This window comes from Macaca thibetana, chromosome 13 (assembly GCF_024542745.1).
Source record: "Macaca thibetana thibetana isolate TM-01 chromosome 13, ASM2454274v1, whole genome shotgun sequence".
NCBI lineage: Eukaryota > Metazoa > Chordata > Mammalia > Primates > Cercopithecidae > Macaca > Macaca thibetana.
Genome location: NC_065590.1, coordinates 12,557,208 through 12,628,985, shown reverse-complemented (window position 1 = coordinate 12,628,985; position 71,778 = coordinate 12,557,208). Strand labels below are relative to the sequence as shown.

Sequence of the window (71,778 nt, the reverse complement as noted above, 5' to 3'; positions counted from 1 at the left end):
GAATGGAGGCACTACCCACTGGCCCAGAGAGATGGGAAGGAAGCTCTTCGCCAAGCCAGGAGATTGAAAAATTGGTCCTCTCTGGTCATACCTCTGGGACATCTGACAGATGCAAATGCAAAGTGCTCCGATCCCCTGTCATATGAGTGTCGCATTTCTGAAGGACTTGACAGTTTATACAATTCTTTTTAATTTTTTTTTATTTTTACAATAACCACTTAAAAGTTTTTAAAAATGTTTTTAACTTTTATTTAAATGCAGGGGTACATGTGCAGGTTTGTTATTTAGGTAAAATGCATGTAGCAGGGGTTTGGTGTACAGATAATTTCATCACCCAAGTAGTAAGCATAGGACCCAATAGATATTTTTTCTGATCCTCTCCCTCTTCTCACCCTCACCCTCAACTACGCCCCAGTGTCTGTTGTTCTCCTACTAGTATCCTGTGTTCTCATTGTTTAGCTCCCACTTATAAGTGAGAACACATAGTATTTAATTTTCTGTTTCTGTGTTCGTTTGCTTAGGATATGGCCTCCAGCTCCATCCACGTTGCTGCAGAGGACGTGATCTCATTCTTTTTTCGACTGCATAGTATTCCATAGCGTATATATACCACGCTTTCTTTATTCAGTGTACTGTTGGTGGGCATTAGGTTGATTCCATGTCTTTGCTATTGTGAATAGTGCTGCAGTGAACATACTCATGCATGCGTCCTTATGGTAGAACAATTTATTTTCCTTTGGGTATATACCCAGTAGTGGGATTGCTGGGTCAAATGGTAATTCTGTTTTAAGTTCTTTGAGGAATCACCACACTGCTTTCCACAATGGCTGAATTAATTCACACTCTCACCAGTAGTTTGTAAGTGTTCCTTTTCTCTGCAACCTCGCCAGCATGTTATTTTTTTTTACTTTTAATAGTAGCCATTCTGACTGATGGCGATAGTGTCTCATTGTGGTTGTGATTAGTTTACACAACTATTTCATGAGGCAAAAAATGTTCATGACCATTTAACAGATAAGCAAGTAGAGGCTCAGCAAGGCTCTACATCAGGTATAAAGAAGAGCTGGGCCCAAACCCAAGTCCTTTCTCTGCAGCCCTGCCTGTATCAGAATTATGGGCTTCTCAGGCCACCTCCTATGTTCAAACACCCAGGAAATGGGCAGGCTGGCACTGCAGGCACTACGGTCAAAGGTGCTTGCTCTAAAATGAACACCTATCATATCCTGGCCACCAAGAGGTGACTCCCCTCCTTTCCCACACCTGCCCGCTGCCCATCTGAGTAGGGATGTGAGAAGAGGGGATGTCTAGTGTGGAGTGAGTGGGGCCAGAGTCTTTGGTCACTCCAAAACTGTGCCCACAGAATGGGAGTCTCTTTTTTTTTTTATTTCTTGAAAGCCACTTGAACTTTGTCATTGCAATTAAGCTTATCTCTTCTTGTGTTTGCTCAGCTAGTGGGTGGAAGATGTCATTACCCTCTTCTAAGTTTATGGAAAACTCATAAGTATTAAATATTGAAATGGCTACTAATCTCTGTGCTCTCAAGATTCACACACACACACACACACACACACAAATGACAAAAGGAAGTCATTGGGGGTTGCCTAAGAATAGCCATATCTCAGACCTGGGGGAGAGAGGGAGTCCTGGCCCGGCGTTGATCAGCTCGATTTACTTGTCAGGCTGCCCATCTGCCAGGGAAACTGTCAAGGCTTTACTGGTTGTGCCAGGCCCTGAACCAACCTCTGGGTCAGCTGCATTCCCAATGCTGTTCTGAGTCTGCAGGCGTTGCCTGGACAGGGTAGGAAGGAAGTGCAGCACGAGGCAGAGGGGTCCACAAGGAGATAGCTCACGGGTCCTGCTGTTCCTCAGACACCAGGAAAGGCGCATCTGGTCCATACTTCCCCTGAGGCCTCCAGGGTTGATGCTGATTTGCTCTATGGAGAAACTTTCATGATGCTCTTTCCCACTCCCCTCTGTCGACCCCAGAAAGCAGCAGTGTGGGGTGTGATACTTGACATTTGCAATCAACGGGAGAGGGCCTAGTTGTGGATGTATAAGCCAGATATCCCTTTATCTGAGTAGGATGCCAGGCAGGCAGCTGGGGGCATGAGAGAACATGGGCACTTGCAGCAGATTCTCCCAAACGAAGCAGCTGATGGGTGGGATGGGAGGTGGGCATCGTAGTGACTCTATCACGGTCATTTTCCCTGGTGATTATTTCATTGATTTTAGGCTGCAAAGCTCCTAAGTTCCCCATCTAAGCAAGTGTTTACGTATTCCTTCCTTGACAAGTGCTAGAAGAGCTCTTTAGGTAGGTGGTGAATAGGGTCTCAGGTATAGACCTGAATTTAGCCCTGGGCTGAAACTTCGCGTGCTCATTAGACAGACATATGCCAGCTATTGGCCCAGGCTTTAGGTGTCACATGTAACCCAGATGGGATCTAAACAAAATGAGCTTGAGTTCCTCCAAAGCCCTTCCTAGGATTTCTAGGGACCTGGGGAACCCTGTAGGGAATGCAGCCCCACAGACACTGCACTTCCTGGCACTGCTTCTGCGTGTGCCATCTCAGCCCCATCACAACCATCCAGAAATAAAGCTCAGCCCTGCATCATTTTCCACGTGCTCACATGTTGATTCAGGCACTATATTTTCCTGAAGCTTTTGAAATAGTTGGAGTGGAAATTAAAGAAAGATGGATGGGGATTCACTGCAGCAAATGAGCAGCTTCAAAGCCAGTGTCATCCTGGAGCTCTTCTTGCCTTGCGGTCACTGGGGGTAACTCAGTGACCCATCACCCCACGCCCTCTTGGTGGCGCCTCTCCTGCCTGCCTGCCACATTCCTCTCTCTGCTTTCTGCAGTCTGGGAGAGGGACAGGAAGACACACCCAGCCTCTCCTGGTCTCCTGCATGAGGGAGCTGCCCTTCTCTTCACCAGCTTGGCTGTCACTGACACACGGGTCTGAGGTCTGGGGTCTCACACACTCTGTCTCCCAGGCAGTCATTTATATACACACACACACGCACGCACGCACGCACGCACGCACGCACGCAAGGAATTCTCATGCCAGTTCTTGAGAAAATGGATTTTTTACTTCCTTACATATACAAAAATGAAATATCAGCATCCCACCTGGAGACCAGGGCCCCTTCGTTACAATGAGACATGTTAAAAGATGCGTAATCAAAGCTCAGAGCAAGATGAGAGAAGGACTGTGGGTGTGCCCATCCTTCTTGGAGCCACCTTGCCCCTTCCTGCCCGCTGCTCAGGTAGTCGTGGTGATTATAAAAAGCCATAAGTTCTCAGCATGCAGGCCCACTTCGCTTGCTGCAGGGACAGCCCCAATTCCTGGCCTGGGAGGCACCTAGACACTGTGTCCTAGACACGGTCAGAGGAGGGCCAAGCAGGGAGGGCCAGAGCACCCCTCTGTGCTGGAGGGAAAGGTCTGCTGGTGCCACAATCTACATGTCAGGACACTCCACTAGTGAGCGCTCTCTGCCCACACCGCTCCAAAGGTGGAGAGCTCTCTGTGGTGGGGTACACCTTAATACCACCTGTCAGGGATGCCATAGAAGGGCCCTGGCACTGGGACTGTGGGTGGAGGAGAGAACTTCTGAAGTGCTTTGCTGGATCAACGTGTCCAAATGCTGGAGACCACAGAGGGCATAGAGAGTGGCATGGACGCCCCTGATGTGTCCACTTGGCCCTGTGGTTGGATCTGTGACCTAGGGAGAAGGAAGGAAAAAGGATGGAAAGTTAGACTGGAGTGACCTTTTGAAGGCTGGCAGCCCTGCTAGAAGTTTAGGCAATGGGAGTCATTTTCCAAGCCAAAAATTAGAACTCATAATAGGGAAATGGAAGTGTTATTGGCGGTGGCCATCGTGACCTGGCACGTGACACCAGGCCATCCAGGACCTGTGGCCTCTGAAGTGATGGGAACCACCGAGGCTCATGCCTGGAGCAGTGGCCCAACCCAGCCTATGCTTCAGGATGATCTGTCTAACCACAGAGTAGAGGAGGACCACAGGACGAAGGCAGGAAGCTGCGGGTGAAAAGGTTGACGCCAAAGTCCAGACAAAGAAGGGAGAGAATCTGGGGGTGAGGGGGTACTTGCCGAGAACTGCCTCAGAGGCAGAAACTGGGACATGTGCACCCACTGGGCACCACGCCTCTCTGTGCTTCACAACAAACTGGCACATCCCAAGGCCACTGGAAGCCCTGTTGGGCCATCTCCCCAAGGCCAGTGTTGTATACATAACCCTACAAGACCAGTTTCCTACACATAACCCCAGATCCCTTGTCCTGTCTTCTCAGCAGGGCTGGAGCAAGTCAGCAGGTGTCACTTTCTCCTGCCTTGTCTCTGCCTAATAAAATGTGTCTCAATTCTGCACACCTGGTTCCAATGTTTTACACCTGCCATTGAGCAAGGGCTGCTTTAACACCTCAAAAAGACCTGTGGAGGAGACTATAATCATCAAGGAGGAATTCCCAGGATTCAAAATAGCACTAGCAGCTGATGACAACTCTACAAATTAAGTTTGTGTAATAATGGGGATGAGAAGAGATCATAAGGTTATGTAAATAAGGTGAGGTTTTGAGTTCAAAGGAATTCTCTGGAATTTTTCTGTGTGTGTACACATGCACACACACACATATATAAACACTTATGTATATAATGTGTATATGTGTATGTATTACATATATGCACATTCACACATCTTTATGTACATAATACATGTATGTATATATAAACACCGATGTACAAACACATATGCACACATCTATATATACACACATGTGTGCATATATACACATACATGCATATACACACACATTTCATGGGGTGTGGAGAGTCACTTAAAGGCTCCCAGGGCCATAGGGCTTCCTGCTTGACTGATACTCATTAATGTTTGCTGAATTGCAGCAAACCTTTGCTGTGCCCATCCTGTTCTTTATCATTGACCATTGCTCTCGGGAGTTAATGTTTGAACCTGGCCATAAAGGAATCAACAGCTGCTGACCTCTGGCCGCTATTCGAAAGGAAGGGAGCCCCCTATAAAACAGCCTACAGTGGACAGTCTGGTCGGCAGAGCTGCAGGTCAGTTGTGAAGAGGGAGCTCTATCGCCAGCATGAGTTTCTCTGGCAAGTACCAACTGCAGAGCCAGGAAAACTTTGAATCCTTCATGAAGGCAATCGGTGAGTGCTGCTCTGAAAGGCAAAGCTGTGGGTCACATCGATGAGGGTCTGGCCCTACCAGCAGTGGCTATTTAGGGTCCAAACGTTGAGATGGGGGGAGAGATTCAGGCTATATACACAAACTAGGGGGCATTTTACTGACTTCTGGAGTTATTTGCAGCGAGTCCTCACTGCACAAGGCCATCCCATAGGCAAGTGGAAAGAGCACTGAACTAGGGTGTGGTCTGGATTGATGACCATGTCGTTGGCACTTCGTTGTGTGATCCTGTTCCTGCATTTATTCATTCTTCAAACAAATAGTGATTCAAGGCCAATCACACACTGAGCACTGTGCTGGATAGATATCAAGGAGACAGATAATAAAGGTAATAAGGCATTATCTTATCGGGAAAAAGAAGAGAAGAAATAAAGGTAATAAGGCATTCCCTAAGGTGTATGGAGCACTCACTGTGCCAGGCAACTGTGCTGACCATGGAATATGCAATACCCCATCTATTCCTCACCATAAAACTAAGCTGGGTACCGTTATTTTCCCACTTTACAGTTGATGTAATTGAAGCCTAGAAAGATTTAGTAATCACAAGCAAGGTCATGCAAGTAGGAAGTGTTTAAGTTAGGACTGGAAGCAGGCACTCATTCTCAGAGACCCTGCTTTAACCCCTGTGCCTCCCAGGGTCACGTACAGGAGGATGTGGCTCACGGAGGGCACGGAGGGATGGCTCAGTGGAGGTAAAGAGAAGGATCAGGCTGAGCCTTGGAAGACAGGTGTCTAGGGGACTGGGGGCAGGGAGCATGCTCCAGGCAGAGGGAGCCCTATAAGCAAAGGGTGTAGCATGGCAAGGGAGGGTGCCAAGAATGAGAAGGGTGCCGAAGACAGCAGGGGCAGGGAGAGGAGGACCTTCAGCTCTGCTGGAGAGGGATCTTCTGCAGGCAATTCATACTACCTCTGTGTCTCGCATCTCTCCCTCATGCAACAGGACCCTCTGTGCTCACTGTCCACCCACATAATGTTTGTGAACCTCAGTTTGTATAACAGCGTGGACAAGTTCTAAAATTGGTAAAGCTCCATGCCAGGGCAAGGGATTGCTGGCATGTCTTCCTCTAGAGCCTTGGCTGCAGAGGTGGACACAGGCTTGCCTGGCACAGTGCTGCTTTGGGTGTGTTGGCCTGGCATGATTATTGATAGCTCCCCTGTCACTCCCAGGAGGGACCTAGCTTGGAAGATCAACTCTCTGGTCACCCAGGGTATGGGGAATGAAATGCTCCCGCTCCAAGAGCAAAGTCATCAAAGGAGGAGGGAATGAGGAAGGAGAGTGAGCAAGAACCAGGGTGCTCACAAGAGGAATAGTTCTTCAGGCCAGAGGAGTGTCCTTTTTATAAATTGACTGGCAAAATAGCAGCAGGCCAGGCCAGGCCACTGTCCTTTTCATCCTAAGGCCACAGCCCATGCTGCTCACAAGTCCCCAGTGAGTTCCTGTAGCCCCTTGGGAGACACAGTGCCCTCCTCTGCCCCTCCATGCCATAACATTTCTCTCATCTGCCTACCACAGTCATGAAACTCCCACCTTTGCCCATCTCTAAACCTCAGATGGTTTCCACCAGGTTTGCCGGAAGAGCTCATCCAGAAGGGGAAGGATATCAAGAGTGTGACGGAAATCGTGCAGAACGGGAAGCACTTCAAGTTCACCATCACCGCCGGGTCCAAAGTGATCCAAAACGAGTTCACGGTGGGGGAGGAAAGTGAGCTGGAGACAATGACAGGGGAGAAAGTCAAGGTAGGAGGGCATCCCTTCTGCTGTCAGAACTTTCCTTGGAATCTGGCCCTGGGGCCTCATTCCTCAAGGCTCTAACCTCACAATTCCAACCATAGATACCATTTCTGAACCCACCTCCACTGTGGGAGAAGCAGAGAGACAAAGGCAGCTCTTAGGGAAGAATCTTATAGGGAAGCTGCTCTCCTCTTCCCAGGGATTGTCTGAGGGATGTTCCAGCCCCCAAAGTCTGAGCTTTCCCATATGGAGGATATGGGGGAACCAGGCATAGAGCAGGATTCTAAGTCTCAGGTCCTCCCAGGCCCAGTGCTCCTGGCACTAAGAGTCCTCTAAGCAGGGCCCAGGAGTGGGGCAAGTGGGAGTTTGTGAAAAACCCTTAACTGAGCCCAAAGTCAACTGGCCTTCACTGAACCTAGAGCTGGGAGATACTTCTTGAAGGATAGGGAGAGACTTATTGAAGGAGGTGCTGGCAATACCAGAATACCAGGGCCCTAGACAGGTGCTCAGACCCTGCCTTCAGGGGTGGTCACGAAGTCCCTGGCTTCAGCCACCCCATCTGTAAAATAAAGAACAATCAACCTCCCTAAACTGTAAAATAAGAACAGTCAACCCCCCTAGACTGAAGGCAGTGGGCAGATCAGCATCGCTTCTGCTGGGCACAACTCAAGGTGTGCACTGACAGCTGGGGTGTGGGGTGTGGGCTGTGTGAGTGGCAGATGGTGGCAGGGGGATCCTGGCAATGGGGGTGCCCGTCTCCTCCTCCCTCTGAAACACTCCATGCTTTAGCAGCCCTCTTCTCTCCTCCCCCCAGACAGCTGTGTTCATTGGGCTGGGAATGTTTGTCTTTTTATCTCTTCTGGTCACTCTTTATTTCTGCCTCTCCAATTAGAACATTACAGGTCAGGATGATTTTAGGAGGAAAATATTCTTGATGTGCTCATGGTCAAGGGATTTAACTATGGGCCTTTTCCAAATTTTCTTTTTGGAGGCAAAATGTTTAACATTGTCCAGGGTCTTCGGCTCCCTGCTGGGTTCCTGTCATCTCTTCCAGGATGTATAAGGGCTTGGAAGGAGGCCACAAAACGAAACGTTAACGTTCTGGGAAGAATAATACATACCTGGTTGGGCAGGTGGCTCATGCCTACAATCCCAGCACTTTGGGAGGCTGAAGTGGGAGGATTGCTTGAGCCTAGGAGTTCAAGACCAGCCTGGGCAACATACAAGACTTCATTTCAATAAAAAAAAAAAAAGAAGAAGAAGAAGAATACATACCAAAGCAAAAGATGTATTCTCTACTGGTCAATATTTTGAATTTTGCCACTACCTCCCTCCATTAGCTTGGGAGAATTGAGATTTTACTTGATTTGATTTTAGCATTTGTATTTGGGGCCACTTAGGTGTTCCATGCTCATTTCTAGATCACATGCCATGAATTAAAATTCTGACAAAATAGTCCTGACATTTTATTTAGTTCTTTTTTTTTTTTTAATACCTTAAGTTCTAGGGTACATGTGCACAATGTGCAGGTTTGTTACATATGTATACATGTGCCATGTTGGTGTGCTGCACCCATCAACTCGTCAGCACCCATCAACTCGTCGTTTACATCAGGTATAACTCCCAATGCCACCCATCGCCCCTTCCCCCTCCCCACAATAGGCCCCAGTGTGTGATGTTCCCCTTCCCATGTCCAAGTGATCTCATTGTTCAATTCCAACCTATGAGTGAGAACATGCGGTGTTTGGCTTTCTGTTCTTGTGCAATAGTTTGCTGAGAATGATGGTTTCCAGTTGCATCCATGTCCCTACAAAGGACACGAACTCATCCTTTTTTACAGCTGCATAGTATTCCATGGTGTATATGTGCCACATTTTCTTAATCCAGTCTGTCACTGATGGACATTTGGGTTGATTCCAAGTCTTTGCTATTGTGAATAGTGCTGCAATAAACATACGTGTGCATGTGTCTTTATAGCAGCATGATTTATAATCCTTTGGGTATATACCCAGTAATGGGATGGCTAGATCATATGGTATTTCTAGTTCTAGATCCTTGAGGAATCGCCACACTGTTTTCCACAATGATTGAACTAGTTTACAATGCCACCAACAGTGTAAAAGTGTTCCTATTTCTCCACGTCCTCTCCAGCACCTGTTGTTTCCTGACTTTTTAATGATCGCCATTCTAACTGGTGTGAGATGGTATCTCATTGTGGTTTTGATTTGCATTTCTCTGATGGCCAGTGATGACGAGCATTTTTTCATGTGTCTGTTGGCTGTATGAATGTCTTCTTTTGAGAAATGTCTGTTCATATCCTTTGCCTACTTTTCGATGGCGTTGTTTGTTTTTTTCTTGTAAATTTGTTTGAGTTCTTTGCAGGTTCTGGATATTAGCCCTTTGTCAGATGAGTAGATTGTAAAAAATTTCTCCCATTCTGTAGGTTGCCTGTTCACTTTATTTAGTTCTTAAATGCACCTCACTTCTATTTGGAGCCAGAGAACTGCAGGCTTGGAATCATAGGAACCAGAACATTTCAGTTGTTGTGACCTGAGACCTGTGCAAAAGAAGCAACTTCATTAGCAAGGCTCTTGCCCCCCACCACCCTTTCCTCACAGGCCATCTCTCTGTTCTCTGCAGACAGTGGTTCAGTTGGAAGGTAACAATAAACTGGTGACAACGTTCAAAAACATCAAGTCTGTGACCGAACTCAACGGCGACATAATCACCAATGTAAGTTGGTAGTGCTCTGAGCCTGTGGCTTCCCGTGCTTGAGGGGAGAGGGGAGGTGAAGCATGGGGAGTGGTTCACATACCCTAATGCCACCCCTCCACCCTCCAACCCCTAAACTTCTTTCCTGTGGTCAGTATCTGCCAGCACTTACTGGAGATCCACAATGTCCCAGGCACTACACACACATTATCACTAATCCTTTCTGCTCAGCACTAACCAAGCAGCCACAGAGGCCTCCACCTGCCCTGCATGCCCACAGTGCTTCATAAATGCCTTTGCCCATTTAGCGTTTATAAACAGAATCCCATTCATGGTGATATTATGGCACCTGACAAGCCTGGCACAGTCCGGTTATGCAGTCAGCCTTGGTGCCTGGCTGCCAGCCACATCCTATACCCTATTTGGGGGTAGGGGAGGAATAGTGCAGTGTTTCTCCCGCAGGTATGTCCCCCTGACTCTTCTTTGCCCCCAGTATATGCTTTGAGGAGTCACATACAACAGAACACTGCCTCAGGAGGCTGTCATCACTCTGTTCAAATGGAAAAATTCTTTTTTTTTTTTTGAGATGGAGTCTTGCTCATCGCCCAGGCTGGAGTGCAGTGGCACCATCTCGGCTCACTGCAAGCTCCACCTCCCGGGTTCACGCCATTCTCCTGTCTCAGCCTCCCGCGTAGCTGGGACGACAGGGGCCCACCACCACGCCCGGCTAATTTTTTGTATTTTTAGCAGAGACGGGGTTTCACCGTGTTAGCTAGGATGGTCTTGATCTCCTGACCTCGTGATCCGCCCGCCTCGGCCTCCCAAAGTGCTGGGATTACAGGCGTGAGCCACCGCGCCCGGCCGGAAAAATTCTTAAACTAGAGAGAGTGTGAGCATTACCCACCCAATCTGCAGTTTCCCCCTCCACCCCAGCACATTCCCAGGAGGGCAGGGGAGCAGGAGATGAGCCGTCCTGCAGTAAGTCCTGGCCAACGCCCTTTGATAGACTCCATCTCACCTAATCCTCCTGTCTCCTTCGAGGGAGGCTGGATGAGGGATTCAATAGACAGGTTGACCTATCCAAGTCATCAGCTAATAAATGGTAAATCCAGGGCTTGAACCCATCAAGCAGCAACCATTGCATTGCTGCTGAAGCTAAGGGGCTCCTTTTCACCCTGATGACATGGTATGTCATTCCAGCAGTCTTATTCAAGAGAACTGGCAGGGGTGGAGGGAACATCCTTAAAAACTCAAAAGCTGACGCAGCCACTGTTTTTATAAGCTTCACAGCTCCAGGGGTACAATTATGCACTACTCACTGCCTTCCAGGCTGTGCGCCCAGTTGTGTCCATGTGCATGTATCCTTGGTGCTCAACATGTATTTGGTGCATAGTAGGTACTCAATGAAACTTTGAGCGATTCGATTGGGCTAGTTTGGATGGTCTTGCTATAACAGTCATTGATGTAGAAAAGAATTGAGTCAAAGGCAGGAGGACTTTCCAGGTGAGGAGGAGAAGTGATAAAGACTTGGCATAGGATTTTGGAAAACATTGCTATCCCTTCCTCCAGTCCTGCAGGAAACCAGATGAATTTTTGAATTGTTTCATATGCCAACATATTTGGTGCTGTTTTTTAAGCTTAGTTTTGCTTTTTACAATACAACATCAGATGAACACTTCGTAATTTCTTTTCTGGCTTTCAGACCATGACATTGGGCGACATTGTCTTCAAGAGAATCAGCAAGAGAATTTAAACAAGTCTGCATTTCATATTATCTTAGTATGTAAAATTAACGTAATAAAGTGAACTTTGTTTTTAAAAAAACTGTCTTTTCTTCTCAATGCCTTTTCACTGATGGTGCTATTGCTCACCATATTCTCATAAATATGTTTTCATAAATGTTGATAATCACGTGATCCCCACTACCAGGTCAAATCCGAAGAGTAATTCCCTGAACACAAAACCCATGCTGGCCACTCAGGTGTCTCTGCCAGGAAAGCCAGGTGTGGCTAGAGCTGCAGGAAGGCCCTGGAATGCCCTTTCCCAGTCAGGCACGTGGGCAAGGAGCTGGAGCCAGAGGATGTGCAGTGGGCTGGCCTTGAGGTGGCTCTCTCAAGGGAGCAGGAAGACTGGGCAGAAAAGGAGAGCTATACCCACAAGCACAGCCACAGTACCAGCCCACCAGCAGACAGGTGCAGAAAGGTCGGCACTGACCCGCCAAATAAACCTTTCCTCCTGTGGGAGGCTAAGCAAGGGGCTTAGTGAGAGGTACCAGAAGTGGACAGAGGAGGCTCAGTGGAAGTTCCCTCCATGCTATGGTCAGGGGCAGAAGGTAGGGGAAGGGGAGGAGTCCCTTCAATACCACTTTGTGCCAAACTGTTAGGGGTTGAATTGCATTCCCCAAAAATTTATATGTTGAAGTCCTAGACCCCCAGTATCTTGGAATGTGACCTCATTTGGAAATAAGGTCATTGCAAATGTAATTAATTACGATGTCATACTGAAGTAGGATGGGCCCCTAATCCACTACGTCTGGTGTCCTTCTAAAAGGGGGACATTTGAACACAGAGACGTGCACATGGGGGGTGTCCATGTGAAGACTGGAGCTATGCTGCCACAAATCAAGGAACTGTTCGAAGCTGAGAGACAGTCCTGGACCAGATCCTTCCCTGACTCCTTCAGAGGGGGCATGGCCCTGCCGTCACCTTGATCTTAGGTTAACGGCCTCCAGAATTGTGAGATAATACATTTCTGTTGTTTAAGCCTCCCAGTTTGTGGTACAATGGCAGTCCTAGCAAACTAATAATAGTACTCATATCCCTCAGAGCTGCCATTTCTACCTTCATAAGACATTTCGGCACCCAGAACTCTATGCAGACCGCAGTAAGCCTTGACGAATGACTGAATCGTTCACATTCCCCCTCTTCTCTTCCCACTTCTAGAGTTGAAACTATTACTTGTTACTTGGACTGTTTCCCAGGCTACCTGTAGCACCTCCCTGCCCCACTCTCACCTGCAGATCTCCAGACCACAACAGCATCCTCCTTAAACGCACCACCAACCATAATGTGTCCTACCTCATTGTCCAGCACATAAGAGTCACACTCCTAAACCTGGCATCCAAGTCCCTATATCATGGGTCAGCAAACTTTTTCTGTAAAGATCCGGAGAATACATTTTCTCAGCTCTGCGGGCCATTTGGTCTCTGTCACAAAAGTACTTAATTCTGCCACTGCAGTGCGAAAGCAGCCACAGCCAAATAATGTGGCTGTGTTCCAACAAAACTCTATCAGCACTGAAATTTGAATTTCATATAACTTGTACATCATAAACTATTACTCTTCTTTTCATTTTTTCTACCATTTAAACATGTGGAAACCATTATTAGTTTGTACCTTGTATGGAAACAGGTAGCAGCCAGATTTGGCCTATGAAATGTAGGATGCCGATCCCTGCAATCATAGCCTGTCCAACCTCTTTTAGCCTGTAATATACATTCTAATCAAACTAAACAACCTCCCATTCCCCTCACAATTCAAGCACCATCTGCTTTGAGATGGCTTCCCAAACCGCTCCGCTGAAAGTACTCTTTCCCTCTCTGCCATTTTCTCTGGACCAGTCTTTGCAACGCAGTTCCTCCTGCCTTGCACTATTATTTTCTCCATATATTTGCTCTCCTTCTCTCACCTGGAGTGGAGCCTTAGGGAAAAAACACATCCATTGTTTGGAGAACTAAGGCAGACTGAAGGAAAGAGTTTCAGTCTGCCTTTAGAGAATGATATTACTTCAGTAAGAAGTCAGAGTCAGGAGTTACAGGAAGCAAGAAAACAATAGCACACTATGATATGCCATTCACAAGAGTAAACTCCAGATGAACTAAAAAGCTAAATAGGCTGGGTGCAGTGGCTCACACCTGTAATCCCAGCACATTGGGAGGCCAAGGCAGGCGAATCACTTGAGGTCAGGAGTTTGAGACCAGCCTGACCAACATGGTGATACCCTGTCTCTACTAAAAATACAAAAAATTAGCCAGGCATGATGGCAGGTACCTGTAATCCTAGCTACTCGGAAGGCTGAGGCAGGAGAATTGCTTGAACCCAGGAGGTGGAGGTTGTAGTGAGCCAAGATGGCACCACTGCACTCCCGCCTAGGAGACAGAGCGAGATTCTATCTCAAACAAATAATAAAAATAAATAAATAACAAGCTAAATAAATATGAAATGTTAGAGACAAATATGACTATAGATAGCTTCCAATTATAGAAGACTTTTTTATACCAGATTTTTTATTCAAAAACCATCTAGGAAAAGATTAATAAATTTGACTACCTCAAAAATTTTAAGTTTTGTATAAAAAAGGCACCATGAACACAGTTTCAAAAAAAGGCGTGGCTTACATAACAAAGGTTAATAGACAGAATATAAAAATATCCCCCAAATCAATAAGAAAATCAACAAGTCAATGGAAAGGTGGGTTGAGGACATTAATAGACATCTCACAACACAAAATATGTTTAGTCTTGTAGTAACCAGGGAGGAGGGATACAAAATGAGGTACCATTTAAAAAATCAAACTAGTAAAATGTTAAAAGGTTGGGGTTTATAAGGATGTGATGAGCTCTGCCTTTGGTGGCAAAAATATAAAGTGGTGGGCTGGGTGCGGTGGCTCATGCCTGTAATCCCAGCACTTTGGGAGGCCGAGGCAGGCAGATCACTTGAGGACAGGAGTTCTAGGCCAGCCTGGTCAAGAGACCAGCCTGGCCAATATGGTGAAACCCCATCTCTACTGAAAATACAAAAATGAGCCTGGGCATGGTGGCAGGCACTTGTAATCCCAGCTACTCGGGAGGCTGAGGTAGGAGAATTGCTGGAACCCGGGAGGTGGATGTTGCAGTGAGCCAAGATTGCACCATTGCACTCCAGCCTCGGTGACAGAGCAAGGCTCTGTCTCAAAAAATTTAAAAAAATTAAAATTAATATATATATATGTGTGTATATATATATATATGGTGAACCCCATATGGAGCACCTTTGACAGCATCCATTAATATTTTCAGTCTGAAGTCCCTAAAACCTAGTGAAGCCACTATTGTGTCTCCCTAAAGAAGGGTTTACACACACGCACAAGAAGTGTATAAAGGATGCAGTCGCCAAAAACTGGAAACAAATGCTCCTCAGTAAAAACAGGGTTCGATCAAATGTGGTACAGCCATACTCTGACATAACCTACAATAGAGTAAATGAATGAAGTAGACCTGTATGTACTGACATAGAAATATCTCTAAGACAAAGCACTTCTTTTAAAAACTAAGTTTTAAAAATAATATTGACAGTATACTGTCATTCAAATGTTGTTAAAACATGAAACAAAAGTATGTATATACATCTAGGTATGTGAACGTATGGAAAAAAATCTAATGGTTGAACATTATTATCCAGAACACCAGATTATAGCCACTACCTCTGGGAACAGACTGGTGGGAGGTCGAGAGCTTTTTGCATTATTTATATTGTTTGAATCTTCTGCTAACAACTCGTTCTGTGAAACTATTATTTTTAACGAGCAATAAAAAAGGCAGATGACAAAGTAAAAATATTGGGCATGAAGACATGGTTCTAGTTAACTAATCTATAATTGTGGACCTCAGTTTTCTCTCCTGTAAAATGGGCAAGACAATCCCTTCCCTCGTGGCTTTTGTCAGGAGCCCATGAAATGATGCAAGCCAAATGCCATCCAAATAAAACATGTCATTCTTTCCATCCTCAGATTCCTCAGCAGGTGTCAGTCGGGTTTGATAGTGAGATCGTGAGCAGAAACTGTCGTGCCCAGAGAAGTGAACCTCCAACGGCAGATGCAGAGGCTCAGGGAGGAAAAGAGGTTTGCTCTGGCTGACAGACAGTGGCGCTGCGGCTGTCTGTCACCAGGCTGACAGACAGTGGCACTGCGGTGCTTTGACTCTGGAGACACGGGAGAAGAAATAGTGTAGACAAGGTCTTCTCAGCAAAGCTTCCAGGGATCTGACAAAATTCCCAGTCTCCCCGCTAAAGGGGTTCTTCCGCTGAGAACATTTCTGGGTTTTTGAGGGGATTGTTTGTGCTTTTTCCTGAAAAAGGAGAATTAATTTCAGATGTTGAATTTAGATTTTGTGCAGGTGCCCAGAGAACTTTGGGCCGGAAGCCTGCTTAAATAAATGGAATAAACAGCTGTTGATGGTGTGGGCTATTTTTACCTTGACCCCTCCCAAACTTTGGGCCCCTCCAGGCCTTCTCTCTGCCTGTCCTGTGGGCATCCCACCAACAGAAAGTGCTGTTTCCCATGACAGACCATTGATTTGCAAAGAGCCAGTTTCGGTGTCTATATCCACACAAAAGTAGCCTTTTTTTTTTCTTTCTTTTTAACTGACTGCCGTTAAGAGTAAACACAGTGATTGGTGGGCAGGGGAAGGGGTGGGGGTGCTGCCTAACTTAGTCCATGCTTTATCTTCAGAGCACTTTTTCTGTATACACTAGAGGCATGTTGACCATCCGATGAATTTGTAGCATGTCTTACTAGAAAAACGTGGAGACATGGAATTAAATGCATCTTCTTCACATGGCCCAGCCTCTTTCAGTCAAAGCAGGGCTAGGCAATGCTAAGCCCTGAGGATACAGTGATCTCCGGGAGACTCACTGTCAGTGGGACCATAAGAGTGACAGTGTCATCCACTGTGATGCAGGTAGGTACTAGCTCCAGCCCCTGCTGCAGACCAGGTAGGGGTGGTGCCTAGAAAAATCATCTCAGAGGAGGTATGAAAGCATCCAAGGATACTTGCTTCACAGGGAGATGCGGTATAAATGGGGCTTGGCAGAAGAGGAGGCAGAGAACGAACAGAATGTCTACCATGAGTATGCTTTGACTCTAGCAAGGAGTTTGAATTTGATCCTGAAGACAGCAGAGAATCATTGAGGGATTTTAAGCTGTAAGAGTAACTTGATACTAAATGCTTTGTAAAAAAATAATCCTGGCCACAGTGTCAAGGACCAATGAAAAGAACCAAAGCTGAATAGAGAGAGACAATTCAGAGGCTGTGGCAATGGTCCAGGCAAGAGATGCTGGAGGCCTCAACCAAAGCAGTGCCCATGAGAACGGAACATAGCAAAAGGTTTAAGCATATTTAGGAATTAGAATCGATGGGCTCTAGTTACTAGATGTGGGATGTGCGTTAGCAAGATGTATCAGTCAAGATGTATCAGCAGGAACTAAGGCACACTGTGAGAATGTAGAGAAAGTGTTAGAGCAGGTAGCTAGGTAGACATGAGCAGGGCAGGAGAGGGCCCCCCCACCACCAACGAATGTCAGGCAATCATCAGGTGATGCTCAGGTAGTTGTTAAACTGTCTCTCTAAAATAATAATTGGTCACAGCCAGCGCCAGGGAAAGGCAATCTCCCAATAGATAGAAAATCCCTGAAGACGGTGGTCAGCAGCTTCCCAATAAGAGCCCAGGATTTGGGCAAGTGAGTTCAAGCATGTACATTAAGAGGCAAAATGGCAGAGCTTAACTGATACATGACCTTCCCCTAGGAACCCTCAACTAGTAAGGAAAAAAACATCTCAGATGAGCGTGTGCGCAACTCCACTAAACACACTGCGCATGCAGCCCCGCCCAAGTGCTGGCAGGCCACTGCGCATGCGGACAACCTGCCCCAGGCAAAAATCAAGGGAAGAGAGACGCAAAACCCCAGGAGCATGCCAACATATAAAACCCCAGATCAAGGGTCAAACAGGGCACTTGGATCTCTCAAGTCCCCCGCTTGGCCCTCTTCCGAGTGTACTACCTTTCGTTCCTGCTCTAAAACTTGCTTCAGTCTTTCACTCTAACTTGCGCCCCTCAGACCAATGTTTTCCTCTCGGGAAGCGAGAATCACACTGCTGTGGACCTATTCGGATTTGCCACTGGTAACAAAAGGACTATTTACAAAGATGTGGTTAGAGTAAATGGAACCCATTAGGTAGCTGAGGCACCCAGCCAGCAACTGCAGGAAGCCACCACCACCTGTAGACCTGAAAAGACAATGCAGGGGACAGTGTTACCGGAGCCCAGGGAGACCTAGAGCTGTAGAAGGACCACAACTGCCCCTGGCTGGTCAGTTGTGGGGGGGTGTCCTTCTGCATTCCAGTCTCCTGCTGGTGCTTCTTATTGGTTAAATGAGAAAGGAAGTCAGCCTTTCTGACACAAAGCAGGGCAGAGAAGAGTGGAGAAGGCTTGTGGGAGAAATGGAGAAAAACTAGCACGATGGGAACACCTTTAGTTGCAAGTGAAAGAAACCACCCAAATGGGTTAGGCCAAAAATGAAAAGCGGCAGGGGGAACATGGTTCACCAGCTCATGGAACTAGAAAGGACAGATGGATCCAAAGCTGGATAACAATTCAGTATTTCTCCCTCAATACTAGCTGTGGTCTCTTGGGCCTCTCCACATGGCAGAGAGTATGATTGTCAGCACCTCCATGGTCACAAACTGAGAGCTTGCATTCCTAGAGAACAGCAAGGACTCCTCCTCCTCCAGGTCAGAAGGGAAAGGGTTGCCCAACAAGGGTCTAATTGCCTGGCTTTAGTCACAAGCAATATGGTTGGAGCCACCTAGTCCCAGGTCCCGATTCAGCATACAGCTTGGCATTTGACATCGGCCTTCGCGGGAGTGTTTACACCAGGGAAATCAGCAAATGCTACAGATCAGGGCTCTTCTTCACATTGTTTTGAAATCTCTACCGGCACTCCATTGACTCATGGGCCATCACTGTGTGTCAGGAAATGCTGTGCTGTGACAGGTTCAGGCTTCATCCCGCACCAGCCTGTCCTGAACCGCCTCCTCAAAGCCTCCTGTCCCTAGAGAAAGGGCTGGAAAGTGTCCACCAAGGCCAAATATAAGTGCCACTGACTGACACAAGCCACATATCTAGAATTCTATCTGCTGCCTCAAATTTTAGTCCCCTGCACTGTCCCAGCTCTTGGCCATCCCCGGAAAGGTGCTAGGTCTGTAAAAGGACTCCACACCTGCCCAGCACAGGTGAGCAGAAGGGCAGCAGTGAGAAAGGGCTGTGATCTACAAAGAGAGAATTTTAAAACCCTGCCTTGTGAACAGGGAAGAGAAAGAAGGCAAACTGGACATGGCCATCAAAGAACTGTATAGAAAGGAATATTCATTCTCCAGCAGCCTGGACTGCAGGATTCAGGTTCCAGGTCTTCTGCTCAGAGGCTTGCAACTGTGGATGCAGGGCGGGTCTGAGGACTCGATAGCAAAACTGCTGTGGTAAGCAGAGGGAAGTCCCCCAAAAGATGTCCATGTCCTAATTCCCAGTACTGTTTATGTGTTACCTTACATGGCAAAGGGGATTTTGTAGATGTGATTAAGGTAAGGACCTTGAGATGGGGAGATTATTCTGGATGATCCTAGTGGATCCAATGGAACCACAAGGGTCCTTATCAGTAAAAGAGAAAGGCAGGAGGGGCAAAGGAGACGTGATGACAGAAGGGGAGTCAGAGTGATGTGATTGGTGGTTGGGGGCCACTGCCAAGGAATGTGGGCATTTTAGAGGAAGACGCTTGCTCTCCTGGAACCTTCAGAAGGAACACAGCCCTGCTGGCGCCTTGGTGTTAGCCCCGTGACACCCATTTTAGACTTCTGACCTCTAGAACTGCAAAATGATAAATCTGTTTTGTTTTAAGCTACAAAATGTGTGTGGTAATTTGTTCCAGCAGCCATGGGAAATAAACACAACTCCTAAAGACATCTGGGGAACTGTAGCATTGTGCTTGGGTCAGATTGTTCTCAGACCAAGCTTCGTGAGCTGGGGAGGCCAGGACTGGGAAATGAGGACTGAGTTTCTGCCAGAGTGAGCAGAACGGTACCGTGGCTTACAGCCGTGCTGCTGCCTATTGTACTTCTCTAAGAGAGAGGAGTCCTCCTGGCCCAGGTGAGACTGGGTTGTGAATGTAATTAATGCTGGGCCAGGAGGGGCAGGGAGCTTCTAGAAGGGCTATTTACTTTCATGCACTGGATGTTATCCACAACTGTGCATGCCTTGGTCCAGAAGCTTGGACCTCCAACTGCCCTCAGAAATACTGTTATTCTTGGCCAGGTGCAGTGGCTCACACCTGTCATCCTAGCACTTTGGGAAGCCCAGGCAGGTGAATCGGTTGAGCTTAGGAGATTGAGACCAGCCTGGGCAACATAGTGAAACCTCAACTTTACAAAATAAATAAATAAATAAATTAGCCAGGGGTGGTAGTGCACACCCTGTCATCCCAGCAGCTTGGCAGGCTGAGGTGGGAGAATCATTTGAACCTAGGAGGTTGAGGCTGCAGTGAGCCATGATCGCTCCACTGCACTCCAGCCTAGGTGACAAAGGGAGACCCTGTCTCAAAAAAAATAATAAGAAGAAATGTTGCTATTCTCTCTGCTATATGCCCCCAACTATATTTTTCCCTTCGGTATCCTTTAGAGAAGTGTACGCTGTGACTCACCCAAGCAATGGCTATGTCTGCCCTTTAATACATGTATTTATCAATATATCAATGGTGTCGTGGGCAGACGGCTTCATCTAAAGGGTAATCAGAGGTCTTAGATTTGTTTGGCATGGCCTTAAGGAATAGAGGTTTCAGGACGCAGATTTCACCCCAGTTTAAGTGAAGACTTCTTTAATGGTCTTTCTACGATCTGTTTTGCTACTCCCATGTAGTGAAGCTCCTTTATAGACTGACAACACTGCGAATTAATGTGTTCCTAAGTTAGGCCATTACTATGGTTTAAATATTCCCACCATGGCCAATTTTAAGTTATCAGTGTGATATTGATGAATGCAGAGTTGGGAAGAGATGTGCCCTGCCGGCTCTCCCAAGCCGATAAGAGCTAGTTGCATCACACCACTGCTTGCCTCTACCCTCCACCTTCATCTTCTAACTGGGAGAAGGGACACCCCAGGAGAAGCAAGGTTGGAATGCTCAAAGTGTAATAATAGCTAATAATAGTCACTAAGCACATATGATGGGCTGGGTTCTCAGGACTTTACACTTTAAAAAGTTAGTCCTCACAGTAAACTTATGCAATAGGCAGAAGTCAGGAAACTGAGGCACGGGTGAAATAACTAGTGCAGATAAGATTAGGAAAGCTGGGATAAAGGCAAACTTGGATGGTTTTTCTTAGTGTCCATGTTCTTAGAAATGACACTGAAGTATTTCTCTAAAATTGCACAATCTAATATGGTAGCCACTAGCCACATTGGCTAGCTAAGTATAAATTAGTTGAAATTAAATAACATTTAAAATTCTGTTATTCAATTATACTCCAGTGCTCAATAGTCACAAGCTGCTAGTAGCTACTGTACTGTATTGGACAACATAGATATAATACATTTCCATCATCACAGAAAATTCCATTAGACAGTGCTGCTCTAAAAAGATTGTCAGAAAGAAGGAAGCCACACTTATTGCTTGGAAACACAAAGTGTTTAATAGGATTTGCTGACTGCTATAACATAAAAACTCAAAATAGTTTCATGGTTCTTTTGCATTGAAGTAAGCAAATTCATTCATTTCTTCATTCATTCATTCATTTATTCAACACACATTTACTGAGCACCTACCACGTTCCAGGCAAGGTTCTGGGGATAGGAAGATGAATAGGACACAGCTCTTGCCCGCCAGGAGCTCACAATCTGATGGAGGAGGTGACGTTCTTGGGTGGTGTTCTAAAGAAGAACAGATCACGGGAGAGGGGACAGGAAAGAGAAAAAGTTTCACTTTGGACATGATGAGTTTGCTGGGCCTGCAGAATATCCAAGAGGATAAGTGGGGCTGGAACTCAAATGCAAGATCAGGAAATACAGATTTGAGAATCATCAGCCTTCAGGTGGTCATTAAATGAGGGGCCTGCCTGAGTTTATGCAGGGAGTGTGTGCAGAATGAGATGAGAATGAATCAAGAACAAAACCAACTCCAGGAAACGTCAATATATCAGGGGCAGGGAAAGAAAAAGGACCAGTGAAGGAACCTGAGAAACCAGATCGATCAGAAGATCATCACAAGGAAGTGGGTCACCGAAATCAAGGGCTGGGAGTGATGATTGACGCAGAAAAGCCAAATCACATAGGAACTTAAAAAGTGCCCATTAGATTTGATCTTGGTAAGAGCATTTTTAGTGGAGGAGTGGGAGTGGAAGCCAATCTGCAATGGATTCAAGAAGAAATGCAAAGTGAAGAAAGGCAGATAATAACTATACAACTAAATAAACTTAGTCATGAAGATTACCATCCAAGAGTTCTCAGCATTTTTATTGATTGCACTTGAGAAGGCCAGTGGGGTGAGAAATGTCAAGGATCTAGGATGGAGAAGCAATAATAGATGGAGCAAAGTCTGGGGGTCAAAGGAGGGGAAGGGATCCAGAGGACATGCTGAGCGGGAGGAGGACTCACATTCCAATGGTCTGAGAGGGAAGTAGGAGCACAGACACAGAGCACAGTTTGTTAAAGACAACAAATATTAGAAAGATAGGATGGAAAAAGACTATGAATGAATATGGGGAAATGACCAGTGGCTTAGCAGATGACAATGACAAAGAAGGGGAAAAGGTTTGGGGGAGACATTTTATATGAAGGTAAAGAGTGATAATTTGAACATGCCAGTTAGATCCCTGGGAGAATGTTAGTGCCATCCCTAAGCCTGTGGTGTGGGGGCTTGAAAGACTATCAGTAAAGTAAAAGACTTCTTGTAAAACCTTCTAGAAAGGAAAATCTTCAAAGAAGACCTAAGTGTCAGATACAAGTATTTTGCAAAAATGTGGCCCATTTGCAGAGTTTTCAGCCACTAGGCAGTGTTCAGAGGGGCACAGTGGGTCATCATGTGGTGAGGATGGAGAAGCTAACATTTAGGCATAGATAACAAACATGGGACCTGGTGGGATCAATGGACTTCAAGATGTGGGGTAGAGCTTGGAGGTCAGTGGTAGCCCTGGGTTGTGTGGAAGTCTTGGTGATACCCCCAACTGAAGGGATCTGTTCCAGGATCTCCCAAAACATTGGTGAGAAATTTGGGGTCTCAGAAAGTAACAGGATAACAAGCTAATCTTGGGATTGGTTGATTTTCAAGACCCTCATTTCTTAGAAGGAAATCACAACAGCCTTCCCGGAGATCAGAATAAATTGACCACACCTCTGAAAAGACTCTAACCCAGGTATACAAGAATCCAGATTCAAATGTTCTTTCTGGTGAGAAGAGCAGAAGCCCCAAGAGCATGACAGAAAAACAAACTCAGCAAGGGAAGTAATAATTATTCAGTATCGAGAATGGAGCTTCATGGGGTCCCATGATAGAGTCTAAGCTGGTAAAGACCACCCAGGCACATGTAACCAAATAAAGCCCCCAAGGGCCAATTCTGCAGGGCCCATGATCAACAGGTATGTGTGTTTCCAAGATTCTCTCTCAGCTTCACTTTGATTTTTTAAATCCTACTAGGTAAATAGCCAGAAAAATATCAGACATTATCTAAAATCACAGGGAACCACAAGGTAAGGGTGATGGAGGGAGTTATTCCCTCTCTGTGTGTTCTAGAAATATTTCTAGAATTCTAGTTGGAACCCAGACTTTTTTCCCCCAGGCTTTAAATTAAGACCTCAGGTGGTTTGGGCAAGGCCCCCAGCCAGCTCTTTCCACATATGCACCATTCTGAAGTGGTTTCAGGTCTCTGAGTAGAGCCTAAGTGGCCCGAACACAGCCCCTTCTTCATAACTCCACACCAACCACACAGCATCATATATTCTGCTCAGCCAATCATGTCTATTGCAGACCACAGGGGAGACCAGCAGCCCCAGAGACACCTGCACAGATGGGTAAGCAGCCACCTGAGACTCCAGGCACCTGCCACCCTCAACTGAGATGTCATACTTTCTGTGATACCCCCACTGCACACACACACATCACACACCAGACACATTCCCTCCTCTGCACCCTCCTCCATATAGTTTACAATTGCATCTATTATTACAGTGTGCTTTAAATGTTTCTCTACAGTTTGCTTCCCCACCCAATGACATTTGGAGCTCCTTTATTGGGTTCTAGGGCCTATCATCCAATAATATTTGTAGGAGGAGTCGGTCTGGGCTGAGATAGAGTTAACTTGAATAGACTTGAATTGAGCCAAAATGGCACTGGGAAACACAGGGCAGTAAATTCTCACAGCAATAAGGTTAAGCATTACCTCAACTTCCTCATCAGGGGTGTCCCCAGAGACCCACCACCTCCAGAGTCTCTCCCTAGCTCCCCAGCCACATTGCCCCTCCTCCACTGGGCAGTCCTCATTGCTTCTTGTGGAACAGAGCTGGGGCTGGCTCATTGCTGGGCTCAGCCATGACCTGCATAGGCTGATTGTTCAGGGCAGCCTCACGCATCTTGTAGTACATGAATTCATTCTGACGGAACATGCGTAGCTCCATCTCCGTCTGCACCCGCATGGCCTGTGGGACACAGATATATCATAAACAGTGATGGCAAGACCCTAGGACATGCCGGTCTCTGATATACCTTGGGGTAAATTACTTCCAGCCATGGAGATTCAACTCTATCCCCTCAGAACACACACACACATATACACACACACACACACTCATTCATCGAGGGCCTAACATCCTGGCAGTGTGTCCATTGTCAGGGAGAGGGCGTCAGAACACTGGGAGAGTAGCTGAAGGAACCATTCTCAGAAAAGAGTGTTTGTTCTCAGGAACTGCCCAGTGGGGACCTGGATTTGAACCCTGGCCCCTGCAGATACTAGTGTGGGACCTCACGCAAGTGAAGTAATTGCTTCAGCCATCAGTTTTCTCCCCCTTTTTGTACCTTACTGTGGGTTGGGAAGATTACAGTGTGTGACACACAGAAGAGCCCTCATCCTCCCACATGTCCATTCAAGAAATATTGCTCAAGGGCCAGGCATTCAGAGGCTCACAGCCGTGAGTAAAATCAACAAAGGCTCTGCCTTTGACAGGCTCGGTACCCTAGACATAAAGCTAGTTACCCTGCTTTTCTGCCCCTCACTCCTGCCAATTTTGAGGGGCTAGTATATTATTTCCATTTTATAAATGAGGAAACTTGGGATCTGAATAGTAAAAGGACATCCATACCTGAGACCACGCCAGTCCTAAGTGTCATAGTCATCCTACATTTTATAACACCAAAGTCTGTCCGCTTTCCCTAGACTGTACTGTCTGAGGACAGCCCTGTCACTCTCAAACCAGCCCATCAAAGCAACAAGGACACCAGCAGCACCATTTGCCAGGCACTAAGTGCATTTCACACATTAACTCATGAGCACTCGTCACAACCCTATCCTTTCCCCATTTTACTGATGAGGAGACTGAGAGCTATACATTCAATATTTGCAAAATCACACAACCAGAAAGCAGTGAAGCTGGAACTCAACCTGGAGGTGTGATTCCAGAGCCTGTGATCCCTAACTATACTCCATGTTACACAGGATAGTTTCTAATATAAATGGCTGCGCGTTCGCGCGTGCTCACCCACCCCCCCCCCCCCCACACACACACATACACCGTTGTTTGCATTTCCTCACTCCAGGTTTGGGGTGTTAAGGTTCAACAGACTCAGGCTTCAAGTCTCAGCTTTGCCATTAACTCGCTGTGTGACTATGGACAGATTGCCCTCCTTCCCTGAGCCTCAATTTCCTCATGTGTGAAGCAAGGTGATATGGTTTGGATATTTGACCCTTCCAAATCTCACACTGAAATGTGACCCCCAGTGTTGGAGGTGGGGCCTGGCGGACGTGCTCGAGTCATGGGAGCAGATCTCTCATGAATTGCTTAGTGCCATCCACTTGGTAGGAGTGAGTTCTCGCTCTGAGTTCACACCAGATCTGCTTGTTTAAAAAAGCCTGGCACCTCTGCCTCTCTCTCTTGCTCCCTCTCTCGTCATGTGACACACTGACTCCCTTTCCCTCCTGGCATGATTAGAAGCTTCCTGAGGCCCTCACCAGAAGCAGATGTCAGCACCACACTTCCTATGCAGTCTGCAGAACCATGAGCCAACATAAGCCTCTTTTCTCTATAAATTACCCAATCTCAGGTATTCATTTATGGTAACGTGAACGGTCTAACACACAAGGGTAGTGGGCTAAAGCATTTCTGAGTTCCCCTTGGTCTAGCTGGGAGTATGTGGACTTTTCTAAAGCAGAGTCCACCAAAACTCACACTCTCATCCTCAGAAACCTCAGGCCAGGAAGGGAACACCAGCCCCAAGATGCTACTTACCTCTAAGTCCTTGGTGATGGGGTGGGAGGGTCCATGTGTCACCAGAAGAATGGCATAGGCTTTGCAGATCATCCCATGCCCCACCTCAATGTTACCAGCGTGCCAGTTGGTCAGCCCTGCCCGCATCACGGCCATGCCAAGTTGGGCATTGTTGGGGTGGTAGAGCTTCCTGTGGGAGCATAGCAAATAATCATACATTATACCAGTCATCCTTATGTCTGCACTTAATTTAATAATGTATAAAGTGCCCTCGTTGATTAAGCCCGTCTGCTCTTCCCCTCAGCACTGTGAGTCTTCTGTAGCCGCCAAGGGGAAACTGAGGCACAGAGACATGGAACGAGTTGCCAAACATTCTACACAGTGAGGCTGTGATAGCTGAAACTCTGGCCTGGGCTGCCCAGCCAAGTCCTTGTGAGAAAAAGGGGCCAGGATCGTACTCTCTGAGCTTGAGCACGGGGAGCTCACAGCTCTCAGGAGCACCTCAGACCTCTCCCCGGAAAGTGGTAGGAATGTCAAGGGAGAAAAAATAATTTAAATGTCCTTTTTGAGCCAGCATTGTATTTTCACCTGGTTGGCACCATTTTGCAGGGCTTCCTTAGCATGTTGTATAGTTTCTTGTTCTACATTTTGTTCTACGTTTCTTGTTCTACATTTAGAACATTTCTACAAAACGTTCTATGTTTTGTTTATGACTAACATCCTCTCAAAGAAATGAACTTGGGTCAACTTATTTGGCCAGAAACACAAATTCGCATGACAACATGGACACAGAAAGCAAGAGAGGGTATTGGCAGATGGAAGGCAAGGGAATTGAATTTTACAATTTTTAAGCAAAGATGATTGATGGCTCTTTTAAAAATAAATAAATATATATATATATAAATAAATAAATAAATAAAAGCTCCCAGAATTGCCTGTGTGGATTACGGGGTGGAGGGCGGGGTCCAATCACTTAAAATCAAGCTGGGGCTAGCCTGAAGGAAATCAAAAGCAGAAGACGACACCCAAGTAGAGATGTGCTGGAGAATTTGGGAAAGACCAGGGATGACAAATAGGTTTCATTTCAAGCACCAACTCTGATTGTGTGGTCATTACCACTGGAGCACCATGATAAAAAGGCTCAGTCAAAAAGAGAGCCGTGATGGATTCGTGACGCCTGCTGTGGGTATAGGAGGGAGAGGCAGCAGTAAATATGCTATCTATTTGCCATCCCTGGAATAGACACACTTCCAAGAGACTATCTGAGACCCAGAATCGTCACCTACATATAGCCGTCCACCATCCTCCTGGCATAGTCCGAGGCCTCCTCAAAAGCCTGGAGGTAGGAAAGGACCTCCGAAACAATGCTCAGTATCCGCAGCATGTAGATGTTGGTGTCAGCAAACACTGGCTCCTGCTTTTGCAGGCACTCCCGGCATAATTTCACAACCTAGAGTGAGACAGAGGCCCTGCCCATTACCATTGCACCAGAGCACACGCTTAATTCACATACGCGACCATCATGATGGTATCAGACACTCATTCTTTTTAAGAGTGGGGCAATTGCTGACAGAGGTGGGAAAGCACAGTTTTGGGGTGTGAATTGCAAAGTGGTCCCATTGGCTAAGGGGTAAGGATGGGAAGGGTAATGGTGTGAAACATGGCAGATGCAGCACAGTGCGGAGTTTCCAAAATCAGTAGGTAGCGGGAAGCTATGAAAGCTATACATACACACACATATAAATGTACAATCAGATCTGTATAAGCACAAGTTCCATATATATATATATATATACACATATATATATATATATAGAGAGAGAGAGAGAGAGAGAGAGACAAGAGTCTCACTCCATTGCCCAGGCTGAAGTGCAGTGGCTTGATCTTGGCTCACTGCAACCTCCACATCCCAGGTTCAAGTGATTCTCCTGCCTCAGCCTTCTGAGTAGCTGGGGTTACAGGTGCCCACCACCATGCCCGACTAATTTTTGTGTTCTTAGTAGAGACAGGGTTTCACCATGTTGCCCAGGCTGGTCTCAAACTCCTGAGCTCAGGCAATCTGCCCACCTCGGCCTCCCAAAGTGCTAGGATTACAGGCAAGAGCCACCATACCTGGCCAAAAATATGTTAAAAGAAAGAAAGAACAATACAACAACAAAAAACAATACTAACAAATCAATACAGTATAACAGCTACTTGCATAGGATTTACATTGTATTAGGTGTTATAAGTAATTTAGAGATGCTTTAAAGTATATGGAAGGATGTGCATAGGTTGTATGCAAGAATACACTATTTTATACAAGGGACTTGAGCATCTGCAGATTTTAGTATCTGTGGCAGTCCTAGAACCAATTCTCTACAGATACCGAGATATATATATGCACGCATACATGCATACACACATATATACATATACAAATAAATGTATATCTATTATAACAACACATTGAGATGAGTACTACTAATAATCCCATTTTACCAGATGAGAAAACTGAAGCACAGAGAGGGTAAGTACTTTGCCAAAGTCACACAGATGGTGAGCAATGGATCAAGCACTGAAACCAAGCAGTTGAGCTCCAGCTTCACCACCATTCCTGTGATTCTCCACTCACTGGGCTTTGGAATCATCAGAAAGCTTTTTTAAAACACTGATGTTCAAGTCCTACCCCAGACCAATTGAAACCAAATATCTGGGAGAGAAACCCTGGATGTGTAGTTTTTATGTATAAGCCCCTGGGTGGTCCTTAGGCTCAGTGGGTTTGAATAATTATGTCCTACTGAAGTGTACAAGATGCATGAGCTCCCGGGAAACTGCAAAACATCCCCAGAAGGATTCAGCCTTGGCTCTGGTGAGGAAAAAGATGGGCCTGACCACGGTCATCCTGCAACCAGGCTTTTCTGACTGACTCTTGTGTAGACATAGGCTTAGGCCCTACCCTACAAAGTCCAGTGGTCTCTAGATTTTAGGTGTTCATTGTTCTCCTCTCCTTCCTTTGAAGCTCTCATGGGAGAAATGCCGTACAATTCCTTCCGTTTAAAATCAGTGAGAACTAATTTTGCTCTGAGACTTTCCCAGAGTTCATGAGGCAACCTGAGGTGGTGGGGGCGTAGCAGGAAGTGGAAAGATGATGGCTGGCAATCAATTCATCCTGAAAACAATCCTCTTAAACCCATGGGGGCAGTGTCCAGAGTCACACCTAGCCCTGCCAGGTCTGAATGGGGAAGGAGAAGAAATGTAGAGGAGAGAAGCCAGCGCAATGGAGCCAGTGGGGACCTCCTGCTCACTCCAGCTCCCACCTCGTGCCTCTGACATAGATTTTCCATGTTGTACAGTAACACCTTGTTTGTGTGACTGTCTCCCCACCTGACAGAACTCCTTCCAGGCAAGGAGAGTGTCTTATGTTGGCCACCCCAGTAAGGGCTTAGAAATGTGCAATAAGCGAGTTAGTAAAGAAGGAGGAAGAAGAGAAGGAAAATATAAATAGAAATGAATAGAAATTAATCTCCCGCACTGACATGCTCTAGTGGCATTAACATTCAAGTTGTTTAGCGAGCTTGGGGAACAAAAATGCTAATTCATGGTCCCTGTTTTCTGCTGCAGATTGAATGAGTCACATCTTAGAGTGTGAGACTGGAAATCAGTATTTCCAACAAGCTGCTCAGGTTAATTCAATGCAAATACCCTGCAGGCCAGTGTCTGGCAGTGGGTCTCACCTTTGGTTACACATTGAAATCACCTGAGAGCTTTAAAAATCTTGCTATCAGGGTTCCATGCCCGGAGATTCTGGTGAAATTGTCCTGAGTGGGGGCCTGAGTATCAAAATTTTTCAAAGGTGATTCTAGTATAGAGCCAGCTGAGAATCCCTGGCGCTTCAAGAGCCAAGGATGAATGCTCAGTTGGCAGAGGCAGAAAACTGTAGCTGGCACATGCATTCAATTATGGGAAAGCATGAAACTCACTCCCAGTATGTCCACTGCCATCTGCATTCCCTCATCTCTGATGCCAGGTTTAGACATCACAGATCCCCCAGGGACAAGTGTCTGTCTGCATTTGCTCCCCTCGGACCCAGTCTCAGTGGGTTAATAATCAGTCACTGAGAATACACCCCTAAGAGATGCTAAAGGTTTAGGGGCAAGAAGAGTCATGGTCTCAACCAAGGGACATCTAGAAAAACAACCTGCTTGGTAGCCCCCTGCCCGCCCATTCCCACCCCATTTCCCTCCCTTACTAGAGAACGTTTCCACCCTCCTCTCTAACCCCATCCTCTGTAACAAGTGAATTCTTACCTCATGATACAAACCCTCCGAACGAGCCTTGTCTATCTTTTCCAATGTATCCTTGGAGAATTGTATCATCTCCTTCACCACTTCCTGAGAGGGCTGGGAAAGAGAGACCCATTGAGCTAGAGATGCCTTCGTGAGGCAACCCGTTCCACCTTTGAGTAGTTGCCATCTTTGACATTCAATGTAGTGCAAGGTTAATGCCTTCCTCATTCTGAATGCCTTATTCCTATAAATGCTACCCAAGATCCTGTAGCTATTCCAGTTCTCTCATCACATTTCTGACTTCTGTTTTCTATTAAGCCAAGTCTCAGACCCTTGCTGTCAGCCAATCATTCCAGCCTGTGCAAATTCCTGGCCCTTTGAACCCCAGGGCAGAAACTGACATTGATAGCTATTGCGTTTTCTCTGGCATTTTGGATTCTATCACCCAAAATATTTGCTGGTGTCCCTCTTTGTTTCAAGTCAACCACATATTTCCACAGGTACACCCTTGCATTTTTGTTGTCATCCAAGTCATTGATTTAAATACTAGCCAGCACAGGGCTAAAGACAGACCCCAAGGACTTGACCCAAAAATCATACTCCGATTTGTCTTCGAGTTCATTAAGGAGGGTCCTTGTGATTATAATTATTCAAACTCTTCCAAATGTCTTAGCATCCAGCCTGTATTTCCTTGTCTTAGCCAAAAGGATATCAGGAGAACATCTGTCAGCTGTTCCTGTGAAATCTGGACTCATTAGGATTCTACATTTGCCTAAGAAGCCTAGTGATCTTACAAACAAAACAAAACAAGGTTTTGATATTTGAGGCAAGGAAGTGCCATAATTAAGAAGCCGTTTCCCACAGGGACATAATAATTTTGAAGGAAAAGAGCCAAATTTCTCAAAGTCCAAACAAGAAGTTTACATGCTATGCTTATTCCTATCGGAAGTCCTTTTCTGAAACATTTTTTTTTGCTTAAGCAAATCTTTTATAACTTTTTTCCAAAATGAAAATAACTTTATTATTTATTCTGACTGTAAAATTGACATATGCAAGTTGTGAAAATTAAAACAATATTTAAAAGTATGTTAAAAAATAAAAAAGTAGAAATCCCTAGAACTCACCTAATGACTACAGTTAGTATCTGGGGGAACATTTTCCTACGCATGCATACAGAAATAATATTTAAAATACTTAATGACTGATAGAGAAAAAGCACTGACTAATCAAAGCACAGACAGTGACCATCAACAATGGGTATGTCAGCCCAGCATGATGGCTCACGCCTGTAATCCCAGCACTTTGGGAGGCCCAGGCGGGCAGATCACCTGAGATCAGGAGTTTGATACTAACCTGCACGATAGGGTGAAACCCCATCTCTACTAAAAATACAAAAATTAGCCAGGTATACTGGTGCACGTCTGTAGTCCTAGGTACTAGGGAGGCTGAGGCACAAGAATCACTTGAACCCAGGAGGCAGAGGTTGCAGTGAGCCGAGATCACACCACTGCACTACAGCCTGAGTGACACAGCCAGACCCTGTCTCAAAAAAAAATTAAATAAAATTATTAGATTAAATTAAATTAAACATTGGGCATGTCTAAATGACTTTGCCAGTAAGCACTGGCTGAATTTCAGTCCTATGTGTGCACACACATGCCTATGTGTATGTACGTGCCAATAGGATTGACTATGTTTTCTAACTGGAATTATACCATATATCTGTCTATAGCAATTTTTCACTCAGTATTTTGCAGACATTTTCCCATATCAATATAAAACTATATCATTTTAATAAATGTAAAGTTTTCCACTGTATGAAGCTAGGATAATTTATTTAACCAGTTCTCCGGTTGTCCAATTTTTTCACTATAAAGAATTAGACTCAACAGCTTCCTTTCGATTTGCGGTTCACATTGTTTTGTGAAGTCACCCTCAGTAAACTACCAAAGAGTAACAAGAGAATGGGCATTTGTTGCAATGAAAACGTATCCCTCTCTGTAGACCATCTTCCCTCCTTCTTCCAGCTGTCCTGGACCAGTTCTGCCATGGGTTTTCATCTTGCAGTATGAGAGCCCTCTGGCCAGGACAGCTTGTTTCAGGGTCAGGCTCTCCTAAGGAAAGGGGTACTACATTTGTTCTTCTGCCCACCTCACCCACTTTGGCTTTTGTATAGCTCTTGGCTATCCCTATAATTTTGGCTATCCTTATTTCCATATCCTTCTGTATCTGGGCCTCCCTGGAGTTAGTTATTCTATGTGTCTACCTGCATTTGTTCCATGGCCTGACTCTGATAATGGATGCACCCACCAGTGCTCTAGCTTCTGCTTGCAGGTCTCACTCCTAGCTTAACCTTGGCCTTGACCTTTGACTTGACTGAGATTTCTGGCTTTGGCTGAAATCTCCTGCTGCTACCAGCTGCTACCTTATGCCCCGGAATGCTGTTCAGCCCTCTGTTAACTCAAATCATGTCTTTGTCCCAAAGAAGTCATTTCAGTGTGTGACTGCTTTCCTAAGCCTATTGGAATTAAGCCTATGTCTTGCCTGGTTGTGCAGAGTTCTGTGACTGATGGACCAGAGGTGTGCCATTAATCTGTCAAACCCACATTTCTAGTTATAGCCATAGCTTATTACCCAAGTATGATTCACAAAATCATGTATAGTTTATGACCCCTGATATCTAATCTACTGTAAATTCTATTATCTTTAAATCTCAAAATTTTTAGTGAACCTTCTGGAGTAATCAGTAGCTCGTAGGATAGATTAAGAGAATACCAAGTGGTTAAGTGTTCATCAAAGTCTTGCTCAGTTTGATGATGTAAGGAGGAGTGTCACTTGAAGCTCTGGAAGTGAGTCAATTTTGTTTAAAGAGGCAACTTACAAGATCCCCCAAAACAACCTGGCAGAAAGGTTGTTAATTAGTAAGTGCAACATGTGATGAATCTATTGTGAGAAGGGAAACGGAGTTGTTCCACTTGGCTCCACTCTTCACAATAAAGGCAAGAACATTCTGATTTGCACACAGGATTTAAGGAACCCCCGTGGTGAAAGGCTGCTGTCTCCAGGAGCATCAGATTCTACAGAAAACAAGGAGGAAGAGGGAGGGAGGACCCAGAGGCGGAGGAGAAGGAGCAAGGGTTGGGCGATCTGAGGGGCTGGGGGAGGAGCCAGAGGAGAAGGGAGGAGCCATAGGAAAGGGGAGGAGCCAGATGAACGGGGAGGAGCCAGAGGAAAGGGGAGGAGCCAGAGGAAAAGGAGCCAAGGAGGGAGAAGGGGTAAGAAGGATGTTGGTTCCCAAGCCTGGAGAAATTGGCACATTTCTATTTGATTTTTTTCATTTTATTTATTTATTTATATATTTATTTATTTATTTGAGACGGAGTCTTTCTCTGTCGCCCAGGCTGGAATGCAGTGGTGCGATCGCAGCTTACTGCAACCTCCGCCTTCCGGGTTCAAGCCATTCTTCTGCCTCAGCCTCCTGAGTAGCTGGGATTACAGGCGTGGGCCACCATGCTCGGCTAATTTTTGTATTTTTAGTAGAGATGGGGTTTCACCATATTGTCCAGGCTGGTATCAGACTCCTGACCTTGTGATCTGCCTGCCTCGGCCTCCCAAAATTCTGGGATTGCAGGCGTGAGCCACCGTGCCCGGCCTGGCACATTCCTATTTGAAAATCATGAGTAAAGGCTGGAGAGAGACAGGGGAAAAACCCGCCAGGCACTGTGGCTCATGCCTGTAATCCCGGCACTTCAAGAGGCTGCGACGGGCGGATCACTTGAGGCCAAGAATTTGAGACCAGCCTGGGCAACATGGTGAAACCCCGTCTCTACAAATAATACAAAAATTAGTCTGCAGTGGTGGCACGCACCCATGGTCCCAGCTACTCAGGAGCCTAAGGCAGGAGAATCTCTGGAGCCCAGAAAGTCGAGGCTGCGGTGAGCTGAGATCACACTACTGCACTCCAGCCTGGGTGACAGAGTGAAACCTCATCTCAAAAATAAATAAAAATAAAATAAATTTTAAAAAAGAATGATTACAAAAGAAAACCTAAGCAGCCTAAACAAAGATAGTCCAGAGACACAACTGAGTAAAAATGTCATAAATTTTGCTATTATTTTCCCATTTTAAAAATATTTGGTTTTTATTTCTATGTAGGTTTACATAAACATATATTGAGGAGCTAGGAAAGATTTTGATGGCATTTGAAGGTTTGAGGATGGTGTACTGATGGAGGCTTATCAGTCTGGGATACAGCGTTATAGAGAAAAGAAAGGAAATGACTGTGATGACATCATAGACAGTCCAGCTTGAGGAAATGGTTAATAAGTTAGTCCAACTCCCCATTTTACAGATGAGGAAACTGAGGCCCAGAAGGAAGAGACTTGGCCAAGCCCAGGTGTTTAGAGTCATAGCCAGTACTAGTACACAGGCCTCATAATTCTTCTTCCAGTATTCTTCCTACTACATTATTATGGACTTTTTTTAATGCCTGAGGAAGCATTTGCTTTTAAAAAGATATACTCAATTTTTTCCTGCTCAGTTAGTATTGGTATTTTTATTTTGAGTTGTTTTAATAGAGAAACTCAATTTGATATAAAATACAATAGAAAGTTTTTGCCTTGAATTCAGGTAGGTTCAAGCTGAAATCATCAATCTTTTATATCAAGAGAAATGCCAACTCTGCAATTCATACTGAAGACGTGTGTGTATTGTCACCAGCTGGTAACAGCATATCTAAAGTGAAGGGATGGGAACTAAAGGTCACACATAGCCTTCTGAACGATTGAAACTGCCAGGTAAACATCAAAAAGTCTAAAGAAATGACCACATGGTTGTTTTATTTTAGAACAGAGAAAAGAGGGTCTGGCCTCATAATAATAATAATAATAATAATTACGTAGTGTGGAAGCAAGTTATGAAACAAATACTCAGTGCCTGTCTCCAGGAAGGAAGGCTGGCTGGCTCACAGATAAGACATGCTTTCCGCAGGTTCTGAAAGGTCGGGGTGAGGGTGGGTGCAATAACAAATTCTTCTCTGTAGTGCCCATGATGTAGTGCTCAGTGCCTCTCACATACATCCAATATAAATCTCCTAGAATACAGACCTTTGCTTCTCTGAAAAGAGGTTGTTCCTATAGAAAACATTAATCCTTGGGCCCCAACTGCTTTGTCTCTTCCTGCGAAGGGTGACTCTCAATATCTTCACCCCAGGCATCACTGGTCCTCCTACTTCTGTATGGAGACCGAGTATGCTTGCATGGGCATGGGTGTGCATGTGTGTGTGTGCCTTTTAATGTTCATAAATGGTAGCATACACAGTGTTAGGGGTAAAATTGTATCCTCCCAAAATTCATATGTTGAAGTCTAGCCCCAGAAGCTACCTCAGAATGAGATCTTACTTGGCAATAGGGTCATTGCAGATGTAATTAGTTAAGGTGAGATCATACTGGAATAGAGTGGGCTCCTAACCCCATATGACTGGTGTCCTTATAAAAGAGAATGCCATGTGAGATGCCTCCATGACTGTGATGATCCCCCTTATCCTCCCCCTGAGCACAGCTTCCCTGGAGGAAATGGACAAGAAGAGTCAGTGCTTTCTTCGGTTTTGGCTTCTTGTTTAACACTATTGCAGTAAGTGATTAAATACTTCACACTCATTTCTGCTCTGTTGCTTTAACTGGCTACTCTGACACCTGGCGCCTCAGCGCTCTCTCCCAGCTCAGCTGGGCTCTTGACCTCCCGTCAGCAAGCCTTCTTCTGCTGCTCAACAGACTGACCATCAACTAGCAACAGTTACCCAGGAGTTCAGGATGTTGACCAATCTAAACATAGCCCTGTCTCCACACTGCCCATCCCCATGGGACTAGGAATATCTTTTTCATAACCAGATGACAAATATCTTTGCCCATCTGATCTCAGCACCTTAAATTCTCAACATCCCTCAACTCATAAAGGAGCAACAGGAGGAACCAAAATTTCCAGTGTCTACTCCGTATGCCACTCCTTTTATACACATCATCTTCTTTAATTTTTATAACAACCTCTTGCAATGGGACCATCATTCCTATTTTACAGTTGAGAAAACTGGGTGACTTCCCCAAACTCAAACACCTGGCAAGTGGCAGTGCCAGGACTTAGCTGGGACCTACCCACGGTGCTCTGCTCTCATACCCTGCCTCCTCCCCAGGGTCACAGCTGCTCCCTAGGAAGCTCATGGGCAAGGCACACTGATTAGCTGTGAAACCACCTGTGACTGGCTCCTGGCGAATATGGACACAAATACCTCAGCAGCAGGGTTGCATGTACCTTGGGATTGTCTTTCACCCCCAGGAAGAGGTCGTCCTTCAGTTTTTTCTGGCAGTGTTCACATGTGCAGTCAAAGTAGTACTGCTTCTTCAACTGCCTCTTGCGTTCTTCACTGACGTTGAGGAAGTCGATGTAGGACACAGTCAGCTCCTCTCCTTCTGAGATCTTGCCCAGGGCCCGGAGCTCAATTCTGGAGCAGGGCGAAAGGAAAAGGTGACTCGAATCCAGGCCTACTGGAATGGGATCCATGCTCTCCTCCAAGGCTTTGTGGAGTTGGGTCTCAAAGACAATGACTTTCACTGGCAGTCAGAAACCCCCATTGACTCCACAAAAGGAGAAATGTGACCTAAAGGATGATTTTGTGGATAGTTCTACTCTATTCCTTAGAACAGTCCGATCCACTCCATTCAGTTAACTGCTCTGGAATCAGCTCAAATAGACTCCTAGTAGAGAGCTGGGCTTGGTCATAAAACCAGACAGAATGTCCATGCCCATAAGTCTCCCTTTACTTTTAGCTACTGATTGTCTGTAATAAAAGAAGGAGAAATAATAAGGCAGAAACTCCAAACAAGAAAAAACTTGAAAATCTTTTCTGGTTAGTTTGGGGACTACTCTCTCAGAAACATAAAAATTCAGTTACCCACAACCTTGGCTCATTCGGTGTCTAACTCGAAGTCACCTCTTGACCTTCAGTCCAATGGTTCAGGCCAAATTACCTAACGAGACTTAGCCCACTGGAGATCATTGAAGGCAAATAAACAAAGGCTGGCTCTGTTAGCTCACTGCATTGTTCACTTTTGTGTTTATTGGGGGATGTGGCTTGTTGGTTGAAGGTCGTTAGCAAGGGCAGATGGCATTTCAGTTCCCTTCCAGCCTAGACCTGACCCTCAATTACCTATAGCACAACCCACCTTACTTAATGAGATAGGTACTGAAGATGTTGAAGGTAAAAACCTGCTGCAGAACTGACATCCAGCTGAGCCAAACAGGTAGAGGTCAGCCTGTGGATCTCTCAGCCATGCATCCTCCACCACAAGGCCAGACAGCTACAGAAAACAAGTGGTGGGCCCTGCAAGCTGGGTCCTAAACCGTGCTCCTGTACCTCCCCAGAATCCTGGGGCCTCCCTGCCTAGTGGGAAGCCATCATCCAGAGAGCAAGTGGCAGGATGCAGAGGGCTGGGGAGAGTGCCTGCACAGAGATCCATGGTCATTTCTTTTACCTCCCAGGAAGGCTCAGTTAGACACCATGCAAAAGCAAGGGCAAGACTCCAGCACCCAAGAAGAGTCCCAGTCAAAGGCAGCCCCTTCCCTGTGCTCTGAGATGACAATCAAGGAAGCAACTGCTGAATGGTAGTGACGTTCATGTCCAGGCGTCTGAGGTGACCACTGATGGATAAAAAATCCTTCTCCCAAAGTGAGATACACTGACACACCTATTAATGTGTTAATGTGTATAAAAACAACTCCTGTGGAGTCTGCAAAACTGAAGTGCCTGCTCACCATTTGTCACTCCTTTCCTTTGTTCCTTACCCCAATTTTCAGCAGCAGCGGTTACTGTAGTGATGAAAGGCCAGTAGGAGAGGAAGGCCGGGTGATTCTGCTCACAGTTCTGCTTAGAATCCTAGTTTGTCTGAGCTGCAGGGATGCTCATTTCACAAATGAGGATAGTGACACAAGAGGGATAGGTCCCACAGCACTTTGGGGACAGAGCCAGGATTAGAACTTCATACCATTCACGATTCCCCTCAACATAGTAGCCTTGCCTGGTTGTTTTCAGCCTGCTTCCTGGGTCTTCGATGCACGGGAATTAAGATGCATCAAAGTCTTTGATTTTTAGGACTCTACTAATGTCCTAAGTAATTCCATGTGAGCATCTCCTGAGCCAGGATCTCCAGTATTTAACCCTATTGGGTAAGTAACCAGTTCTGCCCCCACGAGTCCCTTTTACAGAGGCAGCCCACCATAGTGACATATTCTAATTCCACAGTGAATCAGTGGCCAATTGGGCTAGAATTTCCAGTAATTTTGCTTCCTATCATGATTGTGCCAATTCTTGCATGGTCTCAGGGTATCTCCGATTATTCCAATGGTATTAGAAATTTTTCAAAACCAAATTAACTTAATGTGACTTAAATATGAAAAGATGCATATATGTATGCCTCATTTTACCTTACTTGAAACTGGAGATTGGGGGAGAGGAATGGAGACCAGCCTGAAATAAGCACTGCAGGAGGCAGGAGATGAGGGTTTCAGCCCTGGCTCTCCCTCCAACCAGCTTCCTTGGACAAGCTTCATCCCCACCTTGTACCCCAGGCCCCTTCTACCTCCAACAATCTGCAATTCTATAGTTCAGCTAATTGAGCCACAAGTAAGCAGCCTATTTATGTATTTCTCACAGAGGTTAGGGACAGAGTCCAGAGCTACAGAGACTTCGAACTAGGAAGGTCCCTAGAGCACTCTCCTCTTGACCTTTCTCTACAGATGTGGAACCCAAGCCCAAGAGATGATGTGAATCATCCAAAGTCACGTGCAGTGCACAGCAACACAGACTCAAATGCACCAACCACTTCTACCCCAGCATTCCCAAAGCCCAAACTCCCACACAGCATTTTGTTCTTAATCCAAAGACCACTTCAAGGGCTGTCAACCCCACCCCGAGGAAAAGACCCATCTAGGGCCATTTGGTTGTCATCAAGAAAAGTCAGAAGTAAAATTTAACCTAAACTACTCATTCGTAGTTGGTCAGAAGCAGTAAGCAGAATACTGGGAATAAACATTTATTAAAAATATCGGTTATAGATGCTATTTTTTGGAGCCCAGTCTGGGTAAGAAGTTGGGGCTTATAAACAGACAGTCCTTTAGTAGGTCAGTCACAGTCCCCATTTCATGGTAAGCAGGGTTTAGGGAGACAAGATAGGCTTTTGCTAAGACGATGTGGACTACAAGGGTTCATGCTTCAAGGTTGGAAGAGCAGTGGAAGTGAAGCATGAAAGGGAGGAAGAAAGGAGGCAAAGTAAAGCAAAGACAAGGCAGGTGGTATGTGGGTAAGGAAAAAATGGTTAATTTAAATGCATTAAAATACACCATTCAGCAAAGACGAGACACTGGGATGCAGAAGGACATTATGGACAGATGGCAGTCAAGGAGTCTTGGGAATGGGTGGCTCCAGCAAACCAGGCAAGTGAGGGAGACGGGTCAGAGGAGCAGGGATGCTTGAAAGGACTGACCCACCTCATCTGGGTATGAAACATGGATTTCACTGCCTCATGACTGAAAGACAAAACAGACACCCATATGGAAATCATTATCATTGGCTGGTCAGGAGTGATCCAGTGCAAGGGTGCACAGCATTCTGGGTCACACTATCAAAGCTTTGGCCATCACAACCTTTATCCTAGCCCCTTCTAGCTGGACTCACTGGACAAGACACAGCCTGCTAGAGTGGAAAGTGCACTGAATTTGGAACAAGACATTCTGGATTCAAAGGTACTCAACCCTGACCTGAACAAGTTCCTTCCCTTCCCTGTGTTTCAGTGTTCTCACCTATAATGAGACTGTCATGAGACAACGCACTTAAAAGCAGAGTGCTGAAAAAACATGCGCAATGCTGTTATTATCATTCTATTAAGCATCCTGGATGAATAAACATTGCCTCTTTGGATGTCGGTCTTGGAAAGAGTTTGAAGTGCACATGGAGGCTGTTTAGGTCAAATCGATAGTATATAAAAATTGTTGGGGTTCAAACTGGGCCCCTAACCCCATGTCTAGGGTTCTTTCCACTATGGCAGGTGGCTAGACAGGAAATGCAAAGTCACCTTCTCTTGCACAAAAGCCAAGAAGCCTGGATAAAATGTGGCTGCTAGAAATTAGTAGATGCAAGGAAGCCAGAGCAGACACAGAAGAAAGAGTTCCTAGGTTCCTGTGGTTGTTATACCCAATGACAAGAGGAGCCTTGGGTCACTACCACTTAGAAGAGGGCCGTCTAGAAAGCCCAGGCCCATACATGGCTGAATTTGATCCTCTCTGCCATCCAGGTCAAGCTCAGTCAACAGCCCCTCTAGGGAGGATTCCATGAGATCCAGGCCAGTGACCCCAAAAGGCTTCAGAAAGGAAACACAAATGCTGAGAAAAGATTATCATCTGAGTCCAAAATAAACTTTCCCATCTTAAGTGACTTTCTCAATTGCTTAAGAGCCTGGTTTCAGAAATAGGAAGGAAAGGAGAAATCAGGGTACTTGGCATATTGAAGCTTAGGCCCGATTCTCAGCTGAGAACCAGACACCATTGTCTGGCTTCTAGGAAGTTTTTGGGGGAAACTTGCTCATTGTTGATGACTCAAAGTCAGCTTGTATCTGTCATAAGAGCTCATCTCTAAGAGCAAAAGCAATTAATATTGCTCAAGCCTCATTCCCCTATATCTCCCCATCCCGAGCCATGGACAACCAGGGGCTCGTTCCATCTACTGATTCTTCTCCATTTGTGCCGCACCCCCAAATCCATAATGTGCCCTTATTTACCCCTCATCTTCAGGTTGGGGTTTGGCCAATGGTAGGAGAGCAGAGGGTTAGGGGAATGAGGGGTTGGACTATCTAGTCCATTGACTTCCTCTTTTCCGAGCCATGGTGCCAGCTGGCTGGTTTCTCTAGACACAGTTGTAAGCCACAGCTGAGCTGTTGGGGGGCCCTCTAGCCCATGTCCAGCTCTCACTAGCTGCAGAAACAGTGCTTCCTTCACCTGCCCTTCCAGGCCTAGAGGTGGTGATGGTTTCATGTGTTGCTAGTCCCTGGGCACCTCACCATTCCTTGTTAGTTTCTTTTTGTTGTTATTTTGTTTGGTTTGGTTTAGTTTGGTTTGGTTTGGTTTTAGAGACAAGGTCTCACTTTGTCACCCAAGCTGGAGTGAGTGCAGTGGCATGATTATAGTTCACTGCAGCCTCAACCTCCTGGGGTCAAGTGATCCTCCTGCCTCATCTTCATGAGTAGCTGGGACTACAGGCACACACCACAATGCCCGGCTAATGTATTTATTTATGTATTTATTTATTTTTTATGGATATAGTAGTATCACTATGTTGCCCAGGCTGATCTTGAACTCCTGGCCTCAAGTGATCCACCCCTACTCGGCCTCCCAAAGTGTAGGGATTACAGGCATGAGCCACCAGGCCCTGCCCCTTGTTAGTATCTTAAACCCTGCCCACACTTCTGTAAACTGTCCCTTCATTCAATTGTATTTGGGTAAACCCCTTTGAGTGTGCCTCCTGATTCCTGCTGAGACCTTGACTAAATGACCTCTAGACAGATAATCCTAGGCTTCAAGTTTTAAAATAGTAGTTAAAGGTTTATCTGACACATCTAGGCAGCCCCAAGAAACATACACACTCAGAAATGACCCAGGTTGAATTCTTTGATATCCTCCATGATGCCTTTCTCTCATTCACAATTATTCTGGAATGAGATTTCTATGTGCTATACATTTAAAATCTATGCTAGTTGAGGTTTAGCAGGTTGACTTTGGCTTAAGTCAAGTGGACAAAACACCATAGGTCTCCCCATCCCCATCACACACCCCCCCAGATAAAGACATACTCACTTGCCATTGTTAAATATGACAGTGCAGTTGGGCCAACAGTCATGGTTCACCAGGCCCAGGTTGGGGAAGATGCCTACGCCCACGGCCTGCAGACCTCTCTGATCACTGAGAGTAAAACCGTTGCAGTTAATCTACCCAGAGGAAAAGATGAAAGAGTCAGTCAACAGACATGGAAAGAACGCTATTCTAGCTGTTGAAAGCAATTTTAAAAAACAGAGGACCCAGTCTCACCCTGGAGATGCTTAGGGAGTCTGGACACAGAACATTAGTCCCCTGTTCTCTGTGTGACTCCAAATGACGCACAAGATTAGGGCCATGGGACAGTCCCACATCTGCAAAAATGCAACCCTACCTTGAAAGTTTTTTGTGGCTGTATTCTAAAAGAGTCAAAGATGGAAATGTTTTCCTTTTTCTGTATCTGGGTCTTACATGAGTATTCCTCAGTCTCTGACTTGGTTTTTCTCTCTGTACCCTTCTTTGCACGCGTGTGTGCGTGTGTGTGTGTGTGTATGTGTGAAAGAGCTTTTCCTTCCTCTATTTCCTCTGCCTACTTAGTTTAAACTCCTGTGGCTGTTCATAAAAAAAATTAACATCTCTTTTGATTATTTTGTATCTGGTGAATACTGTTATATTCCCTGCTCACAATTTTTAAATCTGGTGAGTGCCATATTTAACACTTATCTCTGAGATTCAAGGCAAATCAAGTTGGTTACTACTGATGTGGCATCCAAGTGATTTTCTTTTCCTTAAAAATAAATTGTTCTTTACAGAAACAGACTCCAAATATCTGCTCTCACAGTATGAAAAATGCAGAAGAATAAATATAACCTAGAATACATTAGTAACTGCATGCAAATTTCCACTTCATCTGTAAATACATCTCTGAATACATGCTATATATAACAGAAACCCAGTAGACATTTATTCCCTCACAGGAATATTTGTCATAGATATGGAGGAGTGTCACTTTCTCCACTTATTCTCATCAGACATTTAGTAAGTTCATGATGTTAAGCCTGTGAGTACCACTAACAAGCTGTACTACTTGGAGCAAACTTCTTTCTTCTCTGAGCCCTGGTTTTCCCATCTATAGGTTGAATAAATTGGACTAGATGAGCTCCAAGGATCTTTTCAGCTCTAACCTTTGGTAATTATATGACCTCTAGCCCTAGTCCGCAGACCTATTAGGGATGCCCAAGATTGCGCAACACACCAATTCACCCCAAGGCTATAGAACATAACTGTTAAAAGTAAAAGCTTAGACCGGGCGTGGTGGCTTACGCCTGTAATCCCAGCACTTTGGAAGGCCGAGATGGGCAGATCACTTGAGCTCAGGAGTGCAAGATCATCCTGGGCAACACGGTGAAACCCGGCTCCTACAAAAAAATACAAAAATTAGCCAGGCATAGTGGTGTGCGTCTGTGGTCCCAGCTACTTGGTAGGCGTGAGGATGACTTGAGCCTGGGAGATGGAGGTTGCAATGAGCCATGATTGCACCTCGGCACTCCAGCCTGGGTGACAGAGTAAGACCCTCATCTCAAAAAAAAAAAAAAAAAAAAAAAAAAAAAAAAAAAAAAAAAAGGTAGAAGCTCTGGCTCCTGAAAATACAGATTGCCTCTGGAATTTCCCTGGGCACAAGCTAACCATGTGGCTTTTGGAGGTCATGTAACCTCTCTGGACCTAGGTTTTCTGTTCTATAAAACAGAAATGCTGAAAGCATGGACCTTACCTTGTGTTGTAAAGACTGTGTGAAATAATACATGGGAAGCTGTGGTGGTTAATTTTGTGTGCCAACATGGCTGGTCAATGGTGCCCAGATATTTGGTCAAAAACTATAATGTATGCTTCTGTGAAGGTGTTTTTGGATGAGATTCACATTTAAATTAGTGGAGTTGAGTAAAGCAGAGTGCCTGCTAGAATGTGGGTGGGCCTCATCTAATCAGTTGAAGACCTCAAGAGAATAAAGACTCATCTCCCCTGAACAAGGAGTTCTGCCAGCAGAATGCCTCTGGACTTGAACTGCAACTCTTCCCTGATCTCCAGCCTGCTGGCCTACCTTGCAGATTTTGGACTTACCAAGCCTCCACCATTGTGTGAGCCAAATCCTTGGACTCAATCAATCTCTCTCCCTTTGTCCCCCAATATGGTGAAGACTCGAGAGATGTCAGTGTGATGTTTGTCCTCCTCCCTCCTCAGCCTGCTCACCTTCGCCACATAAAGAGCCTGGCCTACCAGGTGGAACACATCCATCCCCACAGCCAGGACCTGAGCCTCCTCATCCACTGGGCTCTCGCCCCCACTTCCGGGACTGTTATGGCCTCACCTGGCTTGGTTGCTCCCACCCCAAAATCCTGACTCCCCTCTCTCTGGCTCACAGCCCCCACTGCTGCAGCCTCCACATCAATCCTGCCTGGCAGACCTGGAAAAAGGTTTCCAAAGTGACTGGTGGGCAGGAAGGGATAGTGATTGGGGGTCTTTATTTTCAATGTGGAGAGGAAAAAGTATAAAAAGTGCAGATAAGTAAGAGGATAAATTACCATCCAAATCTATCATCCAGAGATGGATAAATAAGTAAGATTTGTATGTGGGATGACAATTCAGATAGAGCAGGAATGGCCTCATAGTAAACAAGGCCAGAAGACAGAGTCCGGGATGAGGGGTCTTCATTTCAAGCTCCTATCCTCTTTCAGTCCTCTTGGCCTCCCCTCCCAGCTGTGGCCTGGCAGTTTCTGGAAACTTCTTATTGGACGATCACAGCTGTCACCATGGCCCCTCCTTTATGAGGAATCATACTCTAGAATCTCTGGATTTTATTAGTTGGGTCATTTGGAGGCCTGTCCCTGGGCTCTGAAATGGAAAGGGCAGTAGATGTTTCTGCTACATATGGTAAACAGAAGGTGGTTTCTCCAGAGCCTCTGGCTGCCTGGGCTAGATGAGACCTTTATGGAAACAGAAATTAGGGTCCAGGGCGGACAGGGCTTCCGCCTCGTAGTTCACTTCTGAGAAGCCCCACCCTCCCCAAGCAGGAGGAGGGAAGGAAAGAGGAGACAGACAGGGAGGGTGGAGAAGGGACGCAGGGGGCCTACCACTCCGAAGATGTGAGAGATGTACTGCATGCTGAACTGCTGGCTCTGGGGCGGCCAGTACTGCAAGAACGTGTCCACGTCCACCCGCAGCTCCTTCTGCTCCTCCTCCCCAAAGTGCTCCACGTGGTTCTGCAAGTCGTCCACAGACACCAGGCAGCCCTCCGTGAGCCCGGTGCCTTCTCTCTCCACCCGCCACATGATGCGCGCCGCCAGCCTGTGGGATGGGCAGCAGCAGGGGGGCACTACAGCTGCATTCATTCATTCAACACACATTTACTGGGTGTCTCATGCATGCCAGGCACAATGTTGGGCCCAAGATACGGTTTTAAACTAGATAGATGGAATTTATTCTATTGTGATGCTTCATATAGTGGGGGAGAGGTAAGTAAACAAGCACATTTTACATAGAAAGTGCTATGCAGAAAAAATAATACAGGGTGACATGATAGAGAGTGACTGGGGTGGGGAAGCTAAGGTCTTCCAGGGAAGTGTCACAGGGGAGGCACATTTGAGCTGGAACTGGAAGGGGTGGAGGAGCTGGCTCTGTGACACTGGAGAAAGAGCACTTCGGGAGAGAGCAGTGAGTACAAAGGAATGAGCTTGGTCTGATGGAGAAACAGCAGGAAGGTAGAGGTGGCGGGAGCACAGGGAGCAAGAAATGGAGACCAAATAAAGGTGGAGGTTTGGGCAGGAGCCAGGTCCCATGGGGTCTGGGGACACAGAGAGGTGCGGCAGCCTGGGTCTCTCTTAACATTGTGGCCTACTGTGATGAGCCTTGCATCAGGAGTCTAATGACCTGTTTCCACTTCTTACTGTGTGAACCTGGGCAAGTCACTTGACCTCTCTGAATCTATCTGGTGGCCAGTAAAATAGGGAAAATATTCCCTGCTGTGCTAACCTCCAGAGGTATTCAGAAGACAAAGTGAGGTAATAGGTGTCTGCATTATATGTGAAGGTGTTGATATTATTATTATTTTTTTTTTGAGACGGTGTCTCGCTCTGTCGCCCAGGCTGGAATGCAGTGGCCGGATCTCAGCTCACTGCAAGCTCCGCCTCCCGGGTTTACGCCATTCTCCTGCCTCAGCCTCCCGAGTAGCTGGGACTACAGGCGCCTGCAACTTCACCCAGCTAGTTTTTTGTATTTTTTTAGTAGAGACGGGGTTTCACCGTGTTAACCAGGATGGTCTCGATCTCCTGACCTCGTGATCCGCCGGTCTCGGCTTCCCAAAGTACTGGGATTACAGGCTTGAACCACCGCGCCCGGCCGGTATTGATATTCTTAATGATTGGGTAGCGTGAAAGTGGAGAAGGCCATCTAGGTGGGGAAACAGTGTGAGCAGAGGCCTCGAGGCAGCCACGGGCATGCCACGTGCAGGACCTGGCCTGGCTGGAGCGGGGCTCTGCGGGAAGAGCAGGAGGCCAGGTGGGACAGGAGGAGACCTGTAGAGACACAGGGACTTGAGTATGAGACAGAGGGGTGTACTTCACCCCAAAGGCCTCTTTGTTAACTATTAGGTGGCCTGTGATGAAGCTTATAACCCAGGGACACTTTAATGTTCCTGCCACCCACTGACTGCTCACTTTTCAGGCACCTAGGGAGGGGATGGTGGTCTAGGACAGATCCTGTTCCTGAGGAGAGACCTGCTGGGCAAAGCACAGGCCCTCTCCTCGTTTTTTTTTTTTTTTTTAATTGAAATTTTAATTGAGATAATTGCAGATTTACAGGCAGTTGGAAAACAATACAAAGAGATCCCTTGTACATTTTGCCCAGTTTCCTCTAATGGTAACATTCTGGAAAACTAACATCACAGCCAGAATATTATCCCACCTCTGTTATTCAGATTTCTTCCATTTTGCTTATATTCATGAATGTGTATGTGTGTTTACTTATATACAATGTTATCACCTATGTAGCTTCGTGTATCCACCTGCACAGTCAAGATACTAAACAGTGTCATCACCTCAGGGTCCTTTCTGTCCCCCACCTCTTTTTGAACCATTTTAACCATTTTAAAGTATACAGTTTGGTGGCATTAAGCACACTCACGCTGTTGTGCAACCATCACCAACCATCTGTTTCCAGAACCTTTTTCATTTTCCCGATTTCTCCCGTTTGAGTCACTGAGTTATTTCTGGAGAAATGCCCCGCGTGGGACTCCAGGTGCCTGGAAACTGACGTGTCTTCACAGGGAGCCCAGGGCAGCACTGGGGAAAATACAACTCAGCACATGGAAGATCTGCTGCCTCCAAATAATGAGGAAAGGGTTATGAAGCTCAGAGAATAGAGGTCAATGCGTGATAGATTTCAACTCAATAACTGTCACAGGAGGTGCCATTTACTTTAGTTCTTGAAGCATATGTATTGTTTCAGTAGATGGAGCCAAGGGGCATGGAGAGGTTGACTGAGCCATTTCATCCTGCAGGTTCCTAAAAATCATCATGATATGACAATTCCATTCTGTACCTTAACTTCACACCCTACGCACACAGTGAAAATGCTCCCAGTCACCATTTCCATCTCCTTTGCTCTGAAGTGCTGGCTTCCTGAGCATCTCCCTGCAGCCCAGCACCAAGCCTCTAGGACTTGGGAATCTCTTGCACTGGAGCTACTGGCCTTAAGATTTCTGATGATGGCCACCAGGAAAGGCCGTTAGTTGCAAACTCAAATGCACTCTCTGGTGTAACGTGTATGACCACAGGGAGCAGTGGTGCTGCTGTGACTTAGAAAGCTCTGTATTTTTTCAAAGGTGGCAGATACTACTGAGCTCTAGCCTATTTTGCCAGATCTTCAGTTTTTTTTGTTTGTTTTTGTTTTCCAAGAGAAGTCAAAAATCCTAATTTTAAAATGTGAAATTTCCCAATTTTTAAACATTGGTGGATCAATTTAAAAACACTTGCCCCTTGGCTGGGCATGGTGGCTCACGGCTATAATACCAGCACTTTGGGAGGCTGAGACGGGTGGATTGCTTGATCTCAGGAGTTCGAGGCTACCCTGGGCAACATGACAAAACACCATCTCTATAAAAAATACAAAAATTAACCAGGTGTGGTGGTGCATGCCGGTGGTCCCAGCTAGTCGAGAGGCTGAGGTGGGAGGATCACTTGAGCCTAGGAGGTCAAGTGAGCTGTGATCAGGGCCTCTGCACTCCATCCTGGGCAACAGAGCAAGACCCTGTATCCAAAATACATAAATAAACTAAACACTGGGGAGCCCTACAGCAGGAGTCTGCAAGCCAGTTTCAGCCTGTGGCTGCAGTTTGGAATCACTGCTGTCAACAGCCAGTTCTCCCTGTTAGACCTTAAGGGAGTGAACAGAAGTGACCATATCCAGTCTTTGAGGCTCTTTCCTGACTTGCACTCAGCTTGGCTTCCTTAGATCTGGGAATGCCGTTACAGAGGCCATTCCAGCCTGACATTTGGAAATTTGAAGCACCACCATGGGGCCCAGCTCTCACCTGATGTTCTCATTGGGTACTTTCCCGTATCTCTTGATGGCCGAACACTCATTCTTGTGGTTCAACCAAGCATCTTTCTGGCAGGTGCGGTCGCAGTAATGGGCAAACTTGCACTGCCCACAGCGATGGAGCTTCTCCTGCCTCTTGAAGCAGGTGTGGCACACAAAATTAACAAGGCTGGAAATGGAGAGAGAAGACACGTGATTGGGAGCACAGTGGAAAGGGCACCATACAGCCAGTGGAACACGGCATTCTGGTACTGGGTTCAGCTGACTGGTCCTTGTCTGTCTAAACTTCAGATTTCCATCTTCCAAAATGAGGCGCCTGGGCTTCCAAAGGCCCTTCTCGGCAATAACAATTCCTTTAGCAATTTTTGTTTGTTTGTTTCTTGAGACGGAGTCTCGCTCTGTCGCCCAGGCTGGAGTGCAGTGCCACGATCTCGGCTCACTGCAACCTCCACCTCCCAGGTTCAAGCAATTCTTCTGCCTCAACCTCCCAAGTAACTGGGATTATAGGCACGTGCCACCACACCCGGCTAATTTTTGTATTTTTAGTACAGACAAGGTTTCACCACATTATTCAGGCTGGTCTCGAACTCCCAACAAGTTATCCACTCACCTCGGCCTCCCAAAGTGCTGGGATTACAGACGTGAGTGCCCACACCTGGCCTACCAAATATTTTTAAGTGACCCCCATGTGGAGGACACTCTTATCCTCTGCATATAAGCCCTTCAATTCAGGAAGGGTAAATTCATGACCTAAGTGTGTTAGGCATTGGGAATACCACAAATTACTAGAGAAACAATTGAACGTGCAGTGTGGTGAATATTATGACAGGGGAGCACAGGGGGGTCCTAGACTCTTTGGAGAAGACACTTGAATTCCTTATGATACCCTCGCCTGAAGTCACAGGTCATTGGCACTGTGTTGGAGGGGGCATTTTGGCGACATGTCTTTCTCATTGTTGAAATGTAGTGTCCCCTTTCCCAAAGTACAACAAATCATAATGATCTACAGTATGATGGGACAAGAGCATCATAGTATTGTATGCAAAAGAATATCTACACACTATGATATATGTCACAGTCTGTGTGTTTTGCAACAGTAAGAATGACAGGGTTACTGATTTCACTGTCATTGACATATTCTCCCAGCTCACAGCGAGGATGGAAGTGATGAAGAGGAAAATGCAAGCCCATTCGATGGGTGAGGGAGAGAGTTGTGAGAAGATGAGGATCCTCACCCGGTGCTTCCAGCCTCTTAGTGTTCCCATTAGAGAGCCCTGTGTCCCCCATGTTAAACCCATCATTCAAACAGAAAAGGGCATAGGCTCCATAGGAAATGTATTTCAGGACATAGCCTGACATCCAGAGTGAGGGAAATCTGGTATGATGCACAGAATCTCTGGGCCTCAACCTCATGCTCCTGCAATGTGAGGAAGAGAAATCCCAACCACTGAAGCAAAGAAATAATGAAAACCAGTTCAATGATCTGCAGGGGAGCGCTGAGCTCCTGGGAAGCAAGTGGATGGGTAAACTCAGGTAGGAGTCCACAGTCTAAACAGGGACCTCAAAAGTATAAGAACACAGGAGCTTTTAAAACCGCAGAATTCTAGAGCCTGGAGGGAGAAACTTCCACAGAACATTCAAGCACAGAAATCTTTTGTGTACATCCCTGGCCATGAATATTCTAATTCCCACAGTGAAAAGGAGTTCGCTGTTTCTGAGAACAGTCAGTTCATTGTTGGCCAGTCCTAATTGTTGCAAACTTCCTCCTTGTGTTAAGCTTGAATTTGCCTCCCCAGAAAACCTACTCCTGTACTCTAATTTGGCCTTCTGGGTCCTTGCCCAATGGAACAAGCCTGGTCAGATCAGTTCTTCAAGAATTTGAAGACCACTGCCTTGCTTCCCATTCATTTCTCTCCTCCAAGTTAAATACTCCCAGATCTTTAAACAATTCCTTGTACATGGTTTCTAGAATTCTTGCACCTTTCTAGTGGCCTCTGATATATCTACAGAAATCCCTGTAGCCACAAGAGGGTGGGTTTAGCTGAGAAATCAAGCAACATGTGCTGGCCAGTGCCAGGGGGTCAGGCTCACGGACCAGCCCAAAGGCCAGGCCTGACCCTTGAGCCTGACCCCTAGCACTGATCCCAGCATGGCATCTAGAAGGGGATAGACAGGTGCAGAGCCAGCTGAGGGCACGGCAGAGGTTACTGCTCTATGCTACATCCTGGGCTTCCTAAAGTCCAGGCAGTTTTCAGCCTCTGGCTGGCCAGCTCAACACACCGTTGTATCCCCATCCACTAGGAGGTGCATTGCTACTAATTTGTTAACAATCATAAAGTACTCGAGGGCATGAAAGGTCAGTGTTTATTTCTAATTTAGAGCAGATTCAAGGTTATCCTCACAGTAACAGCTTCCTCGCCCTTAAACTTGCCTTCCCTTAAACTTTCCTAGTGAACGAGGAGGAGAAGAATCACACTAGCATACTGAGAACTGCACAGGTTCCACAGCCCGTCATAACTAGGCCACAGAGGGTGCACCCTCCCTGAGAACGTCATTTGTCATAAGTGCCCCAGCAGAATAGAGCACATGGGGCCTACAGGGAACCCTGGCCACTTAGTGAACTCTCTAAACCCCTGCCGATGGAGAGCAATGAATTTCTTACATCTACCTCAAATCAGGATTGCATTTTCTGGCAGGAATTTGCAGTTCATTAGCAGGAACTGGACTGCTGAAAAATCCAAGTAAATTGGATTCCAAGAAGGCTCCAAATCTTGTCTCCTGGCCAAACACAGGTGAGAGCTTGGGTGTCAACACCTCACAATTATGGTGCCCAGAGCAGAGTATACTATTCAGATGTGGTGCCATGCACGCTTGCCGGATCTCCACATTGTGCTTCCATTAGTTTCTTTAGTGAAAACCTCACATTAATTTAGAGTCAAACGGCCGGGTGCAGTGGCTCACACCTGTAATCCCAGCACTTTGGGAAGCCGAGGCGAGCGGATGACCTGAGGTCAGGAGTTTGAGAACAGCCTGGCCAACATGGTAAAACCCTGTCTCTACTAAAAATACAGAAATTAGTTGGTCATGGTGGCACATGCCTGTAATCCCAGCTACTTAGGAGTCTGAAGCAGGAGAATTGCTTGAACCCAGGGACAGAGATTGCAGTGAGTCGAGATCGTGCCACAGCAATCCAGCCTGGGTGACAAAGCAAGACTCTGCCTCAAAAAAAAAAAGAAAGAAAGAAAAAAAAAATTAGGGTCAAATTACAAGTATAATCAGTAGAACCTCCCAAGCTTTCTCAAAGGTGCTGCAGTCAAGCCAGAGTTTCCACTCTGTTTGTCTACACAGCATTGCATTTTCTAGACATCTTTATGGAGGTATGATTGACATACAATAAGTGTTAAAAAAAAAAAAAAAAAAAAAAGAACACTTTGATAGGTTCTGACATATGCATCTACCCACAAAACCATCATCACAATCAAGATAATAAACATATCCAGGCCGGGCACGGTGGCTTACACCTGTAATCCCAGCACCTTGGGAGGCCAAGGCAGGTGGATCATCTAAGGTCAGGAGTTTGAGACTAGCCTGGCCAACATGGCAAAATCCAGTCCCTACTAAAAATACAAAAATTAGTTGGGCGTGGTGGCACGTGTCTATAGTCCCAGCTACTCAGAAGGCTGAGGCAGGAGACTTGCTTGAACCAGGGAGGCGGAGCTTGCAGCGAGCCAAGATTGCACCACTGCACTCCAGCCTGGGCGACAGAGTGAGACTCTATCTCGAAAAAATTAAAAATAAAAAATAAAAATAAATAAATAAGTAAAGACTACATCCATCAGCCTAAAAGCTCCTTTGTGACACTGAATTTTTAAACTTGAAGTGGAGTCTTCACATTTATTCCTAACTGATGGTTTTCAGTGTAGCATTCCAAAACGTCAAGGTCATTTTGAATTTTCTTCTGTCATCTTTCATATTGGTATGCTAATCTCTGAGTCATCTGCAAATTTCAGAGTCTGTCTTAGGTTAGGAACGAGGAAGGAGGAGCAGATGTCCACCTCTGGGGCATCAGGGCTCATACCAGGAATACAAACCCAAGGCAGGAGAGAATGGGAGGAGAGCCAAGAGGTGGTCTGGAGAGGGAACAGTTAGACACAAGCACAATCATGCTGTCTGTCCCTTGTAACCGGTCACTTGTAACTTTATGCTTGTCTGTTCCAAGGTCGCCCATCAGAGAGCGACCCCACACCAGAACTACTCTCATATTTTACACCCAAATTGACATTTTAGAATAGCCTAGTACAATATCCTCATCTTTTTATTCATATACATATATTCACACATTCATATTTCATGTATACACTAATATGTGTGCCTACCAAACAAAAACATTACTCTTCACAATTCTGTTTTATTGTTTTAAATTTCAAACACAAATGAAAATCACCTAGGTAAACACTTCGAATAACAAATTTTGAGTCTTCATCTTTATAGTCACTGCTTATTTCTAATCTACTTAAAAATGTGGGAATATATGGTATCACAAGGATTGGAGACATAGACTGTGGCCAACACAATCTGGAATAACTCTGAAGTTTAAGAATTTACTTTCACAATGAACACATGTAGTTGAGTCCACATGGCTGACTGTATAACCGAAGGTCCTCAGAATTAACTTCCAGGCAGAATGCAATGTTTATTAAAAGATAGGCAATTTTAAAATGTGCTAAAATGAGGTTTACCCAACAGCAGTTTTTCAGAACTTAGACTCATACGGATTTTGGAGTGAGGAGAAGTATTTTATCCTTGACGTTGTTTAGAATTGCTGGTACATGGTGATAACAAAAAAAGATTGACTTTTATTGTTTTTTGTTTTTTGTTTTGAGACAGAGTCTCGCTCTGTAGCCCAGGCTGGAGTGCAGTGGCATAATCTCGGCTCACTGCAATCTCTGCCTCCCAGGTTCGAGTGATTCTCCTGCCTCAGCCTCCCGAGTAGCTGGGATTACAGGCACCCGCCACCATGCATGGCTAATTTTTGTATTTTTTAGTAGAGATGGAATTTCACCATGTTGGTCAGGCTGGTCTGGAACTCCTGACCACCTCAGCCTCCCAAAATGCTGGGATTATTGTTTTTCAATTCTGTACAAAGACCCCTTACTAATGACCTTATTGTAGACATCAGGAATGGACCCCTCACACAACCCTGTCCTTACTTAGTCCATGCTGCTTGTGAGGTTTATTACGGCAAGTTTTCCTAGCCTGGCTCCAAGAGAAAGAATATGTCTCCCCTGGCATTTGCCTCCAAGCTCCCATGAACTAACTTAATACACTTCTACTAGGGCCTGATTAGAGAACAATCTATCTGCTATTAACTGTAGCTATATTATGTCCCTAAGAATAAATTCCAGTGACATGACCCTCATGTTCTCAAAGTCACTAATAACCACCGTGACCAGGAGACAGAACCTTAAGGTGCTGCAAAGCAGCCTTCACTCAAGATTGGGTGACAGGAAGAACATTACACTTATATAATCATTTTATCAGGCTTTGGATCAATTCATGTTATGTCCATGAGATTCTTTGCTATTAAATAATTCATGTTATCTCATGAGATTCTTTGCTATTAAATAATTCATGTTATCTCATGAGATTCTTTGCTGTAATAAACTTCAAATACTTTTCATAAAAAGAAAATGTGATCAATGATTTCTTTTCCCATAGTGAACTTGGGTGGGTTCCAAATATGAACCACCAAATAGTTCCTTCAGGATCACAGATCTATTTTATATCCCATTCTGTAATTTTGCTAGGGCCTAGAGCCAATTTTTAAAAGCTGGTGAAACCCGGGAAGCATTGAGTTATCTTTCTTTTTTTTTTTTTTTTTTTTTTTTGAGACGGAGTCTCACGCTGTTGCCCAGGCTGGAGTGCAGTGGCGCGATCTCGGCTCACTGCAAGCTCCGCCTCCCAGGTTCCCGCCATTCTCCTGCCTCAGCCTCCTGAGTAGCTGGGACTACAGGCGCCCGCCACCGCGCCCGGCTAATTTTCTTTTTTTGTATTTTTAGTAGAGACGGGGTTTCACTGTGGTCTCGATCTCCTGACCTTGTGATCCGCCCGCCTCGGCCTCCCAAAGTGCTGGGATTACAGGCTTGAGCCACCGCGCCCGGCCTATCTTTCTTAAATGTAGGCTTCCTTTGGGATGAAGCTGACCTTTTCTCTATGCCCGCAGCTGCTGGTAGGGCTTAGCCACAAGACTGGAGCTGGGGAGAAGGAGGATGCAGAGTCGAACTTCTGGAACTTCAGTGTGCACACACGTCACCAGCAATTTTGTTAAAACTCGGGTTCAGATTTAGTATGTGGGGTGGGGGCTGGGATTCTGCATTTCTAACAAGCTCCCAGGCAATACTGATGCTTCAACTTTGAGTAGCAAGAATGTGGAGATGAGAGAAAACCCAAATCCTGCTCCTTCTGGTGGGATACACCGAGATGTGTCAAGTAGACAGGAAAGGGAAATTTTTTGTTTTATTTCAAATCTAGTCCAAAATTTTTTTAAGCCTGTCCCTCTGGTTCCCATCTCCCCTCCTTGGCATGGGGTTGGGTGTTACGGAAGGTCAAACCTAGAGTTGGTCAGAGCCGGGTTCTTCTCCTGACTCCAGTATCTACTGGCTGTGTGACCTTGAGCAAGTCCCCTGACTTCTCCAAGCTTTTGTTTCCTTATGTGAAAATGGGAGTAGCAACACCTAGATCTTGCTATCTTTTAGACCACTGACCAGTACTTTTGAATGAAATATACTATTTTTAAAAATTCAAGCAAGATGAAAATTACGGCCGGGCGCGGTGGCTCACGCCTGTAATCCCAGCACTTTGGGAGGCCGAGGCGGGCGGATCACGAGGTCAGGAGATCGAGACCATCCTGGCTAACACGGTGAAACCCCGTCTCTACTAAAAATGCAAAAAATTAGCCGGGCGAGGCGGCGGGCGCCTGTAGTCCCAGCTACTCGGGAGGCTGAGGCAGGAGAATGGCGTGAACCCGGGAGGCGGAGCTTGCAGTGAGCCGAGATCGCGCCACTGCACTCCAGCCCGGGCGACAGAGCGAGACTCCGTCTCAAAAAAAAAAAAAAAAAAAAAAAGATGAAAATTACAAAGAAGTTCTGAAATCTCACCACTCTCATAGTGATTTTAGGGTTAAAAGAAATCACACGTGTAAGGTGGTCAGCACAGAGCCTGGCACTGGATAAGTGCTCAGCAGACATCAGCCCAAGCCACCCATCCTGCCTGTCACTCAGACAGGGCTGGGCCAGGTTAATCACCGAGTTCCTCTCATCCCCAGCGCCAGCTTATTCCAGGCAGCTACCAGAAAGGAAGACAGTGCAGCTACAGGAGAACATTGTATGGGGACAAGGGCACTCCCCTGACAGAAATGCCCATCCTGGCCAGGCACGGTGGCTCATGCCTGTAATCCCAGCACTCTGGGAGGCCGAGGAGGGCAGATTATGAGGTCAGGTGTCTGAGACCAGCCTGACCAACATAGTGAAACCCTGTCTCTACTAAAAATACAAATAACTAGCCAGGTGTGGTGGTGGGCGCCTGTAATCCCAGCTACTAAGGAGGCTGAGGCAGGAGAATGGCAGGAGAACCTGGGAGGCGGAGCTTGCAGTGAACCAAGATCGTGCCACTGCACTCCAGCCTGGGCGACAATGTGAGACTCCATCTCAAAAAAAAGAAAGAAAGAAAGAAATGCCCATCCCTCCCCCACCTTACTGGCCCCAGTGCAGGAGAGCGTCCAAATGACACGAAGTCCTAAAGCCACTTTTTGGATTCCGAGAAAGAGCATTTGTCCCAGGCAGGCTTAGCTGGGTGACCTTCAGCAAGTCTCGTTTCTCCCCAGTCTCATATTCCTATTCACACCAAAAGGTATCAACTCCCACTTACACAGCACTTTGCCATTTCAAAGAGATGTTTTTAGTGATTCGTTTTTTAAAAAATCTTCACAGCAACCTTTAGAGTAGCCATAATCATTATCCTCACAGGGATATTATTCTCTTAAGAGTCCCTGACGCCGGACTCTACTCCTAGCACACAGAAGGCGGATGCAGCTACAAAGTCCACCTGCTTGGCCTGCAGCCTTGAATGTGCCTGCTCCAGCAGCTGGTCCCCTCTCACTCTGCTCTGCAGCCCTGCTGGATTCTGTGATCTGTCAGAGTGAAGAGGGCTGGAAGGGCAGCTGCTGCTCAGCTCCTTGTATGGAAATAGTTGCTCACGGACAGATACATGCAAAGACAAGGTGCCTGCATGGTGGGCAAGCCCCCTAAAAACTCAGCAAGAGAGGACTGGACCAACAGTTCAACAGTTCTGTCTTTCAGGGCTGCTTATAAACTCCCAGCCTGCCAGAAGGTCTCTCCTCAAAAATTAGAGGGAAGTGTCTTTTTTTTTTTTTCTTTTTTAAGAGACAGGGTCTTTCTCTGTCCTCCAGGCTGGAATGCAATGGCGTAATCACGGCTCATTGCAGCCTCAAACTCCTGGGCTCAAGCGACCCTCCCACCTTAGCCTCCCTAGTAGCTGGGACTACAGGCACAGGCCACCAGGCTCGGCTTGATTTTATTTTTTTTGTAGAGATGGAGTCTTATTATGTTGCCCAGGCTGGTCTCAAACTCCTGAGTTCAAGTAATCTGCCTGCCTCAGCTTCCCAAAATGCTGGGATTACAGGCATGAGCCACCTCGCCCAGCCTGTGAGTAGATGTCTTAAAGAACATCTCGTCCCTCAAGTACCCAGATAACTTCACAATATTTTAAATTCTTTTTCTCATTCCTTCTTTTTTTCTTCTTTCCCTCTGTCTTTCCTTCCCTCCCTGCCTCTTTCTGCAAGTATTTGTTGAGCATCTGTTATGTGCATTGAGCTAGGTAATAGACGGCCTTAAAAGATAAAGGAGACACCGACCTTGCCTTCAAGCAGTCCCCAGGCTGGGATGGGGCATAAACATGTATAAACAAGGCAGGACCCACAACATTCCATGAACATGGTAACTTGCTGTAAGTTTCGAGGAAGAGAGACTACTTCAACGGAGGTAGGGGAGGCAATCTAGAAAGGCAATCACCTGCGAGATGAGGAGGCATTGTTCTGACCTCGAGAGATGGGCTGAGTTTGTACTCAGAGAAGGTAGAGGTCTTCCAGAAAGAGGAACTGATATGAGGCAAATGTGTCCATGTCAGGGTATACATATAGGAGACAAAGGTAGCCGCTGGATGAGATCATGAGATTCATGTTTGCACTGACTATTAAATACCTTGACATAAGAAGTCAGTGGGGGCCAGGGGCAGTGGCTCACACCTGTAATCCCAGAACTTTGGAAGGCTGAGGCAGGAGGATCACTTGAGCCCAGGAGTTTGAGATCAGCCTGGGCAAAATAGTGTCCAGTAGAGAACACTGTCTCTACAAAAAAACAAAAATAAAACATTAGCCAGCCATGGTGGTGGGCACCTGTAGTCCCAGCTACTCCAGAGGCTGAGGTGGGAGGATGGCTTGAGCCCAGCAGGTAAAGGCTGCAGTGAGCCATGACTGTGCCATGACACTCCAGCCTGAGCAATAGAGTGAGACCCTATCTAAAAAAAAAAAAAAAAAAAAAGAATTAGAAGGTACTGTTTTCTTGGATCAAGCCTGGATATTGCCAATTTATTTTTAACATCCCTTTTTTTATTAAAACACCAACTCTCAAGATTTTCTCTGCCACAGCTCACATACCCTACAAAGACCTGTATACATTTACATGACCTAGCTGAAGCACACCCCTCAATTCATGTTCAGAACACATGCTCGGATGTGAGTGGGTAAAGATAGCATTATTATGGGGACAACCTGCCATTTGATCTAATCCATCTTTAAAAGGCAATCATTCTCAGACTTCTGGATTTAAGAATTATTGAGCGATATTTAGCAATACAACTCACAATAGACTGTGTAACATATCGACATGTCATGCCTCTGTGGCTGAAAGTGCCAAATGAAAAGCAGAATTCTAAATCAACTGTGGTTATTCTCAACATCCAATGCAAACATTCAAGGCTGTCACTTGAATACTTTAACACTTACTCATTTTCTGAACTAATTGTTCCAGAATTTCTCTAATCCTTTCATTAAATTATTTCCATTTATAGCATCATTTATCCCCCACTAACCAACCACCAGCTGTTATCAGATTAAAGGCCACATGTGTGTTTGTGTGTCTGCCAGGGCTAATCCTGCCATTGCCACAGGCTCACACAGAATTACACTGACTAAACCCCACCGGCTCTGCTGCACCTAAGAAAGCTCATAACTGGTTCCATTTTCAAAAAAAGCCTGGTTGTCAGTAATTTATTTACAAATACTCAACTCTTTCTCATGTTCCCCACTATCTTTTTACCTATACACACACTATATATACATAATCTCCTGAACACTTTCAACTTTGTAACCAGAATAATTTAGAGACTGTTCAAGTTTTTATTTAAAAAACTTTAAAAAAATCCACTAACTGTCCTTGCTCCTTCTTAGCATATTTTGTGATGAATTGGATCAATCTAGAAAATTCTTATTGGTTGGGGTAGACTAAATAATAGCCCCCCAAAAATTGTCAATGTCCTAATCCCCAGAACCTGTAAATAGGTCACATTACATGGCAGAGGAACTTTGCATGTGTGATTAAGTTAAAGACCTTGAGACAAGGACAGTATCCCGAATTACCTAGGTGGGCCTAATGCAATTGCAAGGTCCTTCAGAGGAGGCAGGAGGTCAGAGGGGAACAAGATGTTACAGTGCTGGCTTTAAAGATTCAGGAAGGGGGCCATGAGCCAAGGAATGTGGGCAGCCTCAAGAAGATGGAGATAGTGAAGAAACAGAAGTATCAGCCTGTTTTTAGACTTCTAACCTCCAGGACTATAAGATAATAAACTTGTGTTGTTTTCAGCCATTGAAGTTACAGTAGTTTGCTACAGCAGCAAAAGGAACTAAAGGCTGGGTGCCTAGGGGCTCAAGCTTGTAATCCCAGCACTTTCGGAGGCTGAGGCAGGCAAATCTCTTGAGGTCAGTAGTTTGAGACCAGCCTGGGCAACATGGTGAAACCCCATGTTCTTTCCCTCTCTCTTTCTCTCTCTTTCCTTCCCTCCCTGATTCTTTCCACAAGTATTTATTGAGCATCTGTTGTGTGCATCGAGCTAGGTAACAGAGGGGAGAACTAGACATAAAGGAGTAATAAACAAATGAGTTATGCATATACTTAAAAATTGAGGGCATCAGCCGGGTGCGGTGGCTCACACCTGTAATCCCAGCACTTTGGGAAGCCAAGGCAGGCAGATCATGAGGTCAGGAGATCGGACCATCCTGGCTAACACGGTGAAACCCCGTCTCTACTAAAACATAAAAAAAAAAAATTAGCCTGGCGTGGTGCAGGCACTTGTAGTCCCAGCTACTCGGGAGGCTGAGGCAGGAGAATGGCGTGAACCCGGGAGGCGGAGCTTGCAGTGAGCCGAGATTGCGCCACTGCACTCCAGCCTGGGCCACAGGAAAAAAAAAAAATTGAGGGCATCAAAAGAAAACAACAATTCATAATAAAAAATTCAACTTAAAACAATACTAAGATAAGTTTTAACAGATTTAATTGACAAACATGAAAAAGTGAAGTAGTTTTCTGTGTTGGCCAGTATTGGGATGAGGAGGCAACTCCTGTGCTGCTAGTAGAAAAATGTATGTTCTCCTTTGGTGAGGTAATTTGGAAATCTATATCAAAAGCCTTAAAAATGTCTTTTGAATTCAAAATTTGTACTTGTAGGAATTTGTCTTTAATACATAATCAGAGATATATGGGAAGATCTACTAGGAAAAAGAGCAGACCCTTGACATCCAAAACAAAGCATCTACGAATTAGTTCAGCCCTTGTAGAAAGCAGCCTGGAGAGTTCCCCAAAAACTAAAACTAGAATTACCATTCGACCCAGCAATCCCATTACTGAATATCTACCTGAAGGAAAATAAATCATTCTACCAAAAACACACGTGCACTCATATGTTTATCACAGCACTATCCACAGCAGCAACGACATGGAAACAACCCAGGTGCCTATCAATGTTGGATTATATAAAGAAAACATGGTGCATATATACCCTGTAATACTACACAGCCGTTAAAAAAGAACAAAATCATGTCCTTTGCAGCAATATGGGTGCAACTGGAAGCCATTCTCCTAAGCAAATTAATACAGAAACAGAAAACCAAATAACACGTTTTCATTTTGAAGTGAGAGATAAACATTGGGTACATATGGACACAAAAATGTGAACAATAAACACTGGAGATTCCAAAAGGGGAGAGGGAGAGAGAGGGGCAAGAGTTGAAAAGCTATCTATAGGGTACCATGTTCACTACTTGGGCAAGCAGATTATTAGAAGCCCAAACCTCAGCATCCCACAATATGCCCATGTAGCAAACCTGCACATGTACCCCCAAAATCTAAAATAAAAATTAAAAAAAATATGGCATCTAATTAAATTAATATACAAGTCAACAAAAAGAATACTATGCAGCCATTAAAATGGTGTAGAAGGATATTAATGGTTTTGAAAGTTGTTCACAACATCTTATGAAGTAAATAAAACAGGTTACAAAATAATCCAGCTTTTTTGAGAGAAAAAGTATATACAACTTAATTACATTGAACTTGAAATTATTAAATGCACCATTTTTATTCATTACTAAGAAATTTTAAAAAATATACCAATTAAACCATAATGAGCCATAGATTTTAGGATACATTATGATTTCAGAGAAGTTAAAATATGTATTCTGGAATTGATAAATATAGCATATTATGTATGTCCCATTTTCCCTCCATTCTGAAATAAACTTCTTTTCCCATATTTTAATATCCAGAATTTAGGGATATTTTGTGTCTTACAATCAAAGCATACATTTAATGTAGTGTTTCTGCCAGGCGCAGTAGCTCACACCTGTGATCCTAGCACTTTGGGAAGCCAAAACCGGCAGATCACTTGATGCCGGGAGTTGGAGACCAGCCTGAGCAACATGGTGAAACCCTGTCTCTACTAAAAATACAAAAATTAGCTGGGTGTGGTGGCGTGCACCTTCAGTCCCAGCTACTCGGAAGGCTGAGGCAGAAGAATCACTTGAGCCCAGGTGGCAGAGTTTGCAGTGAGCCGAGATCTCACCACTACACTCCAGCCTGAGTGACAGAGCAAGATTTCATCTCAAAAAGTAAAAATAATAACAATAATAATGTAGTGTTTCTTCCAGGACTCCCACCCCACCTATAACTCACCAGAATCAAGAAAATATTATATATGCATTGTATTTGCATCAGAAAACAAGGAGGATATACACCAGAATGTTAATAGCTGGGGTTTTTTTTTTCCCCCAAATGATAAGATTGCGGAGAATTATTATTTTCTTCCTTAACAACAATAAAAAAAATCAGCATTGCGAATTCCCAGGTTGCCCCATGCTATGTAGAAGCTAGGAGGATCACTTGGGCTAAGGTACCACAGAGCTCCCACTCACTGTCCTCCTGAGAACTGGAAAACCTCAAAGTGAAGAGTTAAAGGGGCAGAGAGCAATTTTACCCACTCATGCATCACCCCTGGTATCTCAACTACCATAAAATGATGTGTCCAAAAAAGGCAACTCCTTGGTAAAGGTACTTCACTCCCTTCTAGCACCCAACCACAATGCCTAAGGGGATGGCAAATAGACTTCATTTTTAAATGCTAGTTCTCATTGATTGGTAGTAGCCCCCTGGAGGACCTGCTGGAAGGGATTCTGAGACCAAATTGGAATTCAGGAGGAAGGTGTGCCTGATTGATTAGTCAGGCCTAGCACTTAATCCAAGTGCTACATAGTAGCTAGGCCTGAAAGAATTTTCCCAGCTTTATTCTCGCTTTCTTACCTTCAAGAAGAGTACCTGTTTTTCTAATCATCAAAGGTGAAAAGATCTTAACCAGACTAAGGACCATAATTTAAGGGCCTGGAATGTTACTGCTAATGCTAAACTAAGCCCATTCTAGCAAAGACACAATTCAGGTTTACAAACCAGCATTTCACAGTATGGCATTATATTTTAAAGTCAAAGAACACATATATTACTGGCTTAGTAATTACACTCCGGTGATACACACCTCATGTATCTGCTTTCCAAGAGATAGGAACAAAAATGTTCATAGCAAACATTCACAGGAGAATGGAAAAATAAATTTGGTACACAGACACACACAAAGTTTATTCACTTTATTAGTTTCACAAAACCATACAGATGAATAATATTTGAGTGAAAGAAGCAAGGGACATAAAACCACATATAATATTGTACCTTTGTTTAAAAGATCAAAAACAAAACATAACTAATTATATATTGTTTAGAAATATGTGACTGTGATTAAACTATTACTTTTTTTTTTTTTTTTTGAAACATAGTCTTGCTCTGTCACCCAGGCTGGAGTGCAGTGGCACGATCTTGGCTCATTGCAACCTCTGCCTCCTGGGTTTAAGCGATTCTCTCGCCTCAGCCTTCTGAGTAGCTGGGATTACAGGCACCTGCCATCATGCCCGGCTAATTTTTCTATTTTTGTAGAGACAGGGTTTCACCATATTGGTGAGCCTAGTCTTGAACTCCTGACTTCAGGTGATCTGCCTGCCTGGGTCTCCCAAAGTGTGGGATTACAGGCATGAGCCACCACACCCGGCCAAAACTATTATTTAAAAGGCAGTAGAATATACAACACAAAACCTAGGATAATTACCTTTGGAGCAGGCATGGGACAGGCTAGAGAAGATGTAACATATTGGAATATTCTAGTTAAGTTGGTTTGGTGTTGATCTATTGCTATGCTTTGTATAATATATGTTAGAATATATACAATATAATAGATAATATATATGTTAGAATATATAATACACAGTTTGAAAGAATTAATTTTCATTTAATGCAGTGCTCAATTAAAAATATAATCTTTCTCCACATTTCCGTGGAAGACTAGGAAAGCCTGTCTTGCCATAACATGGATTAGAATAAGCCAGTTTTATACAGTGACTTTTGTGGGTGATGAGTTCCACCTCTGCAATCAAGTTTCTCATCTACGGTGGCTGAGCCTCACCAGGAGCCTAAAGTGCATAAAACTTTCCTTTAATGCCTCTTTGGACTGTCTCTGGTATAACTAAAGAAAGCATAGCTCCCTCATCTGTGCAGTGACAAGTTTGGGTAAAGCATTTTTTGGAAAAAACTATCTCTTTTAGATTTTTTTTTTCAATCATTTTAAAGGTCATTTATACCATGTATCCCACTTGTATTACTACTGTAAAAAAATATATGATTTTATGTAGTATTTATCCTCAATGTACATGAAGTGCTTTTATAGTTGTTACTTCAAATGAATGACAAATTATTTATAATAACAAAAACATGGAAACAATCCAAATGGTCAGTCATCAGCAGGTAATAGAACATGTAGCTCTCAAGTACTGTCTCTGAAGAGTGTATAATAGCACAGAAGACGTCAAAATTATTAAATGAAAAAGCATAATAGCTTGTATAATGAGTATATTACAGCCAAATGAAACCTATGTTTTAAAACAAACCAAAAATAGATACCCAACATGTTAAGAGTGGTTATCGTTGTGTGATATCTTACCTTTCTAAATTTTCTGAAATGACAATGCCTTGCTTTTATAATGGAATGAAAGCCCGTTCAACTTTAACCTTCTTGAAATGGAACTGATTGGCTAGATTGACTTTGGGGAATTGGAGGCAGCAAATGGAGATGTTCTTCACAAGGCCAGGCAGTAACTCACTGGCAGCACCAGGATTAGTGTTGACAGTCCCTGTGTTTCTGGGTTGTGTTTTCACTCTGAATTCAGCTGGCTCCCTAACTGTACTCACCCCTCCCCTGACACACACACATACACACACACACACAATTAATGAAATAAGACAAGCTCCCCCTGAAAAAGTCACCTCAGCCCCATATATTCCTCGGGTGGTGGTAAGCCATATGCCCCAGTTCACACCCTTTTCCCTGAAGGTCTTAGTGGGCAGGAAGACAAGAGAATGTGAATACTAATAAAGTTATCTCTGAGAAGCAGTGCCCTTTCCCAGGGTGGTCAGTGCAGCCAGCCAACCACAAAGCCTGGGTTATCAGACTCAAACCACATAGATGTCAAGCAGGTCACCCCAACCTTGATCTCAGAAAATATTGGCACTTTAATGTGATCACCATGTAAATTTGTTTAAAATTAAGATTTAGTACTAATTTAAAAGCTTGGTAGTCTAGGGTGGCCAAGGTAGTGAAGAAGAGGGAATGTACATTTAACAGAGCCTGTTTGAAGAGCCTATAAAACTGAAAACATCACATCCTATGGCCCAGCAATTCCTCTTCTAGTCCTATGGCCTAGAGAACAATCGCACATATGTACAGGTAGACACGATCGAGGATTTTCATTTTTTTATGAAAAATTAAAAACCACCAATTGTCTCTCAATAGGTGAGAGACATGGATAAATAAAATGTCATGTATTTATAGGATGAAATATTTAAAATTAAGATTGGTGATTCATATAGCATATGAATCTATATGTATAGCTCTATAAAGGAAAGAGATCTTTGGAATTTAAAAGAAGTATCTATAGATTTATAGTTCCTGCAAGGATAGACATCAAAAACATGCTGTTTAGGGAAAAGAGCAAGTTCTAAAACGACATCTGAAGTATGACACCATTTATGTAAAAAAAAAGAAAGAAAGAAAAGCAAACTACAGCCATCCATTTTGATAAATGCTGATATATACATGTAATAGCACAGGAACATTCTAGAAGGAAATACAATGAAATAATAGCAAAGGTAATATCTGAGGAAAGACAGAGGGGACTGGGATTGGATGATACTTTGATTTTTCAAGGATAAGTGGATTCCTGTGTTATTCATAATTATTAATATACAAACAGTTTATTATTTTTTTAAGTCTCAGCAATTACTTTATCTGGTAATATATTTATAATTAAAAAAAGCTAAAAATATAGAGCTTTCTGTCGGAAATTGTTTCCCACAGCACCACACCCACCTTTCCACTCCCAGCACACCCTCTCAGCCAAGTTGCCCAATGTTGGGAGAAAGTGCCCCTGAAGCCTTTGCTCACCTTCACCATCCTTCTAGGAGCCACAGCAAATCACCCTGGCAACGACCCCTTGCAGAAAAATTTATGCCAGAAAAATTAGCTCTCAGAAGTGTCATTTTGTTCAAAAAAGAGCACATGAATTTTATCCCTTCCCCTGATGATTTTTGAGAGCAAAGTATTTTAGAGTTTGGCACCAGCCAAACCAACAGGAGAGAAGGCAACTCCCCACATTTCATACCTGTCAAAAACCACTGCGGAATAAGCCCGCTCAGCAAAGATGACATCTGCAGCCCAGAACTCCTTGGTGGCCTTCAGACCCCTGCCTTTGCCCTCAGCAGTGAAGACCTCCACATTCTCCATTCTCCCTATTGTCATCTCAGAGTCTGTCAGGCCAGCGCAGCAGATATTTAACACTGAGCCAAGTCTCTTGTCATTGCTATTTCAGCACCTTCAGCATCCCAAAGAGCAAGACTATAAATGGACAAGCCACCTCCCCTTCCCTGCCCGCTCTCAGCCACTGGGCCCTCACCTCCCCCTCTGCTACTTTTTCTGGAGGTGGGAATGGGACAGGCACGAGAACAAGTGAACTGGGAAGGGTTTCATTCATCACCCAGCAAAGCTAACAGAAGAGAAAATGACCATGGCTTAATATGGTTCTGGGATAGGACCTGAAAAGTTTTGAGAGGTTCCATTGCAAGCAGAAGCTCTGTATATGCTAAGTTCTGAACTGCAACAATCCTGTTCGGCTTTAGTTGGAGTAGGGAGCATTTGGTCAGGAGGGTATTTTTAGCAGCCAGATGCCTCTGTCAATCAAAAGCAGACAACTGGAGTAGTCCAAGAGAAACAAGGTGATATTTGCTGCTCTGGGACCCTTCAGCTGTCAGGCTTGCACTTTCTCAAGTGAGGTGGGCCCCTCGCCCCACCCTTTTCAGTCTCTCTCCCAAGGGTGGACTGTTTTCAGGAAGCAGCAGAAGCTAAACTGAGGGCTGGGCACGGTTGCTCATGCCTGTAATCCCCACCTTGGGAGCCTGAGGCAGGTGGATCACCTGAGGTCAGGAGTTCAAGACCAGCCTGACCAACATGGTGAAACCCCGTCTCTACTAAATATACAAAAATTAGCTGGGCGTGGTAGCAGGTGCCTGTAATCCCAGCTACTTGGGAGGCTGAGGCAGGAGAATTGCTGGAACCCAGGAGGCAGAGGTTGCAGTGAGCCGAGATTGCGCCATTGCACCCCAGCCTGGGTGACAGAGTGAGACTCCATCTCAAAAAAAGAAAAAAAAAAAAAGAAGAAGCTAAACTGAGCCCTTGGCATATACGTAACAGTACTATTTAGGCTCCAAGGGGGCATTTTTCCTCTTCAGTGTCACCTAGGTCTCCCACAGCACCCCTACTCCACAGCTGTTCTTAGCACTGCTGGTGATGCTGGTATGCTGGAGGCAGGCTGGATACAGAGAAGGCAGGCTTTAAAAATAGCAACCCCCATCTCTATCTTTCTATCAAATTTCCTTTAACATGTGTCTGCTGCCAGGAAAATACCAATGTGCTCTGTCCTTCTTCTTACTCAGGAGTGAGGACACTGGAAAGACGAATCTAAAATCCCCATTGAACTAAATGCCACTGTTCTTGGCTATCAGGCAGCTCTCACTGAGGTTTAAAAGAAAGACACTTGCAGATCTGGAGCTCTGGCTTGACTTCCATGTAAGATTTTTAGTTCCTGGGATGCATCTACTTCCCGGGGGGGCAGTGGGCGGGGGCATTTCCTGGATCTTTCTGAGTGTATGGTTTCGGAGTCAGATGAATCTGGGTTTGAATTCTGAGCCTGCTACTACCACTTGAGACGGAACCTGTGAAACAAGGGTGATAATTTCTACCTCACTGGATTGTGAGAGTTAGATAATATGTATAAAGGACATAACACAGCACGGAGCACTTCATAAAGTACTCATTAAGTGATAGCTATTTTATTTTATTTACTCTGTCACATTGTCCTCCCTAAACTATCAAGATGTACCAGAAATTTTAACATGTCTTCAACCAACTGAATCTCCCAAAACCCCTTCGACTCTTGGAAGCATGTTGAAAGTTCATTGTCTTATCATATATCCTGAGTTTTAGATAAGAATACATAGCCATGAGAGCAAGAGAATGCCTCTGCGGCTTCTGATGTACCCTGAAGAGCAAAAGAACTTAAGACATGTAAAGTTAGGTGCCTCAAAAAGTAAACACTGCATGCTCCCAAGGGGAAAAACAATTCTACAAAACAGAGAGTTAAAAAAAGGGAAAGAAGGCCGGGCTCAGTGGCTCACGCCTGTAATCCCAGCACTTTGGGAGGCCGAGGTGGGTGGATCACTTGAGCCCAGGGGTTGAGACTAGCTTGGGCAACTTGGTGAAATCCCATCTCTACCAAAAATACAAAAAATAAACTAGGTATGGTGGGCGCATGCCTGTAGTCCCATCTACTCAGGAGGCTGAGGTAGGAGGACCACTTGAGCCCATGAGGCAGAGGTTGCAGGGAGCTATGATCGTACCACTGCACTCCAGCCTGGGTAACAGAGCAAGATCTTGTCTCAGAAAAAAAAAGGAAGGGAAGGGAAGGGAAGGGAAAGGAAAGATGTTTTCAGGAAAGGAGAGGAAATATTAAAAAGATTTTTTCACTGTAATCCCAGCACTTTGGGAGGCCAAGGCGGGCAGATCACGAGATCAAGAGATCAAAACCATCCTGCCTAACACGATGAAACCCCGTCTCTACTAAAAATACAAAAATTAGCTGGGCGTAGTGGCACATGCCTGTAGTCCCAGCTACTCAGGAGGCTGAGGCAGGAGAATCACTTGAACCCAGGAGGTGGAGGTTGCAGTGAGACAAGATCGCGCCACTGCACTCCAGTCTGGGCAACAGAGAGAGACTCCATCTCAAAAAAAAAAAAAAAAAAAAAAGGTTTTTTCAATCCAGGTTGACTCCCAGTGAATACCCTTTATCCACATTGCCTACCAACTCAAGGTCTTGTAACAACTAGTCTGCCCTCAGTGGCCAGGGGCTCAGCCTGGCTCAGATGAGCTTGTTCCCTAGACTCAGCACTCTTGGAGCAGGTTCAGCCCAAGCCATGGTGAAAGAAGAAATTTACCTGCCCCAAGACCACACGGAGAGAGGAAGCCCAGGGCTCTAATTATACCTGTGGGCCTCAATCTTATCAGAATGATGGCTATTATATTATTAAAGGGTGGTAGACAGAATAACAGGCCCCAAAGATGTGCAGATTCTAATGCTTAGACCTGTGAATATGTTACCTTATATGGCAAAAGGAACTTTGTGAATGTGATCAAGTTAAGGATCTTGAGATGAGAAGATTATCCTAGATTATCCTGGTAGGACCAATGTAATCACAAGGATCCTTATAGGAGGAAGGCAGGAGGGCCGGGGTCAGAGGAGAAGCAACAATGCAACCAATAGGGTCAGAGTCAGAGAGATATTTGAAGGAGCTATGTTGCTGACTTTAAAGATGGAAGAAGTGGCCATGAACCAAGAAACTGGAAAAGACAAGGGAACAGATTCTCACCCTAGAGCCTCCAGAGGGAACACAGCCGTGCGGACCTTGATTTCAGTCATGTAAAGTCCATTTCTGGGTATATAAAGTCCATTTCTGGCTTCTGACCACCAGAACTGTAAGATAATAAATTTATGTTATTTTAAGTCACCAAATTTGTCATGTTTTGTCACAGCAGCAATAGTAAATATAGTAAATATTTATTATATTAGTCTCATTATAGTAAATACTATGTTTACTTTAAAGTGAAATTCATACATAGTATAATTTATTCATTTTTTTTTTTTGAGACGGAGTCTCGCTCTGTCGCCCAGGCTGGAGTGCAGTGACCGGATCTCAGCTCACTGCAAGTTCTGCCTCCTGGGTTTACGCCATTCTCCTGCCTCAGCCTCCCGGGTAGCTGGGACTACAGGCGCCCGCCACCTCGCCCTGCTGTTTTTTTTTTTTTTTTTTGTATTTTTTAGTAGAGACGGGGTTTCACCAGGATGGTCTCAATCTCCTGACCTCGTGATCCGCCTGTCTCAGCCTCCCAAAGTGCTGGGATTACAGGCTTGAGCCACCGCACCCGGCCAATTTATTCATTCTTATACCTAAAAAAAAAATGACTAGTTTAACCTAATAAAGGTGAAAGAAAATCAAAGTTAATTTGTAGTAATATCTATTTATTGTAAATTAAATATGTAAATGTGCTCACTATGCATATGCTTGGGTACAACTATATTAGAAGATGAGATAAAATGGCTAGATGTTTGTACCTCTACGTGGAATCACTATGATAGACAGAGCAAAAATGCAGATTGATTTTGAGGACACAATACCATATTGTTGCCTGTGACCATAATTTTCTGAAATGCTGAATGACTCTTAGGGGAGTTCTAAATAAAATAAACTATGATCTTCCTTTGGTTAACAAGAAGTTGCATTGCTGGAAAATTCAGTGTATATTAAAACTTTACAAAAACTACTTTACGATTACTTACAAAATGGGTTACCAGACTCAGACAATCATAAACCGACTTTTTGCCTACCAGAAAAGCACATACAGATATTCGAGGTTGTGCAGGGTGGGCAGAGAGTCTCCATTGTACCAGGCTGTCCCCTGCTTCTCAGAGGATCTAACATCTCTGGCCAGGATTAAGGATGCAGAGGATGTTGACGGTAGTTTCCAGACTGGTGGTGGAGAAGAGGGCATAAGGCCCTAGTATGCCACATATCAATATAAATCCTGTGTAAAAGTTTTTTGCCCATCTGCCTTTGCTACAGCCCATCCTGGTTTGTTTTTTCCCCCCACTGAGATCCAACCCTTTTTTGATGACTTTGGTGCTGCCACGAATATGCCTGTAGCATCCCACAATCATTGTGACAAACAAAAGTTCTTCCCACATTCCTAAAATGCTTTCTACGTAGTAGATTTGCCTCCATTGAGAACTACTGGTCTTTGTCATGAGAAAAAGCACATGTAGAGTTTTGAAAAGATTTCTTATTGATGCAGGAGATAGAAAAATTATTTAGGCCGGGCACAGTGGCTCACACCTGTAACCCCAGCACTTTGGGAGGCCAAGGTGGTTGGATCACTTGAGATCAGGAGTTCGAGACCAGCCTGGCCAACATGGTAAAATCCCGTCTCTACTAAAAATACAAAAATTAACCAGGCATGGGAGTGCACAGCTGTAATCCCAGCTACTTGGGAAACTGAGGCATGAGAATCACTTGAACCTGGGAGGTGGAGGTTGTAGTGAGCCAAGATCATGCCACTGCACTCCAGCCTGGGTGACAGAGGAAGACTCTGTCTCAAAAAAAAAAAAAAAAAAAATCATTTAGGCAGATAGTGAGGGCAAAAGAGTCCTCAGCAGAACTTCCCTTCTAACAAAAAGCAGCCCTAGAAATAATTTCTTTTCTAACAAAGAGCACCCTGGAAGACCGAACTGCAAACATAGATAAGGAAGCTGGAAGCTTGCACAGGGGATGCCGGCAGCTGTGCCAATAGAAAAGGGCTACCTGGGGGCCAGGCATGTCCAACATGGGGCTCTACCTTCCCTTTTTTGTTAGCATGTGTACAGTAAAAAAGAAATGGGCCACATAGAGAAGCTCAGGCAGAGAACCTACCTGCATAATAAAAGATTGGGGTGGGGGCTGTCAGAGATTCAAGTCCTGTGCAGATGACCCACCTGGTCCTAACCCATTTTTCACACCCTATGTAGAGCAGACACCACCTCCCCACTAGCTCATCTATAAAACCCTCTTCATTTCAGTGTGGATCAGCAACCCATTTTTCTGGGACCCCTCTCTGTAGCAGAGAGCTATTCTCTTTAATTTCCCTGTTGAATTTCTGCTGTTAACCTCACTCTTTGTGTGCCCACATTCTTGATCTCCATGGCTGTGAGACAACAAACCTCAGATGTCACTCCAGACAATGAGGCTGAATCATTATTGCCCT

General features: G+C 45.1%; 2 protein-coding genes across 3 annotated transcripts; one reads left to right on the top strand and one right to left on the bottom strand.

Moving 5' to 3' along the window:
• The first annotated feature begins 5,020 nt into the window (after positions 1-5,020).
• Positions 5,021-11,493, top strand: FABP1 (fatty acid binding protein 1). The gene is made up of 4 exons (XM_050754241.1): positions 5,021-5,196; positions 6,799-6,971; positions 9,606-9,698; positions 11,380-11,493. Exons 1-4 carry the CDS (start codon positions 5,130-5,132, stop codon positions 11,428-11,430), a joined length of 384 nt encoding a protein of 127 aa, XP_050610198.1. The 5' UTR covers positions 5,021-5,129; the 3' UTR covers positions 11,431-11,493.
• Positions 11,494-21,142: 9,649 nt separating this feature from the next.
• Positions 21,143-66,259, bottom strand: SMYD1 (SET and MYND domain containing 1). 2 transcript variants are annotated; one of them, XM_050754195.1, is made up of 10 exons: positions 66,038-66,259; positions 48,650-48,826; positions 45,195-45,408; positions 42,109-42,239; positions 39,751-39,789; positions 36,520-36,709; positions 30,235-30,327; positions 27,232-27,395; positions 25,967-26,135; positions 21,143-24,163 (listed from the first exon to the last, which is right to left on the bottom strand). In XM_050754195.1, the coding sequence occupies exons 1-10, from the start codon at positions 66,172-66,174 to the stop codon at positions 24,005-24,007; spliced, it is 1,473 nt and encodes a 490-aa protein (XP_050610152.1). In that variant the 5' UTR covers positions 66,175-66,259; the 3' UTR covers positions 21,143-24,004. The 2 variants fall into 2 exon arrangements, with proteins under 2 accessions (XP_050610152.1, XP_050610153.1); XM_050754196.1 differs by lacking the exon at positions 39,751-39,789 and having other exon boundaries at positions 66,038-66,242.
• Between the last annotated feature and the right edge of the window lie 5,519 nt (positions 66,260-71,778).

Coding starts and splice junctions, on each gene's coding strand:
- FABP1 (XM_050754241.1), top strand. CDS start 5,130: ATGAGTTTCTCTGGCAAGTACCAACTGCAGAGCCAGGAAAACTTTGAA. Junction 5,197..6,798: donor ATCCTTCATGAAGGCAATCG/GTGAGTGCTGCT, acceptor GGTTTCCACCAG/GTTTGCCGGAAGAGCTCATC. Junction 9,699..11,379: donor ACGGCGACATAATCACCAAT/GTAAGTTGGTAG, acceptor TCTGGCTTTCAG/ACCATGACATTGGGCGACAT.
- SMYD1 (XM_050754195.1), bottom strand. CDS start 66,174: ATGACAATAGGGAGAATGGAGAATGTGGAGGTCTTCACTGCTGAGGGC. Junction 45,409..48,649: donor GTACCCAATGAGAACATCAG/GTGAGAGCTGGG, acceptor CCCATCCCACAG/GCTGGCGGCGCGCATCATGT. Junction 42,240..45,194: donor TCTCTCACATCTTCGGAGTG/GTAGGCCCCCTG, acceptor TCCTCTGGGTAG/ATTAACTGCAACGGTTTTAC.